Source organism: Apium graveolens, chromosome 9, assembly GCF_009905375.1.
Source record: "Apium graveolens cultivar Ventura chromosome 9, ASM990537v1, whole genome shotgun sequence".
NCBI lineage: Eukaryota > Viridiplantae > Streptophyta > Magnoliopsida > Apiales > Apiaceae > Apium > Apium graveolens.
The window spans coordinates 276917799-276989887 of record NC_133655.1 but is presented as its reverse complement, the minus strand read 5'-3'; the positions used below and the strand labels follow the sequence as shown (position 1 = coordinate 276989887).

Genomic DNA, 72089 nt, shown 5'->3' with positions numbered 1-72089 from the left:
TGTTGAATGTAGACCTTGCAGATGTCTAGTACTCAACGCAGTGACTCGAAGCTGTGTCTTGAAATCATCATTAATTAGCATCTCATCAGCTTTCTCCAAGTGCTCAGCAAGAATTTTTTAGATGGAACAAAGGTAACTGTGTTCCATTCCTTAGTCCACTCCTGTCCTCTAGGAGTTTCACTCCAAGGTACTGGTGCTTCTCCTCGAATAAACTTCTTGACTAGTTCAGATTTAGAAACAGTCTGTTGAGGTGCATATCCTGAAGGACCAGCTTCATCAGCATCTGTATTTATAGCAGCATCACCAGTATCATCAGCATTTGCAGCATCAGAACTGACAGAATCAGCATCTTCTGTTAAAAGAATAGTATGAGAAACAATTGAGACTTCAACATCCTCCTCTAAGTGTTGATCTGCTTCCAAGTTCTGATCAACATCCATAGTCTGATGCTCACCTATATTCAGATCATCAAAATCTAGATGCAGAGAAGGTGTTGCAGACAATTCCGGAGTTTCATTAGCATCAGTAAGTGGTGTTATTGATGGATTTATTGCTGTTGGAGCTTCTAAATAGAGAACCTCAGGCACAACTAGATTGTGAATGTCAATTTCAGCACTTGTGCCTGGGTCTTCAGTAGATACTGGTTCATGTACAGGAGACACAGGTGGTGTAGATGCTTTATCGGTAGCAGTAGCTTCATGAGTTGGTGATAATGAAGATGGAGATGCAGTAGCTCCAACAAATTCTGGCTCTTTTGAGATCAGAGATTCCTGATCTCCTTCCTTAGCTGCTGCTTCCTCATCATCTGAAGCTGGCCTGTGAGCTCTCTGTTTCTTTCTTTTCTTTGAAGGTGTAGATTCCTTGGGAGTTTCAGCATAAGACATTATTCTAAGCCTTTTGAGAAGCTTAGATCCCCCAATTCCAGTATCCTTCTGAGAAGAGACCTTCTCAACTTCTTGTATAACAGGTTCTGATACAGGAACCTGTTCCTCACTATCTGACTCATCTCTCAAAACAAACTTCCTTCTCTTTTGTGTTGTCTGATGTACAGTCTTTGTCCTCTTGGGCTTGGAAGATAAAGGCTTCACAGTATGTGCTGATGATGAAGGTTGAGGTAGCTGTGAAGTTTTGAGATATGTTTAGACATAAGGTTGAGTAGATTGAGGTGTATGTGTGGTATGTTCTGATGGTTGTTGAGTTGTATGGGTGGTGGTGGTGGGTTGTACATCAGGGTAAACAGATCTGTAGGTTAGAGGATCAGCATTTACCAAGATCTGTTTTACAGACTGAGGTATCTGTAAGGGTCTAACCACCGTTTTCTTAAGGTCAGCATTTACCAAGTCATTAAAAGCACGTTTTGCAAGTTTAAAAGGTGGAAATAAAGAACTGGTTGGTTGGGGTTCATTAGCACAACAAAAGGTATATATAAGCTGCCAGAATCTAGCAAAGTAAACTACATTTCTATTTTCTGTCATTCTATCCCCAATAAAGCCTAGCACAGCACTTGCAAAATCAAAATGAGTTTGGTGAATAATAGCATACCCGATGTGCTGACTCATGATTGGAATGACATCAAAGTTGGAACACTTATTGCCAAATGCTTTAGTGATGCAGTCGAAGAAAAAGCTCCATTCCTTTCTGATATGTGCTCGTTTCAACTGTCCAAGCTTGGCCAAACTCTTCTCATACCCCAAATTGGCCAATAGCTGTTGTAGAACTGGTTCCTTCGGTGTTGAGAAAATGCAGCCTTCTGGTAAGTGTAGAGCTTTATGAACTGCTCCAGGAGTTACCACATGCTCAACATCATTGACTTCGAAAATAATACTTGGAGTACCGGTAGCACCACCATTGTCAAAATGCCCAGTTCGCCAAAACATCAGAACTTGTTGGCTGGAAATGACTTGAGGCTGGGTCAATGCATACTCAATTTCACTGTGTGCTAGAAGATCTTGCACAAAGTGCAACTCAGATAGAGCTTCATCATGATTTAAAATTATAGCATAGTTGTTGGGATCGAACTTGGCTCCATCTATGATCAAATCCTTAGGTGCCATGAGAAAAATTGAGAATTAAGGTCGCCTGCAAGGTGTTTGATAAAATGTTTGTATGAAAAACAACGTCAGGAGATGAGAGAGAATAGAAGTAAAGAAAGATAAAGTGTGAAAGTAAATAAAAAATTTTACAATCTTCTCTCTCGTTTACTTATACACGGTAGAAAATGTAAACGTTGGACACCTGTCAGACATGCAGCAGTAAAGAATAATTAATGGGCACGGGAAAACAGTAATCATTACTTATCACATGCAGTTTTTCAAGGAAAAACCGTTCCACTTACCAAGTAATCCCATTAATCAAGGTAATTCAGTTTTAATTTAAAATTTAAACTGTTCTCACTTGTTAAATCATTTTTACTACGAAACCAATATTCTGTAAAAATACATCAGGTGAGAGAATGACCAAAAATAAATAAATCAAGGAATCAGGTATTGCCACGTCAGAATCAGAACTTGATTTGTATCAGTAATACAATGGTCATCAGAATATGGATAAATCAGGATTTAAAAATGTATCAGAATTTCAAACAACTCAGAGACAACATCTTGCAAAAATATAAAAATTCCATTAATATATTAAGAGAATACATTCATGAAATTGAAATTACAGCACAAGATTACAAGAGTGTCCTATGCTACAAATCCTATCAACATCAACTATTGTCCTAAGCTAAGAAGCCTGGCAAAGCTGATGGTGAAGAGAAACAGGGAGCATAAACTATTTCTTCTTCCTGCTCTCAACAAAGAAAATAGCGAGTCATATGATTCGCTCCTGCTGTCGAAGACGACGGAGATGAAGTTCTCTTCGAACTGTCAACAGATCACGTTTAATAACCTCTGGAAAATTGAATCCAGAGATTGTGAGGGATGTTGGCGATAGGGTATGGAGTTGGAATTCCATTTATAAAGACATGTACAGTCTCATCGCCATAATTGTAAAACCAGCCAAATATAACCATTTTTGGTGTTAAGAATAAAACGAGAGTGAGTTTGTGAGGAATTTAGAGATGTGATGGCTGGAGTGAAGTGTTGGTTTATATAGGCAATAGAATGCGAGGAGAGCCAAGGAAAATTTAATGCTGACAGGTAGAAATAATTCTACCTCGTCTCCCTAGACTGAGGAGAATAAAAACAGCCATTGGAAGTCTAAAACAGGTTTTAATGCGCACAAGAAACAAGTAAATATTACTGTGCATGGACGTGTACCACTAACCCTAATTGTATTGACTGTTAATATTCCACCCAAACATATTCTGATTTAAAATAAGACTGTTTCAGATTTTAACCACAAATAAGTCAAGGAAAGAATCAGAATTTAATATAAGCACTTAGACTTATATCAGAACTTAACAGTCATCAGAACATGATTTCTTAACTCAAAAAGTTGAATGGCTATTTCTGTAATTCTTCACACAAATTCTGATTTCGGTTCTTCAGAACTTAATCATCAGAACTTCCATCAGAACCTGTCCTCAGAATTTATGCAATCTGACACATAAACTGTTCATCTAAAACAACATTGATCGCCACAATAATTGTTATCATTCATTTGGAGTGTAAGTGTGTGCATTAAGCTAAATATCAGACAAAGAGTAAAGTCTGATTCACTTCAGGACATCTTAGAAATAAGGCATAACTAAGAACTTTACTTAAAATCTGTCATTATTCTAAAGCCTACTATTGAATGAGTTCATGCATGAGTCCACCTCAACTGTTTTGTGCTTATTTTATGCATCTTTTAAAATTCCATTTTACAGTGGCTTCTCAGTGTAAGCGAGTCACGACTGCTTATCAGAATTTATGCTATTATCAGAGTATTTCTCCAGTAATCATAGAGTGTGATAAGTCACCAAGAAAAATAATTATTTGCTTTTCTAATGCATATTACTTAATACCAGCAATACACTTGGGTCGTCCCTTCCCCATTTTTACTCTAGATCTCAAAGGAGTACCTGATTTTTATTCCCTTTTCTTTTCCTTTTTCTTTTGATAAGTGAGGTTTATCAGCACTTAGTACATTCAGCAGATTTACTAACATTAGAACTTAACAGATGAGAAGCATTATTCTAGTTTTGGACTTAGTAATAAGATAGACAAAGTAAACGTGACTAAGCTCAATATCAGAATTTGTTTGTGTCAATAGATTTCCATATAAATAATTACTTCTAACATGGGATCTCTAGTATGTTATAGACTACTAGATCAGCATCTAGCACAGTTATCCTCATAGGATTGAATAGTCATAGAAACAGTCATTTCACTATCAAAGTTTAGAAATTCACATCAGACAACAATCAGTACTTAAGCAATTTTCAATTAGGCACAAAATACACAAAGAGAGTAATATCTGTAAATACTGATCATAAAGTCTGATGCATCAAAACAAAACTAAGCAGATTTAGAGAAAGAACCTGAAACCATTCCAAGTTCATTTACCAATCTTGTAAAAGTAGCTTCACACAGTGGTTTTGTGAAGATATCTGCTAGTTGTTGATATGTTGGAACAAAGTGCAATTTCACTGTACCTTCATCCACATGTTCCCTTATGAAGTGGTACCTAATGCTGATATGCTTTGTCATTGAGTGTTGAACTGGATTACCTGTCATAGCAATAGCACTTTGATTATCACAGTAAATAGGGATTTTAAAATATGTTAACCCATAATCCAGTAACTGATTCTTCATCCAAAGAATCTGTGCACAACAACTTCCTGCATCAATGTATTCTGCTTCTACAGTTGATGTGGAAATTGACTTCTGTTTCTTGATAAACCGAGAAACCAATCTGCCTCCAAGAAATTGGCAGCTTCCACTTGTGCTCTTCCAATCAATTTTGCAACCTGCAAAATCTGCATCTGAGTAACCTATTAGTTTAAATCTGATTCTCTGGGATACCACAATCCCAGATCAGCTGTACCCTTAAGATACTTGAATATTCTTTTCACAGCTGTTAAGTGAGGTTCTCTTGGATCTGCTTGAAATCTTGCACAAAGACAGGTAGCATACATGATATCAGGTCTACTAGCAGTTAGATAGAGTAGAGAGCCAATCATACCTCTGTAATCAGTAATATCTACTGATTTACCAGTATCCTTATCCAGTTTTGTTGCAGTGGCCATGGGAGTGGATGCACTTGAACAATCTTGCATTCCAAATTTCTTCAGCAAGTTTCTGGTGTACTTGGTTTGACAAATAAAAGTGCCTTCTTCATTCTGCTTGACTTGAAGGCCCAGAAAATAGCTAAGTTCTCCCATCATACTTGTTAGATATATTTGATAATGTCATGGCTAATATGTTTTATGTTTAGCTTTCAAATCTTACGTGAACAGGATAAATCAGTACTTAGCTGTTAATCAGTACTTATACTGGAAGTCAGGACTTAAGGATATCAGTACTTATATTATCAAGAGATAATCATCAGAAGATAGATATCAGAACTTAAGTGCTGAAGGACAATCAGATAAGGACAGTAGCTGATTAAAGGAAAGAAGATCGAGATAAACATAAGAAGAGATATGCATGAAGAAGGAATTCCGTGAAGAATGGAATACTTGGAAGAAAAGATATCTGATTGATATATTTTGAGAAGCAGAATTATATTCCATATCAATTAGCAATTATCTTGTAACTGTGTAGTATATAAACACACACATAGGGTTTACACTATAAGTGTTATCATTATTAGAAAAGATTATTCATTGTAACCCTTGCAGCTCTCGTGATATTTGTTCATCACTGAGAGGTAACAGTTCCATACTGTAACAGAGTTTATTGTTTCAATAAAGTTTGTTTTCTGTTACTTAAGTTCTTAAAGTTCGATTTGAGTGTACTATACACTGTATTTACCCCCTCTACAGTGTGTGTGTGACCTAACAATTGGTATCGGAGCCTATCTGGTTAACATACATACAGTTAAAGATCCAAACACAATCATGTCGGACACAGAAACTCCAACTAAGCCTACCAGAACTGAGGAACCACCAAAGACACAAATTCAGAGTCGGTATGAGACCATCAGAGTCCCCATACTGAGACCATCTGAATATCCCATATGGAAGGTAAGGATGACCATGTTCCTGGAAGCAACAGATCTAGAATACCTTGATAGAATCAAGGAAGGTCCTCACAAACCAACCAAACTCGCTGTTGTAGTTGCAGGTGAAGCAGCAAAGATCATACCAAAGGAGAAGAGTGATTATACTGCTGAGGACATAGCATCAATTGCTAAGGATGCTAAGGTACGACACTTACTGCATAGTGCCATTGATAATGTAATGTCAAACAGGGTAATCAACTGCAAGACTGCTAAGGAGATATGGGATGCTCTGGAAACAAGGTGTCAGGGAACTGACACAATTAAGAAGAACAGGAAGACAATACTCACTCAAGAGTATGAACACTTTGACTCAAAGACTAATGAGTCATTGAATGATTTATATGATAGATTTGTCAAACTTTTGAATGATTTGTCATTGGTTGATAAAGAGTATGATCTTGAATATTCAAACCTTAAGTTCCTGTTAGCTCTTCCTGAATGCTGGGATTTGAAGGCAACGACAATAAGAGACAACTACAATCTTGATGAAACAACTCTTGATGAAATCTATGGAATGCTCAAGACTCATGAGCTGGAGATGGAACAAAGAAGCAAGAGGAAAGGAGGAAAGTCAAGGACAGTTGCTCTTAAGGCTGAAGAAGAATTCCCCAAAGCAGCTTCCTCAAAGAAAGACAAGGGTAAAGCTCTTTTCATAAAGTCTGATACTGAGTCATCAAGTTCTGAGAGTGATGATGACTCAGATTCTGAAAGCTTGCCTGAGACTGATGCTGATGAGGAGATGATGAAGCTGTGTGCTCTTATGGTGAAAGAAATCATAAAGATTGCATACAGGAAGTTCAGGAAGGGAAAGAAGTTTTCCAGGAAAAACATAAGTTCTGATAAGAAGAATTTCAGAAGATCTGAAGGCAGAGGAGGAAAGTCTGACAAAGGAGATTACACCAATGTTAAATGCTATAACTGTGGTGAGAAAGGCCACATATCTCCTGACTGCAAGAAGGTAAAGGGTGACAGAGGCAAGGCTCTTGTCACAAAGCAGAAAAGCTGGACAGACACCTCAGACTCTGAAAGTGAGGAGAACTATGCATTGATGGCAAATGCTGATAAAGAAAGTGCTGAGAGCAGTTCTGAAGCTGCTGAAACAAAGGTACCTCAGACTACTTATGCTTTTCATACTGATGATATTAATGAGTTGAGAAGATATCTTAAAACCATGTTTGTTAGCTATAGAGACCAAACTTTAACATGTGAAAGATTAACTTCTGAAAATCTTGCATTTAAGAAAAGGAATGATTTCTTAGAAAAAGAGTTAGTCATGTTCCATCAAACTCAGAAGGATAGAGATGATGCTTTTTATGTTAGGAATGAAGTGCTAAAATTAAATGAATCTCTAAAAACTGAGTTAGAAAAGGAAAGAGAGATTATCAGGACTTGGACTAACTCTGGCAAAACAACTCAAAATTTGCTAAGTAGTGGAAACTGGAAAGAGGGCTTAGGTTATGGAGAAGATAAGAATGATAAAGGAACTGAAGAAATTAAGCCTGTTGTTAAGCAAAAGCCAAAGTTTAAACCTGTTAAGTTTGTAACTGTAAAGTCTAAAAATGAGAAATCAGAAGTTAAAGAGGAATTAACTTCTGACAAACTAAAACAGGAAAAGACAGCTGAAGTGAACATAGGCTTAATGACAAAGAAGCAGCTTAAGCATAAGCTGAAAGATGTCAAGAATGTAAACAAGGTAAAATCACCTAGGAAAAATAGGAATGGAAAGGAAGGTGTGAATAAAAGCAATGATTATAAACCTGCACCTGATGCTCCTAGGAAAACATGTCATAACTGTGGAAGTTCTAACCATCTGGCTTCTTTTTGCAGGAAGAATAAGAATATTAACTCCTTACCTTCAAAATCAGGAGTTTAGAGTCAGTCTGTTAGATACAAACCACAAAATCCTTGTTTTCATTGTGGTAGATTATGGCATTCCATTTATACTTGTAAGGAATATCATAGTTTGTACTATGATTATTATCAAATAAAACCTTCTTTGAAGAAAGTTTCCATTGTTCCTTCTAGTGTAAATTCTGATTCAAAGTCTGATAGTGTAAGTTCTGATAAGAAAAATGTTAACATAAACTCTGATGCTAAATCTGCTGCAAATGTTAACAAACTTAATAAGGCCAAAGGATCCAAGCAAGTCTGGGTCCTTAAAACTAATAATTAGTGGTCTTTGTGATTGCAGGGCAACAGGAAAAATATTCTAGTTCTGGACAGTGGATGTTCAGGACATATGACTGGAAATAAGGCCCTGCTATCAGACTTTGTGGAGAAAGCTGGCCCAAGTGTTTCTTATGGAGATGGCAACATTGGAAAAACATTGGGATATGGCAATATCAATCTTGGAAATGTCATAATTAAATAAGTAGCTCTGGTCTCAGGACTTAAACACAACCTACTGAGTATAAGTCAAATATGTGACAGAGGTTATCATGTTGACTTCTTTGAAGAACACTGTGAAATTGTGAGTAAATCTAAAGGCAAAGTTGTTCTGAAAGGATACAGACGTGGTAACATTTATGAAGCTAAGCTTTCAACAAGTACTGATGGTTCTGCAATCTGTCTGTTAAGTAGAGCATCAATTGAAGAAAGCTGGAATTGGCATAAGAAACTCTCTCATTTAAATTTCAACAATATAAATGAACTGGTCAAGAAAGATCTTGTGAGAGGATTGCCAAACACAGTATTTGCTCCTGATGGTCTTTGTGATTCATGTCAGAAAGCCAAACAAAGAAAATCTTCATTCAAGAGCAAGACTGATTCATCAATTCTTGAGCCTTATCATCTTATACATGTTGATCTATTTGGTCCAGTAAATGTCATGTCTATTGCAAAGAAGAAGTATGCGTTGGTCATAGTGGATGAGTTCACCAGATACACATGGGTGTATTTCTTGCACACAAAAAGTAAAACTGCATCTATCTTGATTGAGCATGTCAAACAGCTGGATAAAATGGTCAAAGTTTCTGTGAAAATTTTAAGGAGTGATAATGGCACTGAGTTCAAGAATTTGATAATGGAAGAGTTCTGCAAAAGCCATGGAATAAAGCAGGAATTTTCTGCTCCTGGAACTCCACAGCAAAATGGAGTTGTTGAAAGGAAGAATAGAACTCTCATTGAAGTTGCACGTACAATGCTTGAAGAAGCAAAGCTTCCAACCTATTTCTGGGCTGAAGCTGTGTAGACTGCTTGTTTTACTCAAAATGCAACACTCATTAACAAGCATGGAAAAACACCATATGAGATGGTGAAGAAAAAGAAGCCAAATCTGAAATATTTTCATGTATTTGGATGCAAGTGTTTTGTTCTCAAGACTCATCCTGAACAGCTATCAAAGTTTGATCTAAAAGCTGATGAAGGAATCTTTGTTGGATATCCACTTTCCACAAAAGCTTTCAGAGTCTATAATTTGAGAACAAAAGTGGTCATGGAATCTATCAATGTCTCTTTTGATGACAAGAAGATCACTGGTCTTAATGATTTCATTGACCATGATCAGCTGAGATTTGAAAATGAAGACTCATATTCTGATACTGAAAATCCTGACAGTCTAAGTCCTGATACTGCAAACTCTGATGGATTAAACTCTGATGTTATTGAAACTGTGGTGACTACGTTAAAGGAAGATACACCTATGCAGGGGGAGCATACTCAAGATCCCACCACATCTCAAGAAACATCAGAACATGCATCTGGCTCTTCAAGTTCTGATTCGTCAAGTTCTGATAGTGCTGAAAATCTAAATACTGAGGAATCCAACTCAGAGAGCATAGTTTCAGGGGGAACATCAGAAAATGAAAATGAAGATAGCATGGATCATGGGGGAGCATCCAGTTCTAGAGAAAACCTTCCATCTGCAAGGAAGTGGACAAAATCACATACACCTGATTTGATAATTGGAAATCCTGATGTAGGTGTCAGAACTAGAACAGGTACTTCAAATGAGTTTCTTTATAATTCTTTTCTCTCTCAGACTAAGCCAAAGAAAGTGGAAGAAGCTCTTCAAGATGCTGATTGGGTACAAGCAATGCAGGAAGAGTTGAATGAATTTGAAAGAAACAAAGTCTGGACCCTAGTGCCAAGACCAAAGAATAGATCTGTTGTTGGTACAAAGTGGGTATTCAGAAACAAAACTGACAGTGATGGCATAATTACAAGGAATAAGGCAAGGCTGGTTGCAAAAGGATATTCTCAACAGGAGGGAATTGATTATGATGAAACATTTGCACCAGTTGCTAGGTTAGAAGCCATAAGGATATTTTTGGCTTATGCTGCTCACAAAAAGTTTACTGTCTTTCAAATGGATGTGAAAAGTGCTTTTCTCAATGGAGAATTGGAGGAAGAGGTATATGTTGAACAACCTCTAGGTTTTGTAGATACCAAACATCCAGATTATGTCTACAGACTTGACAAAGCACTTTATGGACTTAAGCAAGCTCCTAGAGCATGGTATGAGACTTTAGCTCAGTTTCTTCTGGAAAGTGGATTCAACAGAGTGACAATAGACAAAACACTGTTCTACCTCAACCATGGAAAGGACTTACTTCTGGTCCAGATTTATGTTGATGATTTCATTTTTGGATCTTCAAATGACAAACTTTGCAAGAAGTTTGCCAAACTAATGCAGTCAATATATCAGATGAGTATGATGGGGGAACTTAGCTATTTTCTGTGCCTTCAAGTCAAGCAGAATGAGGAAGGCACTTTTATTTGTCAAACCAAGTACACCAGAAACTTGCTAAAGAAATTTGGAATGCAAGATTGTTCAAGTGCATCTACTCCAATAGCCACTGCAACAAAACTGGATAAGGATACCGGTAAATCAGTAGATATTACTGACTACAGAGGTATGATTGGCTCTCTACTCTATCTAACTGCTAGTAGACCTGATATCATGTATGCTACCTGTCTTTGTGCAAGATTTCAAGCAGATCCAAGAGAACCTCACTTAACAGCTGTAAAAAGAATCTTTAAGTATCTTAAAGGAACAGCTGCTCTGGGATTATGGTATCCTAGAGAATCAGATTTTAAACTAATAGGTTACTCAGATGCAGATTTTGCAGGTTGCGAAATTGACAGGAAAAGCACAACTAGAAGCTGCCAATTTCTTGGAGGCAGATTGGTTTCTTGGTACAGCAAGAAACAAAAGTCAATTTCCACATCAACTGCAGAAGCAGAGTATATTGCTGCAGGAAGCTGTTGTGCACAGATTCTTTGGATGAAGAATCAGTTACTGGATTATGGGTTAACATATTTCAAAATCCCTATTTACTGTGATAATCAAAGTGCTATTGCTATGATAGGTAATCCAGTTCAACACTCAATGACAAAGCACATCAGCATCAGGTACCACTTCATCAGGGAACATGTGGATGAAGGTACAGTGGAATTGCATTTTGTTCCCACAGATCAACAATTGGCAGATATCTTCACAAAACCATTATGTGAAGCTACTTTTACAAGATTGGTAAATGAACTTGGAATGGTTTCAGGTTCTTTCTCTAAATCTGCTTAGACTTGTTCTATGTTATCAGACTTTATGCTCAGTATTTACAGAATTAATCTCATTGTATATTCTGTGCTTAATTGATAAATGTCTTTAAGTACTGACTGTTGTCTGATATATGTTTCTAAACTCTGATAAGTGATATGTTTGTTCTAGTACCTATTCAATCCTATGAGGATAACTGTGCTAGATAACTGACCTAGTAGTCTTCAATAAACAAATGCTTCCATGTAAGAAGTAATTATTTCGGTGGAAATCTTATGACACTAGCAAATTCTGATAATTGAGCTTCGTTAAGTTTACTTTGTATATCTTATTACTAAGTCACAAATTAGAATAATGCTACTCATCTGTTCAGTTCTGATACTAGTAAAACTGCTGAATGTACTAAGTGTTGATGCATCTCTCTTATCAAAAGAAAAAGCAAAAAGATCAAAGAATAAAATCAGGTACTCCTTTGAGATCTAGAGTAAAAATGTGGAAGGGACGACCCAAGTGCATTGCTGGTATTAAGTAAATATGCATTAGAAAAGCAAAATATTTTCTTGGTGACTTTTCACACTCTATGATTACTGGAGAAATACTCTGAAAATAGCATAAATTCTGATAAACAGTCGTGACTCACTTACACTGAGAAGCCACTGTAAAATAGAATTGCAAAAGATGCATAAAATTAGCACAAAACAGTTGAGATGGACTCAAGCATGAACTCATTCATCAGTAGGTTTCAGGACAATGACAGATCTTTAGCAAAATTTTAGTTATGCCTTATTTCTAAGATGTACTAAAATGAATCAGACTTTACTCTTTGTCTGTTTTTAGCTTAATGCACACACTAATCACTCCATCTGAATGATGAAAATTTCTGTGGTGGTCTATGTTATTTTAGATAAACAGTCATTGTGTCATTATTGCACAAATTCTGAGGACAAGTTCTAAGTTACATGTTCTGATGATTAAGTTCTGATGTCCATAACTCAGAACTTGTATGAGTATTTTCTAAGATAGGCATTCCTTTTTTGAGTTAAGAAATTATGTTCTGATAACTGTTAAGTTCTGGTATAGGTCTAAGTTCTGATTTCTCAGTCTAATCCTTTACTTGGCTTATCTGTGAATAAAATTTGATAACAGTCTCAGTTCGAACTAGAATATGTTGAAGTGGAAGATTAATAGTCACTATGATTAGGATTAATGGTATTTGTACTTGAACAGTCCACTGTTTCTTGTGTCTTGTGCGGTCTAGACCATGATTCCTCCTTCCAATGACTGTTATTCTTTTTCAAAGTCTAGGGAGATGAGGTAGAATTAATTCTACCTGTCAGCATTAAATATCTTTGCGTCTCTTGGCATTCTCTTGCCTATATAAGCAACCACTTCACATCAGTCTTTCCATCACATTCTTCTCACACACTTATCCTCCTTCTTCTGTCAAAAAAACACAATGGTTCGATACAACATGTTTTTGAACAACCAAACCTTCACTATGGAGCTAAGTTGTGCCGAGTGGCAGCAGGAGTGGCATGTAACAGCCATTCCTGAGGAGATCTGGGATTCTGTCCCACAGGAGGTGCTGACTCACCTTCTATTCTTCTCTATGGATTACCATCGCCATCTGGAGCGATTGGAGGAGGAAAGGCGGGAAGCTATCCGTCAGCAAGAGCGAATCATACGACTCGCCATCTTGTTCGTCGAAGATAGGAAGAGGAAGATGACTTAATCTTGTCTTCTTCCTGTTCTTCTTCATCCTCAGCTTTGTCAGGCTTCTTAGCTAGGACTAAAGCTGTTGATGTTAGGATTAGGAGCTTAGGGAAAATCTTGTATAAGTATTGATGTAATTTCCATTTCATAAATGTATTGTCTTGATATATTAATGAAAATTGTTTTTACTTCAAGATTTTGTCTCTGAGTTATTTTATCTTGTGTTGATAAATCCTGATTGATATTCTGATGACCATATAACTTTTGTTTTATATTAAGTTCTGATTTATTTTCAGCACTTATATATCTAATTTATCTTGGTCATTTTCATGTGATGTATTTTCAGAATTTCAATGATGCAGTGAAAAATAATTCAATCAGTGCTAACGGTTTAAATTTTGAATTAAAACTGTTTCTCTTGATAAATGGAACGGTTTTTCCTTGAAACTAGGCAACTGGGTAAGTAATGATTCCTGTTTTCTCGAGCCCAGTAACTGTCCGTTATTACTGCATGTCTGACAGGTGTCCAACGGTAACATTTTTGTTCAGAGTATAAGTACAACAGAGAGAAGATTTCTTTAATCTTTTATTTTCTTTATACTTTATCTCTCTCCTTACTTTTACTCTCCTTCTCTTCTTTCTCACGTTAGTTTTTCATACAGACATTATCTCAAACACCTAACAGGCATACTTGAATTTCAATATTTTTTCACATGGCACCAAAGGATTTAATCATTGATGGAGTAAAGTTTGTTCCAAACAACTATGCTGCAATTCTTGCTCATGCTGAAGCTCCATCTGAATTGCACTTTGTGCAAGATCTTCTTGCACATAGTGAGGTTGGGTACGCCTTAACTCAGCCTGAATTATTTTCAAGTCAACAAGTTCTGAGGTTATGGAGGACTGGAGTTTTTGATGATGGTGGTAAACGTGGAACTCCCAGTATTATCTTCCAAGTGGGTGATTCATCCTTTGTAGTCACTCCTGGTACAGTACGCAGGGCTTTACATCTTCCAGAAGATTGTACTTTCTCAATTCCAGAGGACTCAGCCCTTCGGGAGTTAATGGCTGAATTGGGATATGAAAAGAGTCTGACAAAACTTGGACAGTTGAAACGGGCTAATATCAGAAGAGAATGGAGTTTCTTCTTTGATTGCATCACCAAAGCTTTTGGGAACAACTGTTCAAATTTTGATGCTATCCCAATTCTGAGTCAGCACATAGGGTATGCTATTATCCATCAAACTCATTTTGATTTTGCAACTGGAATAATTGGTTTTATTGGGGATAGGATGACAGAGGATCGAGATGTTGTTTATTTTGCTAGATTCTGTCAACTTATTTACACTTACTGTACTGATGAACCTCATTTAGTCAGCACTCAAACCCCACCTTTTAAGGTTGCAAAACGATACTTGAATGACCTGGTAAATGCTGATACTAAGAAGAAAGTGGTTAGACCATTACAGATTCCTAAGTCTGTAAAACAGATCCTGGTAAATGCTGATCCTGATACTTATAGATCTGTTTACTTTGATGTCCAACCACCTCCAACCACCCAAAATCCATCAACCTCAGTACCTACCTCTCATTCTACTCAACCTACCCTCAGAACTTATCTCAAATCCTATCTCTCCACTTCACAGACTGCTCAACCTTCTTCTTCAGCACCTACTGTGAAGTCTACATCCTCTAAGCCAAAGAGAACAAAGACTGTTCCTCAAACACCTCAAAAGAGGAGGAGAATTACTTTGAGAGATGAATCAGATTCTGAGGAACAGATTCCTTCTTCAGAACCTGTGGTGAATGAAGCTGAGAAAGCAACTTCTCAGAAGGATTCTGAAATTGGGGGTTCTAGGCTTCTCAAGAGGCTTAGACGGATGATAGTTCCTGAAACTCCCAAGGAATCCAAATCAACAAGGAAGTACAAGAAACAGAGGGCACAAAGGCCAGTTTCAGTTGATAAGGAGGAAGCAGCTAAGGAAGGGGATCAGGAATCTCTGATCTCACAAGACAGGGAATTTGCTCCAGTCACTTCTTCTCCATCAACTCCATCTAAGGAAGCTGTATCTGACAAGGCTAACTCACCATCTGTGTCTCTTGTTGATCCAGGCACAAGTGCTGAAATTGATATTCAGAACCTGGTTGTGCCTGAGATACTTTTCTTAGAAGCTCCAACAGCAAATAATCCTTCCACAACACCTGTTACTGATGCTGTTCAAACTCCAGAGTTATCAAGAACACCTTCTCTGCATCAAGATGCTGATGATCAGATTTTAGGTGAGCATCAGGATATGGCTGTTGATCAGAACTTAGTATCAGATCAGCAATTAGAGGATACTGAAGCCTCCATTGCTACTCACACTGTTGTCTTATCAGAAGATACTGATTCTTTAAGTTCTGATGCTGCAAATGTTGGAGATACTGGTGAAGCTGCTACAACTGTCGATGCTGATGAAGCAGGTCCTTCAGGACATACTCCTCCACCGACTCTTCCTAAGTCTGAACTGGTAAAGGAGTTTGTTATCAGGGATGCACCAGTGCCTTGGAGTGAAACTCCTGCAGGTCAGGAGTGGACTAAGGAATGGAACTCAGTTTCATGTGTTCCAAATGCTTTACATCTTGCTGAGCACTTGACTAAAGCTGATGAAATTTTAAATTCTGATGATTTTAAAACCCAGCTTAGAGTCACTGCATTGAGTACTAAACATCTACAAGGTCTTCATTCCAATACTCATGCAGAGCTTCACAAGATTCAGGAGAACTTTATCAAACAGGAACAAGTTTGGAAAATTGATAAGAAAAAGTTCTTTCAACCTACCATTGACAGGATTGCTTATATTGAGAAAACTCAAGAGAAACAACAAGCTCAGATTGATCAAATTCTGACAAATCAAGCTTCTCAGCAATCGCAACTTACTGAAATCCAGACCTCAGTGGAACTACTTATCTCTCTTTTATCTGATGCCAAAAAGGGGGAGAAGGTAATTAAGTCCAAATGCAAAACCAACAAGACACTGCAAGGAAAGGATGATGGAAAAGACGACCAAGGAAACTCTGGAATGGGTAGTGGTCATAGTCAAGGTAGAAGGTTTACATCAAGACAAGCTAGTCACAGAACAAGTTCTGATACTGGGAAAAGAATAAGTTCTGCTGCTGGTAAAAGGATAAGTTCTGATGAACTTCTAGATCTTGATGAGGAAATGTCAAGATAGTTATTTCTTCAAGAAAATCCAGGGATGGACTTGGAAAGTTTAAAGGAAGAAGAAGCCAGACTTAAATCAGAGAAAGTCACATCTAAATCTGAAGCTTCTGGTAAAAAGTTACTTCCAAAACTTAAAGGCATTGTGATCAAAGAAAGGACACATACTGAAGCAATATTGGCTAGATCACAACCACAGATAGATCCAAGATCCAAGGGTAAAGAAAAGGTTGGTGAACCTATCAAGGCTTATGTACCTCCTGAGGAAGAAGAAATTACTGATGGAAAAGATGATCTTGCTCTGACTTCAAGAAAAGTTCTTAAAACAACCTCTGACATGGCTCAAGTTGTTCAGAGTCAAGAAATTGTAAGTTCTGATATTCAGAAGAAGCAAGTAACCTCTGACAGAGCTCAAGTTAACTTGATATCAGAAAATAGATCAAAGACACTCCTACTAGGATTCACTAAAGCAAAACAGACTCAATCTTTGAAGACTACTGCAAGTGGTTTTGAAGCAAGAGTAGTTACTGGAAAGGAAGCTAGAGATAAAACTGGATTGGGAAGTGCTGATGAAAGAAGAGTACACAACACTACCAATGATCCAACTTCCTTGAGTGAACCAGGTATTGGAGCAACTCCTGAGAGATTGAATCAACTGGAATCTGTACAGATGGTTTACCATACCTACTTGAAAGAATACATCATGTTGTATTTCATGACAGATGGTAGGGTTTATCATATAAGACAAAATGCCATTCCTTTGAAGTATTTTGAAGAATTGGAGCATGTACTTTTCTTACTTCAAGTGGATGACAGAATAACAGAGACTGCTGCAAACTACTTAAAAGAACAGATTCAGAGACAGAAAAGGCTTTATTCTGTTAAGTCTGACAGCATATATGTTCCAAAGTACAGAGATCACAATGGTGATATTGTTGATATGAAGCCTAAAACTGCACAGATCAGAACGTATCTTGGTATTAAGGGACTTGAATTCAATCTTGAGTCTGACAAAGCTTATGTCATAAGACTAGATCAGGAGTTGAGAAAAGCAAAGATTAATGATCTCAGAGCTGCAATCTTTCAAACTGGTGAAGATACTGCAGAGCTTAAAGGTGTTAAAAGGAGAATGATTGATGAACTAAGATATGCTGAGAAATGTTTGTTGAAGAACTATCTCAGAACAACTCCTGACATCAGAGAGATCAGAAAATGAAGAAGCCAAGTCGAAGATCTACAACTGCTTAAATTCTGATATTTATACAGATTGAAGTTGTTATCAGAAGTTGAAATTGGTAAAAACTTTAAGGACTGTAAGTTGTAGTTATCTAGTCTATTTCTCATGCATTTGTACTTAATGTTTTTGACATCATCAAATATCTGTTAAACTTGTATATTTTGTTAATTTACAAGTTGGGGGAGATTGTTAGATATATTTGATAATGTCATGGCTAATATGTTTTATGTTTAGCTTTCAGATCTTACGTGAACAGGATAAATCAGTACTTAACTGTTAATCAGTACTTATACTGGAAGTCAGGACTTAAGGATATCAGTACTTATATTATCAGGAGATAATCATCAGAAGATAGATATCAGAACTTAAGTGTTGAAGGACAATCAGATAAGGACAGTAGCTGATTAAAGGAAAGAAGATCGAGATAAACATAAGAAGAGATATGCATGAAGAAGGAATTCCGTGAAGAATGGAATACTTGGAAGAAAAGATATCTGATTGATATATTTTAGGAAGCAGAATTATATTCCATATCAATTAGCGATTATCTTGTAACTGTGTAGTATATAAACACAGACATAGGGTTTATACTATAAGTGTTATCATTATTAGAAAAGATTATTCATTGTAACCCTTGCAGCTCTCGTGATATTTGTTCATCACTGAGAGGTAACAGTTCCATACTGTAACAGAGTTTATTGTTTCAATAAAGTTTGTTTTATGTTACTTAAGTTCTTAAAGTTCGATTTGAGTGTACTATACACTGTATTCACCCCCTCTACAGTGTGTGTGTGACCTAACAATACTCATTTGATATCTTGACTACATCAGTTTGGTAAACTTTTTGCAAAATCTGTCATTTGTAGAACCAAAGATGATATCATCAACATAAATCTGAACCAGAAGTAAGTCCTTTCCATGGTTGAGGTAGAACAGTGTTTTGTCTATAGTTCCTCTGTTAAATCCATTTTCCAGAAGAAACTGAGCTAAAGTCTCATACCATGCTCTAGGAGCTTGCTTAAGGCCATAAAGTGCTTTACCAAGCCTGTAGACATGATTTGAATATTTGGGATCGACAAAGCCTGGAGGTTGTTCAACATATACTTCCTCCTCCAATTCTCCATTGAGAAAAGCACTTTTCACATCCATTTGAAAGACAGTAAACTTTTTGTGAGCAGCATAAGCCAAAAATATCCTTATGGCTTCCAATCTAGCAACTGGTGCAAATGTTTCATCATAATCAATTCCCTCCTGTTGAGAATATCATTTTGCAACCAACCTTGCTTTATTCCTTGTAATTATGCCATCACTTTCAGTTTTGTTTCTGAATACCCATTTTGTATCAATAACAGATCTGTTCTTTGGTCTTGGCACTAGGGTCCAGACTTTGTTTCTTTCAAATTCATTTAACTCTTCCTGCATTATTTGCACCCAATCAGCATCTTGAAGAGCTTCTTCCACTTTCTTTGGTTCAGTCTGAGAAAGAAAAGAATTGTAAAGACATTCACTTGAAGTAGTTGTTCTAGTTCTGACACCTGCATCAGGATTTCCAATTATTAAGTCAGGTGTATGTGATTTAGTCCACTTCCTTGCAGATGGAAGGTTTTCTCTAGAACTGGATGCTCCCTCATGATCCATACCATCTTCATCAACATCTTCTAATGCTCCCCCTGAAACTATGCTCTCTGAGTTGGATCCTTCAGTATTTAAATTTTCAGAATTATCAGAACTTGGCTTATCAGAACTTGATGAATCAGAACTTGAGGAGCCAGTTGTATGTTCTGATGCTTCTTGAGATGTGGTTGCATCTTTAGTATGCTCCCCCTGTACAGGTGCATCTTCCTTTGGCGTAGTCACCACAGTTTCAATAACATCAGAGCTTAATCCATCAGAGTTTGCAATATCAGGAATTAGACTGTCAGGATTTTCAGTATCAGAATTTAAGTCTTCATTTTCAAATCTCAGCTGATCATGATCATTGAAATCTTCAAGTCCAGTAATTTTCTTATCATAAAAGGAGATATTGATAGATTCCATGACCACCCTTGTTCTCAAGTTAAAGACTCTGAAGGCTTTTGTGGAAAGTGGATATCCAACAAAGATTCCTTCATCAGCTTTTAGATCAAATTTCGATAGCTGTTCAGGATGAGTCTTAAGAACAAAACACTTGCATCCAAATATATGAAAATATTTCAGATTTGGCTTCTTTTTCTTCACCATCTCATATGGTGTCTTTCCATGCTTGTTAATGAGTATTGCATTTTGAGTAAAACAAGCAGTCTGCACAGCTTCAGCCCAGAAATAGGTTGGAAGCTTTGCTTCATCAAGCATAGTTCGTGTAGCTTCAATAAGAGTTCTATTATTTCTTTCAACAACTCCATTTTGCTGTGGAGTTCCAGGAGCAGAAAAATCCTGCTTGATTCCATGGTTTTTGCAGAACTCTTCCATTATCAAATTTTTGAACTCAGTGCCATTATCACTTCTTATAATCTTCACAGAATCTTTGACCAATTTATTCAGTTCCCTGACATGATCAATCAAGATAGATACAGTTTCACTTTCTGTGTGCAAGAAATACACCCATGTGTATCTGATGAACTCATCCACTATGACCATAGCATATTTCTTCTTTGCAATAGACATGACATTTACAGGACCAAATAGATCAACATGTAGTGGGTGATAAGGCTCAAGAATTGATGATTCAGTCTTGCTCTTGAATGAAGATTTCCTTTGTTTAGCCTTCTGACAAGAATCACAAAGGCCATCAGGAGCAAATACTGACTTTGGCAGTCCTCTCACAAGATCTTTCTTGACTAATTCATTTATATTATTGAAATTTAAATGAGAGAATTTCTTGTGCCAGTTCCAGCTTTCTTCAATTGATGCTCTACTAATCAGACAGACTGCAGAACCATCAGTACTTGTTGAAAGCTTGGCTTCATAAATGTTACCACGCCTGTATCCTTTCAGAACAACTTTGCCTGTAGATTTACTTACAACTTCACAGTGTTCTTCAAAGAAATCCACATGATAACCTCTGTCACAGATTTGACTAACACTCAGTAGATTGTATTTAAGTCCTGAGACTAGAGCTACTTCTTTAATGATGACATTCCCAAGATTGATATTGTCATATCCCAACGTTTTTCCAATGTTGCCATCTCCATAAGAAATACTTGGGCCAGCCTTCTCCATAAAGTCTGATAGCAGGGCTTTATTTCCAGTCATATGTCCTGAACATCCACTGTCCAGAACTAGGATGTTTTTCCTGTTGCCCTGCAATCACAAAGACCACTAATGATTAGTTTTAAGGACCCAGACTTGCTTGGATCCTTTGGCCTTATTAAGTTTGTTAACATTTGCAGCGGATTTAGCATCAGAGTTTATGTTAACATTTTTTTATCAGAATTTACACTATCAGACTTTGAATCAGAACTTACACTAGAAGGAACAATGCTAACTTTCTTTAAAGAAGGTTTTATTTGATAATAATCATAGTACAAACTATGATATTTCTTACAAGTATAAATGGAATGCCATAAACTACCACAATGAAAACAAGGATTTTGTGGCTTATATCTAACAGACTGACTCTTAACTCCTGACTTTGAAGGTAAGGAGTTTATCTTCTTATTCTTCCTGCAAAAAGAAGCCAGATGGTTAGATTTTCCACAGTTATGACACGTTTTTCTAGGAGCATCAGGAACAGGCTTATAATCATTGCTTTTATTCACACCTTCCTTTTCATTCCTATTTTTCCTAGGTGATTTTACCTTATTTGCATTCTTAACATCTTTCAGCTTATGCTTAAGCTGCTTCTTTGTCATTAAGCCTACGCTTACTTCAGTTATCTTTTCCTGTTTTAGTTTGTCAGAAGTTAATTCCTTTTTAACTTCTGATTTCTCAGTATCAGACTTTACAGCTACAAACTTAACAGGTTTTAACTTTGGCTTTTGTTTAACAACTATAGGCTTAATATCTACAGTTCCTTTATCATTCTTATCATCTCCATAACCTAAGCCCTCTTTCCAGTTTTCGCTACTTAACAAATTCTGAGTTGTTCTGCCAGAGTTAGTCCAAGTCCTGATAATCTCTCTTTCCTTTTCTAACTCAGCTTTTAGAGATTCATTCATTTTAAGTACTTCAAGCATTATCTCTATCTTTCTGAGTTTGATGGAACATGACTAACTCTTTTTCTAAATAATCATTCCTCTTTTTACAAGCAAGATTTTCAGAAGTTAATCTTTCACATGTTAAAGTTTGGTCTCTATAGCTAATGAACATGGTTTTAAGATATCTTCTCAACTCATTAATATCATCAGTATGAAAAACATAAGTAGTTTGAAGTACCTTTAACTCAGCAGCTTCAGTACTGCTTTCAGCATTTGCCATATCAGCATTTTCCATCAAGGCATAGTTCTCCTCACTTTCAAAATCTGAGGTGTCTGTCCAGTTTTTCTTTTTTGTGACAAGAGCCTTGCCTTTGTCACTCTTAACTTTCTTTCAATCAGGAGATATGTGGCCTTTTTCACCACAGTTGTAGCATTTAGCATTTGTATAATCTCCTCTGTCAGACTTTCCTCCTTTGCCTTCAGTTTTTCTGAAATTCTTCTTATCAGAACTTGCACCTCTCCTGGAAAACTTCTTTCCCTTCCTGAACTTCCTGTATGCAATCTTCGTGATTCCTTTCACCATAAGAGCACACAGCTTTATCATCTCTTCATCAGCATCCGTCTCAGGCAAGCTTTCAGTTTCTGAGTCATCATCACTATCAGAACTTGATGACTCAGTATCAGACTTTGTGAAGAGAGCTTTACCCTTGCCTTTCCTTGAAGTAGTTGCCTTGGGAGATTCTTCTTCAGCCTTAAGAGCAATTGTCCTTGACTTTCCTTCTTTCCTCTTGCTTCTTTGTTCCATCTCAAGTTCAGAGTCTTGAGCATCCCATAAATTTCATCAAGAGTCGTTTCATCAAGATTATAGTTGTCTCTTATAGTTGTTGCCTTCAAATCCCAGCTTTCAGGAAGAGCTAACAGGAATTTAAGGTTTGAATCTTCAAGATCATACTCCTTATCAACCAGTGACAAATCATTCAAGAGCTTGACAAATCTGTCATATAAATCAGTCAATGACTCATTTGGCTTTGAGTCAAAGTGTTCATACTCTTGAGTGAGTATTGTCTTCATGTTCTTCTTGATCGAATTAGTTCCCTGACATCTTGTTTCCAAGGCATCCCATATCTCCTTTGCATCAATGGCACTATGCAGTAAGTGTCGTACCTTCGCATCCTTAGCAATTGAAGTGATATCTTCAGCAGTGTAATCACTCTTCTCCTTTGGTACAGACTTTGCTGCTTCACCTGCAACTGCAACAGCGTGCTTTGTTGGATTGTGAGGTCCTTCCTTGATTCTGTCAAGAAATTCTGGATCTATAGCTTCCAGAAACATAGTCATCCTCACCTTCCATATAGGATATTCAGACGGTTTTAATATGGGAACTCTAATAGTCTCATATCGACTATGGATTTGTGTCTTTGGTGGTTCTTCAGTTTTGGTGGGCTTGGTTGGAGTTTCTGCTTCAGACATGATTGTTTTTGGATCTTAAACTGTTTGTGTGTTAACAGATAGGCTCTGATACCACTTGTTAGGTCACACACACTGTAGAGGGGGGTGAATTCAGTGTATAACACAATCAAATCGAATTCTAATAACACAAGTAACAGAAAACAGACTTTATTCAAAGCAATAAATTCTGTTACAGTATGGAACTGTCCTCTCTCAGTGATGAACAAATATCACGAGAGCTGCTAGGGTTACAATTAATAATATTCTCGATAACGATAACACTTATAGTGTAAACCCTATGTATTTGTTTATATACTACACAGTTACAAGATAATCGCTAATTGATATGGAATATAATTCTGCTTCCTAAAATATATCAATAAGATATCTTTTCTTCCAAGTATTCTATACTTCATAGAATTCCTTCTTCATGCATATCTCTTCTTACGTTTGTCTTGATCTTCTTTTCCTTTCAATCAGCCGCCTTCCTCATCTGAACGTTTCCTTTAAGTCCTGATATTATCTTCTGATAAATATCTCCTGAACCTTAAGTACTGATAACTTAAGTTCTGACTTCAGTATAAGTGCTGATTTCAGTTAAGTACTGATTTGTCCTGTTTAAGTAAGATCTGAAAACTAAACATAAATCATATTAGTCATGACATTATCAAATATATCTAACATATATATATAGGCGTGCCCTTCTATAGATGCGTACCATGGTACCCTGATTATGGATGGGTAATTCCTCAATTGGGCGTGCCTTATCATAGGGCGCGCCTAATAATTGAAATTTTTATATGCCAAGCAAATAAAGCAATTTGAAGTAACTTCTTTCTTTTATTGATAGTGCACTCTAGTGTACAAATTACACCAGTCCCACGGCTACTATGCTCTGTGGGGAAATTATTTGAAAATTTTCTTCCTTCTGCTAGTTCCAAGGTTCGTAGTCATATATACTACCCCCCTAGGCTAGGAGGAATTTATTTGCTACTAGTCTATTACATAGGATTTAATCATGGAAATGAGGGGGACAAAGCCACACCATACTGATAATACTTCCGTTAATACTCCGCATTCCATGCTCGAGGAATAGGTTTGCCATCCAGATCTTCCAAGCGATAGGTTCCCTTCCAGAGTATAGCTTTGACCTTGTACGGTCCCTCCCAATTAGCTCCAAGCACCCCATGCTGAGCTATCTTGGTATTAGGCATAACCTTTCGCAACACAAGATCCCCAACCTTCAATGGCACGAACTTTACCTTTTTATTAAAATACCTTATGATTCTCTGCTGATATACAGCAAGCTTTAATTGAGAATTTGTTCGGGCTTCTTCTAACAAATCCAAGTGGAGCCTCTGGTTAACTTCTGCATCTTCTTCAACAAACAAGTCTCTCCGGAGGGATCCGGCTCCTACCTCCACGGGAACCATGGCCTCCTACCCATAGGTCAGCAGAAATGAGGTTTCTCCTGTAGTCGATCTGGGAGTTGTATTGTAAGACCAGAGGACCATGGGCATCTCCTCCGGCCAATCTCCTTTCTTTTCTTCCAGCTTTGCCTTCAAAGTATGTTTTATGATTTTGTTTATGGCTTCCATCTGACCATTGCTTTGTGGATGATAAACTGCAGCAAAATCTTTTTTGATGTGCAAGTCCTGACAAAGCTTCCTTAGCTCTTTACTATCAAATTGCTTCCCATTATTTGAGATGAGTTTGTATGGGATACCGAACCTGCATACTATAAAATTAAAAACAAAGTCCCTTATCTTCTTTGCTGTGATCGTGGCCAGTAGCATAGCCTCTGCCCATTTGGTAAAGTAGTCTACGGCCACCACGGCGTATTTCACACCCCCCCTTTGCTTTAGGTAACTCTCCAATGAGGTCGATTCCCCACATGGCGAAAGGCCAGGGACTTGCTAATGAGGTAATGGCCGTTGCCGGGGTGTTGGAATAGTTGGCGAATCGCTGGCAACGGTCGCAAGCCCGGACAAACTTGAAGGCATCTTCTTTCATAGTTGGCCAGTAATCTCCTTGTCTGAGGACTTTAAATGCCAACGAACCACCCCCCGAGTGATTACCATAAATCCCTTCGTGTATTTCTTTAAGGATGTAGTTTCCTTCTTCTAGGTCCACGCAGCGCAATAACGGTTTGTTAAATCCTCTCTTGTATAATACCCCATCATATTCAACATACTTGGAAGCCTGGTATCGATGGCCCCGAGCCTGCATCTTGTCTTTTGGCGTAGCTCCTGTTGAATATAGTTATGAATGGGAGTCATCCAGCTTTCTCGCAGAATTTCTTGTGTTTGGAGCACCTCTACCTTCGGAATACTCGGGATTTCCTGGATTCCCAAAGGGATTTGTCCAAGTTGGACGCTGTCCATCTGTGATCCCATCTTGGCCAAAGCATCCGCATTACTATTTTCTTCTCGCGGAACACTTTCTAGCCTGACATTTCCAAATCTTTTCAATAGGCATTGCGCACATCTCATGTATAACTTCGTCCGTGGTCCCAGGGCCTGGAAACCTCCGTTGACTTGGTTCATAACTAACTCAGAGTCACTCCGAACTATCAAATTCACAACCCCCACCTCTAGAGCTAATTTCAGGCGGTTGATCAAAGCTTCATACTCAGTGTCATTGTTGGTGACATAAAATTTAAAATGGATAGAACTCATCAAATGATGCCCCTCCGGAGTGATCAAGACAATCCCTGAACCTGATCCGTTATTGTTTACGGCTCCATCGACATGTAAGATCCACCAAGGGTGTGGGAGTTCCTCCCTTTTACTACCAGGAGAATTTCCTTGCGAGGAAGGTTCTGCCAATACTATGGCCTTGTCATCTAATTCATAATCAAACTCAAGTATGAAATCGGCCAACGCCTGTCCCTTGATTGTCGTGCGAAGACAATATTCCAAATCGAATTGCCCTAGCTCTACCGCCCATTTTAACATTCTTCCCAATGATTCAGGTTTGTGTAGAATATGCCGGAGCGGATAAGCGGTGCAAACTTCTATTCGGTGAGCCTGAAAATATTGTCTTAACTTTCGTGCCGCAAGGATAAGAGCGTACACCAGTTTTTCCATGATGGTATATCTGGTTTCCGCATCTAGCAACCTTTTGTTCACATAGTACACGGGCCACTGGTGTCTTGCTTCCTCCTTCACCAACACCGCGCTGACAGAGTACTCAGATACTGCCAAGTAAAGAATCAATGTATCCCCGTCTTTCAGCTTGGCCAACATTAGAGGATTTCCCAACTGTTCTTTGATTTTCAGAAAAGCCTCTTCATACTCTGGGGTCCACACAAAATCCTTCCCCATTCCTTTGGTTGCCTTGAAGAATTCTTTACACATATCTGATGATTTCGAGACAAATCGATTTAGGACTGCAATTCTTCCTGTCAGACTCTGCACTTGCTTGACGCTGGTGGGAGATTTCATGTTCAACAGAGCCCTGATTTTTGCCGGGATGGCCTCAATTCCTCGGTGGTTAACCATGAATCCCAAAACATTTCCCGACTCGATAACGTATACACACTTCTGAGGGTTCAACTTCATTCTATATTTTCTCAGAATATGGAATATCTCTGCTAAGTCTGTGATGTGATCCGCCGCCTTCTTAGACTTTACAAGCATGTCATCTACGTATACTTCAATCGTCTTTCCAATCTGCCTCTTGAACATTTTGTTTACCAACCTTTGATAGGTAGCTCCTGCGTTGATCAGGCCAATGGCATTCCAATATAGCAGTATAGTCCTCTATAGGTGATAAAAGAGGTGTGCTCTTGGTCAGGCCCATACATGGGAATTTGATTATACCCGGAGTATGCATCCATGAAGCTGAGCAAGGCATGTCCTGTCATGGTGTCGACCAACTGATCAATTCTTGGCAAGGAAAAGCTATCCTTTGGGCACGCTTTGTTTAGATCGGTGAAATCCACACATGTTCTCCATTTTCTGTTGGGTTTTTTTACTAACACCGGATTGGCCAACCATTCCGGGTAAAAGGACTCCCGAATTAGTCCGACATCCAAGAGCCTATCCACTTCTTCTGTTAAGGCTATAGCCCTCTCTCCGCTTATGGCCCTGCGCTTTTGTCGAACCCCTTTATGCTTGGGGTCGATATTCAAACGGTGGCACATCACCTCTGGGTCGATTCCTACCATGTCAGAATGGTTCCATGCAAATACATCAAGGTTTTCCAAGAATAATATCGAAAAGACCCTCTTTCACTCTTGGTACCAACTGAGACCCAATCCTTAAAACCTTACTCGGATCTTTTCTATCGACAGGGATTTCAATTGTATCTTCTGGTGGCCCCACCTTCTCCATTGGCATTGGTATCCGTGAATCCAGGTCGGATGAATCATGATTTTCATTGTTCTGCAGAGAAGGTGCATCCCCTTTAGGAGGAGCATCGACTTCTTTAGAAGGCGCGCCCTGCATCGCAGGGGCATCAACTTCCTTAATATTTCTCGCGGTCAAGGGCGCTCCCTCTGGGAGAGGGGCATCTACCTTATGCTCGTCATATCCGAGGCTTTGCAAGACGTCAAATCTTCCTTCTAGTCGTTCCCTATTGAAATCTGCTTGGACTATGGTGTTTGGGGATTCCTCTTCTTCCAACATTTCAATTCTGATTGTATCTTCCAAGAACAGCATTGCCGGAGAAAGTTCAGAGGGGCGCTCGTCTTCTTGTTCGACATAATAATGGACCCGAATTTCCTCGATCGGTTGCTCAATGCTCTTTTCTCGATCATCATCTGATGCATCTTCGATTTGGGAGTCTTTTCTAAAGCCTCTCATAGCTTGCCTGTAGCACTCCCGAGAGTCATTCTGAGAGCCCTTTATAATCCCCACACCATTTGGCGTTGGAAACTTGATGGTAAGGTGGTGGATTGAAGTAATAACCCTCAACTCCCGAAGAAAAGGCCGTCCTAACAGCACATTGTGGGACGACTCCTGATTCAGGACCTTGAACCCGAGCATCTTTGTTACGGACAACGGGCTTTCCCCCAAAGTACATGGCAATCGAATTGATCCCATAACTCTAACTCCCGTGCCAGAGAAGCCATAGACCCACGAGTCTGCCCCCGACATATCCCGATCAGGTAGCCCCATCTTCTTAAAGGTGCTGTAGTAGAGGATGTTCGCCGAGCTTTCATTGTCCACGAAGGCCCTATGGACGTTTTTGGTTCCAATCTGGATAGAAATAACAAGCGCATCATTGTGGAGGTGATGCACCCATCGGGCATCCGCTTCTCTGAAGGTAATATCCATGGACTCGCCCTAAAATACTTTGGGTGGTCGAGTTTCCACCCTATGAATGTTCGTGAGAGGTCTAAACCGGGCTTCCCTAGCATATCTTGCCAAGGCTCGGTTGCTGCATTCCATCCCGGGATCTCCCCCGTAGATTATTCGGATGCTGCCATCCCTGACGAATTTATTTTCCTCCAGAGTTTCATTGTTCGACCCCCGCGGGGCTCGCTTTTCTTCTTCATTTGCTTTGTCATCCTTGTATTTCCTTACTTCCTTAACTACCCATTCACCAAGGTATCCTTCTTTGATAAGTGCTTCGATCTCATCCTTTAGTTGGCGACATTCATGTGTGTTATGCCTGGATGACTCATGGTATTCACAATACTTTTTCTTGTCTCTACTTTTCCAGGATGATAGGGCATCGGGTTTCATAAACAGCCCTATGTTCTTGTTTACCTCAAAGATGTGCTCAATTGACGCGGCCATGGGCGTGTACCGGCTCGTTCTATAATCATAGTGTGAGGGAGGACTCCATTCTCTCCTCGTGGTCATGGTATTTACCCAGTTCGGGCTTCGACTACTCCTTTTGTACCTGGGACTAGAAGATATGTCTCTCTTCCTAGTTTTGTTTCTCTGACTTGCGTGTGCAATTGGTTGTACTTCCACCAGAGATTGCTCTATGATCTTGAACGATTCTGCCAGAGCAAAGACGTCTGCTAGAATTGCTGGGTCTTTTCCTTGTAAGTGTTTCCAGAAGTCTGAACCAACCCTTAGTCCTGCAATTAGAAAGCTCTTTAAGGCTTCGTCCGAAGCTCCTCTTACGCTGGTAGATTCCGCATTGAATCTTTTAAAGTATGAAGTCAAGCTTTCATCTCCCTTTACTTGACGTTGGCGAGGGTTGTAACAGAAGGAGCATATCTCACAGCCGCTTGGAAATTGGTCAAGAAAATAGTCTTCATTTGATCCCAATAAGTGATTACTCCCGGCCCAAGCTTTTGAAACCATTTTTGGGTGCTTTCTCTAAAATTCGCTGCCAGGAGCCGACATCGAGCCAAATCTGGGACTTGATATACGTCCATCTCTATATTGAATCGGCCCAGAAATTCCACGGGGTCTGAGCTTCCGTGGAAACGGAGATCGCTAGTTGTGTTGTGATATTCGGCCGGCAACTGTGCCTCTCTTACAGCCGTCGAGAACGGGGAAGGGATTTCAGCTGTGGCCGTCACTCTGCCTTCCAGATGGTTAAGTAGCCTTTTCAGATCTCCCACATTGAAAGTCCCCACACCTGGGATAGTTTGCATTTGAGGCTGCGGACCATGGGGTTGCGGTGGAGGTACCTCTATGTGGTTCCCACCTGGAGGGGCTTGCTGCTTGTTCGTGTTCTGGGCATCTTCCGGTATCACAATCACTTCAGGGTTCCGACCTTGATGTCCCCCCTGATTTTCTCCTTGACCCTGACCGTGGCCTCGAGCCGTCCCGCGATCATAATTTTTCACATCTCTGTGATCATCATATTCAGCATAATTATCGCTGTTCGCTCGATTATACCAGCGGGCATCAATGTGGTCACGGTAATTGTCGCGGCGATACCCATCTAAGTACCTACCTCGACCTCCGCCTCTTCCCCTCCATTGGGGTCTTCTCTAACGGTCGCTTCCATATCCTCGACCATATCGGTCCAGCGATCTACGGGGAGGAGCTCTCTCATGATCGCGGTACCGCTCCTCGTTTCCATGGGAATTCAGGAGCACACGCGTTGTATCATGGGGCGTCGCATCTCCATGATCAGCTTCTTTTTACCATTCAAGTAACAACATTCTTAAATCATCATCGCCTAAGCGAATCCCCAAGCGATCCTTTAAAGCTGCAAAGCCTCATTGCCTATTCTCCGGAACGGACTCCGCCTGTCAGCGCTCCTCAAGACTACGTCCAGACCGGTACGGATGGGAAGCCCCCCGGTTATCCGTCCGTAGGATTTCTCGACCATCAGCATTTTCTTCCACCAGCTCGATGATTGGGGATGTATTATTGGAATAGTTCAGGCGTCGCAGGGTTATCGCCACACGCCCTCCTCCAGTGTGACCGTGGCTGGCCGAGGCATCTTTATCAGTCGTAGGTGCTTTCCCATGTGCATAAGTAGCACAGCTGCGACGAACGCCCCTTCTGGTCTTGCGCCGCTCCACGATGCTCAACCTTGAATCGAAGCCGTTCAGAGCATCGCACATGCGATACAGTTGTTCCAGCAAGTCAGCATTGCTGATGAGCACAGGCGGCTGTCCCCCAACATCCGGAGTGGGGCGATCAGTCATTGGTGGAACATAAGGTTCATGTTCATAGCCGTGATCAGATTCTTCCTCAGAGCTTCCATCATAAAAACTTCCATCACGATACTGAGACATCCTTCCTCCTAGATGCAGATCTTGATTAGCCCCTCCTTCTAGTGCCAATTTATTGACGGAGGAATTTGGGAGCAATAAAAGTCTGAGGTTCGTAGCCGGAAACAAGATCTGTGATGGCGGTTCTTCATCGGAAACATGAACAGTAATCGATGGATCCGATGAAAAGAATTCGTCGGAAAAGATGAACAGTGTTTGGTGGTGATGATTATTGGGGGCTGAGATTGCTTAGGGTTAGTGGTGGCTCCTTTGCGCTCTCGCTTCTGACCTCTTACAATTTGCCTACGTACCCCTATTTATAGGGGATCAAGCCAATGTAGTTCTTGGGGAACAAGAAACCTAACGGGCTTAGATTTCTTGTCCCGAGGCCCAGTAGGAAACCCACTGGAAACCGTCTTTTACTAGCTTTAGGAATGTCCGCCGATGAGGCCCAACCACAAAGGCCCAAGGCTCGTCTGCGGCTTCGATACTTCACGGATAAGGCATCTCCCTGGCCAAGGATAACCCTCCGCTACCAGTTGTTTCTCTAGTCCGCGGACGCAGGTATAGCCGTGGTTCACCCTAAATGTTGGACGCATCCTTGTCCCCCGATAAGGAGCCCTTACCAGATTACAGGACAAGTGATCTCAAGCTTTTGGGTGCAAAGTGCAGGATACTCCAAAGTCTCCCAACGAGGACATCCGTTGACTACAGAGAAAGAGCTCCCAAAGCACACACCAGATTCCACCTCACATCCCCAATGAGGACACCCATTGACTACAGGAGGAGGTCTTCAATCATCAGGCATACCCTTGGAGGTCTCTGACCAAGGACACCGCCTTTTCTGTAGATATGCTACAGGATGGAGTTCTTCAATAGAGTACCTGCATCAAATAGGTTAGTAATAATAATCTCCATCTCCCTTGAATCTTCCACATGGCCCATCCAAGTAGTCATATTGAAATCCCATCCAAGCTTTCTCTCTCACTTAGGGCGCGCCCTAAACCTCACCATTGGAAATAATCCAATCAAGAAATCCCTCACCCCTTCTTCAGTAATTGGGCGCGCCTCCTTACTATTTTTGAGGGCACGCCTCTCATGTACGGACAATCACAACTGTCCATCAACCATTTTCATCATAGGGCGCGCCCTCTTTCCTTTTTTATGGAAAGGCAATCTTATCTGTTCCTCAATTTTAGGCGTTTCTTCTTCAATTTTTCCTATTTTATCAATCTTAATCTGAAAATTGTTTATACCAATTTTTGGGCATAACAATGGTTATTGACTGTTTTCTTGTAGTAAAAGTCGAATTGTCAACCTTTAAAGAAAAACCAAGAAGTTTTAAAACATAGATAATAAGTTGTTATATAGTATTCGAGCTTGCTCAAGCAGCACTGCATTAGGGATGGTAATCGGGTCGGATCAGATCGGGTATTGCGGAATCTATATCCAAACCCGACAATTTTATCCATACCCGAACCGATCTGAACCCGAAAAATACTCGAAAATGAATACCCGAACCCGATCCATCGGATTTCGGATCAGATTCGGATATACCCGAAACCCGATTTATTTTTTGAATTGGATATTCATATCCGAAACCCGAACCTGAAATCTGAAATTTGTATAATTATTGATATTGCAACTGCTTGGGATCGAACACGTAACTTGCAGAGAAAGAGTTTTTAACGTGTCACCTTCAACTACTCCATCGCATTATTAATTGTGTTATAATATGTATAACTAATATTTAAAAAATCAACTCAATTGATACCCAATTTGTTAGATTTATCACTAAAAGATGTTTTGTTAATCTTATAAACCTTATCACCCGTTTAAATGATTGAATAATTATATTTTATTAAAATTTATAATTAATTAATTTTTAACATAAATATAAAATCATATGTTCTAAAAATTATATAATAATATGTATAATTTGTATTATATAAAATAATCTATATATATATTATAATATGTTATACATAAAATTCTAATATTATATATATATATAATTAATATATATATAATATATATAATAATAATTCAGGGTTTTTTCACATTTCGGGTTCGGATCGGGTTTGGATAGAGTTTCAGATTTCGGATCGGATTTCGGATATTCAAATCCAAATCCAAAAAATTTCGGGTTTAAAAATTAAATCCATATCCAAATTCAAATCCAAAAAAACCGGGTTCAGTAAATCCAAAATTTCGGGTTTCGGATTGGGTATCCGTCAGATCGGATTATTTTACCATCCCCACACTGCATCTGCAGCATCATAAATCAAGCTTCTAGAAAGGAACTTGGGTTGATCTCTTGGCTGGAAAGTAGTCCGGCCCCTTGGCTTTTTATCTTGTTTAAATGTCTCCAAAGTCCCAAACACTCCATCAATATTCCAAAAACTTTAGTCTTTACATAATATTAGGGAATAGCAGAAGGAGTTTCCCCTTTTAAGCTTAAGAAGATTTCCTATCTAAGTCATAATATTGAATATCTCATGCCGATTATTTACAGTAAAACTGTAAATTATAAACTTTGACAACACATATAAACTTACATTCGGCGGCGGATCATCGTGTACTTAAGTTTATTATATTACATGTCAATGGTCGAAATTCAATTTTTTTGTCATTTTCATTGGATTTTTAATTTTTTAATATTAAAGTGCTAAAATTAGTATTTCAACTATTTAATCTTCAATTTATAATCATATAACAATAAATAAATTTAAATATGACTCAAATTATGAAATATTTGCTAACAGTACGGGGAACATTTTTCTAGTAGGGCCACTTTATAAAATGTACATTTTTAATCTTAAAATTTTATAAAAAAAATTGTTATTTTTTTCATTAAATTGAATATAGTACTGTCGGGACAAACCCCCAACTGTCGATACAACCAGGTGGTAAAACAAATAACATACTAAAAACAATTAGATGATTTATTTCCTAATCGCTTAACACATAGAATTTAAAAATTCTTGAAACTAAAAATGAAATCAAAAACATCCCAAGCGATCCAAATTGCACCAGCATCTCTGAAAATAGCAACATCGCAATTGACCATATCACATAAAAACTATGGTTAGCCCAATGTTCAGAACACCAATCGCATAAAATGAGATTGGAGAAGCGGCACCACATCTATCTACATGCTGGACACCAGCTATAGACATGTCGAAGGCACCCAAACTATCTACATGCCGGATACCAGCTATAGACGTGCCGAAAGTGTAAACCCATGACAGATGAACAATCTTTGTTTATGAAAGGTGGGCTCTTGCAATAATCACCACCGTCCCAGATTTGATGCAGGCTTTGCAGATCACCAAAAATATCAATAAATTCGTTTTCAAACAGATCCAACACCAGATAAACCCAAGTTTGACTAAACAAAAATATAACAAACACTCCAAAAGGAGAGACAAAACACAAACTCCAAGAGGAGACACACAAACACCCAAAAAATTGGGTTTTATTGAAAGGAAATTAACGATAATAAAATAGAATGAAGGGGTTGGGGCTTTACACCGGAGAAAACCATTGGAAGCCCCTCTATTTACTTGAAAATGGACAAACCTAGGAGAGGGGAGGAAAGGAGGGAGGCGGCACTAGTACTTTAAAAAAAATTGTTAATTTTTGGTTTTGTGGTGCGAGGGCACATGTCCCCGTTGGCCCCTGCATGAATCGCTTGCATAGGTAAAGTCTTCACTCCTTATATGCGCCTCTTGTCCCAACCAAAAATTGAACTAGTAGTTCTCATAATATCATTTATACTCTCCTGTTGCCTTTGTCCAGCATACAATATATTCAGAGTTGACTTGAGCTTCACTATGTCTTGAAAATCCTCTAAACCTTCAACTTCTTCTTCTCCGCACAAGTCCTTCCCATTCACAATCACCATGGGAAGCCTCACCTTGTCCTTACCCGCCAGCTCTTGCAGCTCTGTCAGATACTTTGGCTCTTTTGAACAGTTTCTCTCTTTAAATACAACATTTCCACTCATCAGAATAGTCTTTACCAGCCCATTTGCGCCTAGGCCATTGTTAACACCAGTTGTGTAAAGAATCACCTCGTCGTTAAATGGCCCATGTCGAGAGAAGGACGATGAAGAACTGCTTGGTAAAACTGAACTTTTTGACATTGGAAGGCGGGATTCTGGGAACTTGGCAGACAGTTTTTCTTGAAACAATGTGACAATGTTTTGAATAAAAGTGCTCTGTAACCTGGAAGTGAAATCCTGATAAGCATGACATGTGTCATTTGTAACTATTTTAATAACTTATTTTGTACCTTTAGCATTTTCCGTATTATTTAGCATGAAACATAATAGCATTGCGAAAGAAGTAAGAAACGTTACCTCTTTACATGGTCTCCCAAGATATTACCAGCTTCAACCAAAGCTTCTCTCCACTTGTCCACCTTGTGGCTATACGTCGCCCTATGCTCTTCGAGGGCCAGACCATAATTCCCGAGCTGGTGTTTTATATCTCCGATTTCAACCTCGTACAAGATCGGTATGATAAAATATCTAGAGTTTTTCTTACGCTCAAGGATGAGAACCAGTTCATCGAGGCACCATGTAGAATACGCGTATTTTTGGGAGAAAATAACTATGGCACTCATAGAGTTTCTGATCCCCTCTTTAATTGTCAAATCTACTTCATCTCCAATATGTACGTCATTTGTGTCCATGAAAGCTACAAATCCTTGAGCTTTCAGAGCCTCGTATAAGAAGCATGTGAAGTTGTTGCGAGTTTCTCCTTCAAAGCTCAAGAAGACATGACAAAACGAGGAGGCTACATTAGCCATGGAGATTTGGCTTCTTCTGAATTATGTAGTTAGAGGGAGTTTAAGATTTAACTAATCCAAACAAAATGAGTACATGAAGATTAGTGAGTTGTATGCCAAATTGGTTGGAAATCTGTGTTTATAAATCTAAAGCATAAACTGAATTGGTCAATGAAATTACCAAGTTGGGATGTAGCTTCCACGAAGTTCATCAAGCGTTAAGTCAACTGGTTGACACACTACTACACATGGCTATGTTAAATTGCTTATGTCAAATGTTTCTAGAATTGGCATATTATAAAAAGGACTAGAGCATTACAATAATTAGAATCTTTTACATATTTACAAAGATAAATATATATAATCGATTTTTAAACTAGTTTATGAAAAGAGAAATGATTTAGAAACAGAGATAACATGTTGTTATACAGCATCCGGGCTGGCTCAAGCAGCGAAATTAAACTATACTGCAGTTGACATTGGTGCTCTTCTTTAGTAAATTAGGCCGGGAAGACAAGAAGTAGAGGTGATCGGTTGGAAATCAAACATATATCCAGTTAAACCAGTTTAAAGTACCAGGACCATATTGTTGCATTCTGATTAATCGAAATTCTTCTTCTTTGCCAAGGACCATCTTAATTGGGAACAAGAATCCAGCTGAAAAGAAAAAAGATAATGCATGCATTATTGTAGAAGTTAAGCCAGCCTAAAGCAGGCCAGAAGTTGCAGTGTCCCAGTACCAGAACAATTGGGTCAGCTTTAATCGTGAAATTGCTCGTGTATGTGTACTAATTATGTGAAAATAATTTGGATGTTCTTTCCAGGTTTTGAACTATATAATTGATAGAACTGCGTCTGCATGCATAAATATTTGACAATCTTTCTGTACAGGGTATCAGGATGCAAGGAAACTAAAAATCGTTTGGGGCTCCGACACTCAGATGCTGGAAATGGTATTCCATGCAAATTGGCTGAGTTGAACAAGGCCTTGTATTAAAAGAGCTAGTTAAGAATTAATAATCATTCTGACAACTCTATTATAGTCCATTCCTTCCTTTTTAATAGACCAACTCATTTTCTTGTCTTCCTGCTTTTATACGACACTCAAATTTTCCAACAATTTTGTTGTTATCACCCAGTGAACATTGCTTGGAAGTTGCTGAGTTAATTGATCTCTGTTGGCTGGAAATTAATGGAAAGTACGCGATGAGAAAACTTAGGGAAGGACTGGATTACCAAGTTAAGTTTGTGGTGAAGCTTTTGAACAATTTTAACATTGACAAACCAGTGACCTTTAGCCTCACTACTCCAGATGTCTGCAAGCAAGAGCATACTGAGAACATGATGAAAATGCCGAGAAATCAAATCATAGTCATCACTGCCTGGGAATTTCAGACTGATGGCTTTTGGAAGCATGGCATGGTTGTCATCGGAGCTGCTGTTGTGCCAAAATTTATATAAATTACTTAATTAAACCAGAGTACTGGTGAATTAGTACTAAATACCTGCTGTCATATATGAATAAATGTAACTCATTCATGATGGCATGATAATCATTCACTATTTAATTAAATGAATAAATATGAGATGGTGGCTTAATTCCTTGATTAGTTTGTTTATGTTCCTAAACTCCAGAACAAACATATACAACAAAGATAAGAAGATTTCTTTAAGAAAACATTAGTGATGAAACAGTTAATTAAGTGATCCACTTAGATGATGCAGAAGGTCCAGAAACCAAATGACATCATTATTTCAGTAATCCATTCAATTATCAGTTCTAAAATATCAACCAAACATTCTTTAGGTCAATCTTGCTGCAGTCCTCAGTTGTTTGCCTCATAAACAATGTAAATGACAGCACAGAAGTTTGTAATTGTATCATAGTATTCTTGTTGAGTTGTTGATATAACGAACAAAGGGCTAATAAACTATACTTCTGATACGGTCCTCTGTGTCAACTTAAACAAATATATACTCGACGACCAAGTAATCAGACTTCACAACTAGCTTGCTATAAATACAGCATCTAACAGAGTCCGAATCATCAAAAATATTTCAAGAGTTGAAATTTTTTTAGTACTGGTGAGTATTCAGAATTAAGATATATCAAGAAGATGGCACTATCAGTATGTTATGACGAAGTCACTAAATACTGGTCTGATGCCCATACCGGGAAAAGGCTCAGCTGTCCATCGCAGGGCAATAATAAGGTAATAAGTTATTTATTGTTGCGCACACAAGATTAATAGCAATCATTCAAATTTTAGTAGTTTTATGTATTATATATGATGATTGTTTTTTTCTTTAGAGTGTCGTCGGGTATATGGAGGCTAGCGATCTTCAAATCAACTTTGGTTCAGATAGCAATCACTGGAAAAGCACTGACAGAGTTCTTCGGCTGTAAGAACTAGCAAGGATACATGCCTGAAATTATTGGCGTCTATTGCTTGAAATTACTAATTACTTAGCATTTTATTTCAAATGACAGGATTTGAGTTGTCATTTCAAATTCTCATGTTTATATACTAATATTTGAATGTCCTAAATCCAAATTCCTAAACAGCTTATTTGATCAAATTCAGAATTTCAAATGAAATCTAGTTTCCCAAACGGGCCATAAATTATTTCTGATTATCTTGTTCTATAATTTCAAATTTGTGCAGTGGTTCCGTTACCAAATGTTATGAACTAATAAGTGTACAATCGCTACAAGTGCACGGAACATATGGGATAAGTTCATTGACAGAAGGGATGCGTTACAGAGTGCTGATCCTGGTAGAGGTAAGGCATACTTATTGCATTACCGGGCCGCTGATGTGCACCCTTATTGATTCCACCGAAACCAGGCATGGCCGAATTCTGTATCATCACTGTAGGGAAATGTCAAAGAACCAAATCATAACCTTACACATTGGCCAGTTTGTCGCCCGCAAGTCGTTAACTGGCGATGGAGAGATCAAATTCTCAATGACCAACAATGACAAAGAAATGAAGCATGGCATTGTCGTCGTTGGTGCTCTTATTGTGCCTCTAATGTAATATTGGTCAGGAAACGAGTCCCGGATTATCTATTAGTCCCACTGGTTTACATCTATGAGTAATTTAATCCTGTATGCCCTGGCATAAGCACACAATGTTTGATTTCTTTAAGTATGAATGGAATGAAAGTTGTTACGTTTGAAACTGGAAAGTCTACATGCAATACAAAGTTCTCGAATATGAAATATGTTACTGGAGAGGGAATGCATAATTCTTGTTGTAAAAGGGTCATAGTTTGGATCTATGTTACTTCGATTCTTCATTTTACCTCAAGTACCCGTGTGACTCTCGACATTCGGACACAGGTACAGGCAAATGGACACTTATTTTTAGTCAAAAACATGTAGCCGAGTTTGACACTCAGACCGAGTCCGAGTAACAATGGCTCGGACATTAATATATCAATTAGAAATTGTTAACACGGATCAGTGATCACTGATGGATTAGTAGACATGACAAGTAACCATGCCAAAAGTAAATGTATATTTATATTCTGTAATGCCTATGCCCCTAATCTCACCTTATCAGGATTCAGGATGAAGCTTTTGATTTCAAATGCAGAAAATGTATTGACCCTAAAATCATGTAATCATAACTATGGACCTTAGTTCTCTGATATTTTCTTCTTTTACTTTAGCATTCTTAAATCAACTTTGCGACCCAAAGGTACATTATCCAACTATGTCGTTTTGTTTGAGGTCATCTCTGCGCTCAACAGCTTGACCACAGCTAGGACATCTAGTCCATTTGAACTTTTCAATAAGCTCTCCAAAGATTAGGTCATTGGCATCTCTCAGCTGTCGAGACTCAGTACACCAGTACCCTGCATGCCACGGAACTTCACAGGTATAGCAAAACAACTTCTTACAATTTGGACATGTGGACTTCCTCACTGATCCTCCACACTCATTGATGATTAAAGCAGAGCAGTCTTGATAAGGACAGTAACATCTTTCAAGGAGCAACAGCGAGGATTCACAAAGACAATCACACCACTTGGTGAAAACTTCTGCTGAACTGTTGCTCGACAATCAGTACAAAAAGGATGCATACAACTAGCATTGCTCTTAAACTTGTTGCATTACTGGGCCACTGACCTGCACCCTCACTGATTCCAGCGGATTCAAGCTGGCCAGTAATGCATGATTTCTTTCGGTTTGATTGGAATTAAGGTTGTTACGTTGAAAACTTGAAATTCCACGTGCAAAACAATCTTCTCGAATAAAAATAATTTAAAAGACTGACTACTAGTTTGAATAACAAACTCCGGTTAGAATAATAATACTCCTTTTATATATCACTCAAATTTTCATCCATTTTAACTCAAATACATTAAAAATTCCTGATTTAATTGATTAATTTCCAATTAATCCTTTGCAAGATAGCTGACCGATCCGGTTTTTGAAATCCGATTAATCCTTATAAACTTTTCTTTATTGAAATATATAAAATAGTTTATTAAATTTAAAATACTATATTGATTTAAATATGAAAACTCCGTGGAATTTTTAATTTTTTTTTATCTAGGTAACCTGCAGCTACCCTTCGGTGCGCACTGGGTAAACTTTACGGGCTCACGTAATAGCTGCAAACCATATGAATCAAGGTAAACCAATATTGTTGATAAATAGCTAATATAATCAATAATTATATATTAAATATTATTTAAATATTATAATATATCCGATTTTTATGTCGATTAATTCTTCCGATTAATCTCCAATTCTTCAATTAATCCTAAATCGATATCACAACCGATCTTTTGCAATTACCAATTTCTGTAACACTGCTAAAATGTGTTAAACAAAAAAAAAAGCTTAAAAACTCTATATAACCAGGCCAGGCTGGCAGTTGATTATTCTTAATGGTACAATTCCAATTTGGGGTTTTGGAACTGGGCCAATTAGGCAAAAAAAAATATGTAAAATTATCCAAAAAAACACTTCTACAAAATTTGCCCGATACTAGCACAATCATAATACGAATAAAATTTCACTCGAATATTATATTTTGTTACAATTCAATTATAAATTAAAGAACTCTTTGGTCAATAAAAAAAACTTCCGTTTATACATGAACCAATAAAAATGATTACGTTAGATATACTTACTAATGTGGGGACCATACATCCTATATTAAGCAAAACACACATTTAGTCATATTGTTTGTTTGAGAAGAAAGTAAATATTGCCTTAATAATAATAATAATAATAATAATAATAATAAATTTATTTTATTTTTGTCATTTTTATCAGTATCACAACCGGTGTTGTAATTAATCGGATTAATCGGCGATTAATCGCTCTTCGTTCGGAAATCGAACTGATTAAGCGAAAATCAGGTCAAAAATTATTTTTACAAATATCGGGAAAAATCGGATTGATTGGTCAAAAATCGGATTAATCGGTCAAAAATCGGTCTCATTGTTAAAAAATTGAAAAAGTATTTATAAAAATGAATAAATATAAATTTGTAAAAAATTTAAGAAAAATAATAATTTCCTATACATATTTACTATTTTAAATGGTTAAACAATAAATTTTCTTAATTTTTATCTCACATTAATCTCAATTCATAAGTTAAATATTAAAAATTATATTTACTTTAATAATATTCCATATTTTCAATTTATTTGTATAAATATTTATAAAAATTATATATGTATAATCGTGATAGTAAAATAACTATATATATTATTATCTATAAATAAAAAATAATATTAAATTAGTTCAATGACATGATTAATCATTCCGATTAATTCCTATTACCCATTACTCAACCATGCCGAAATATCTACAGTCTGATTCTAGCTTTTTACGAACACTTATCGCAACAGCTTTCATTTTAGGAATACATTTGGGACCCCTTTGAGTAATTCTTTTCTGGTTTGTCGTCTCCCTCTTGGGTCTACAGTGCAATGTCCCGATTAAAGTACTAACGCATGCCTTAAAAGCGTTGCCAATGTGCTAGGTGAGGGTCAATAATTGACATGTTGCTATTCTGGACAAAAAGTCCAATTTTCTGCTGTTTTGGACATTACTTCATTTAAGTAAATTCAAGTTTCTACTCCAACTACTTCTATCATGCAATAATAAAAATACTTCTAATTGCACTTCATTTTCAACTGTCATCTGCTATTACCTATTAGCATTCCATCCGTACGTACCTCTATCTTGCTTACTTGATAATGCACATGTGTGTTTTTACATTCAAGAATTGCATGTACATCAATAGTGCTGTTACATTTCCTTTTTTTCCATGGCTTGTTCTTGCATAGTAAGTGTTGATCAGTAATGCAGTTTTTGTTTAGCTGCCTATCATTGCCAGAGTTTAAGATTTATGGGTTTTTCGTAGTGTGGCTGTTTAATTTTTCTGTTCTTGAACAAGATTGTGAGGTTTTTATGTTGCCTACTTGCTTGTGCTTTGTTGATCATTGCAGGGGTTTATGTTTAATGGTTTTTTAGTAGTATAATTGTGACACTATATCTGTTTTGAACAAGATTTTTTTTTTAATTCTTGAACAAGAGTGATATCTTTTCTGTTCTTGTGCAAAAATTGGGATTTTTTAATCTTCTTATGGTGTTTAATTTTCTTGTGCTACAGTTTGATTTAAATGATTGTTCTCTTTCTGATTTCTTGTTCTAATTTGGGTAATGTAAGTTAAGAACTTGATTCCAGGCTAGTTGTGCAAGCTATAAGACGGAAATGCAGAGATCATTCGTAGTTTGGAGACATAATTGATGATTGTTCAAGTATTTTTGAGGACTTGAGGTCCTCTATAGCTTATTTTGTCAAACGATCAGCGAATACCCATAGAATTGCTAGAGAAGCAATTTCTATGTCTGATCGTAAGGAGTGGACTTCGGTTCATTTCTAACCAATGTAATTTTTCAAGATTTGATTAATGAATAGTCCGGACTTTATTTTGTTTCAAAAAAAAAAAAGTTAAGAAGTTTTTCTGCTTAGGGTGGTTGCATAATGAGATTTAATGAGTCATTAGAATGAAAACGTAAAATCTTAGTCATGTTATAATCGTATATGGGACATTTGTTTTGCTTGCTAAATGTGAGAGGTACGACCATAAAACCTGACAAATGCCTTGCTGCTATGAGCCTAGGCCGGTGAGATACGTACCTGATTAATGATAGTACATAGAAAGTAGCAGACTGAATTTCAAAATACAGAGTGATTTGTGCATCCTCAGTAACAAATGTGGTTAGAATTTTGTGTAGTGTAGACATGTTCCTGCGCTACTGTTGTTTATGAACAGTTTAATGTTTGTGCTCTTATCATTTACCTTATTAGGCTGTGATAATGTATGCAGAACAAATATGGGGAATACACAGCAAAAGTTAGAACTGAATTTGGACAATCTTAATTCGCAGAATTCTGAGCAGGTTGCTAATGAATCAGCTGGAAGGTCAGAGGCCTTCACTTGCGAGATATGCATTGAACCCATGTCATCATCAGCTAACAAATTTAAGAGCAATGCTAGTTGTATGCATCCTTTTTGCACTGATTGTTTGGCCAAGTACATTCAAGCAAAGCTTGATGATTCTGTAGCCATCATTAAGTGTCCAGCTTTGCACTGTGACCAACTGTTAGATCCTTTCTGTTGTCGAGCAATCATTTCAGCAGAAGTTTTCACCAAGTGGTGTGATTGTCTTTGTGAATCCTCGCTGTTGCTCCTTGAAAGATGTTACTGTCCTTATCAAGACTGCTCTGCTTTAATCATCAATGAGTGTGGAGGATCAGTGAGGAAGTCCACATGTCCAAATTGTAAAAGGTTGCTTTGCTATACCTGTAAAGTTCCGTGGCATGCAGGGTACTGGTGTACTGAGTCTCGACAGCTGAGAGATGCCAATGACCTAATCTTTGGAGAGCTTATTGAAAAGTTCAAATGGACTAGATGTCCTAGCTGTGGTCAAGCTGTTGAGCGCAGAGATGGTTGCCAAGCTGTTTTATGCCGGTATGTTTACCATCGCTTTCTAATATCTCCGAGTATTTTTATAATACAGCATTCTAAATGCCAAAAGCCCTAAAAGCAATAAAAATGATAAACTCCTCAGAGATTCTGCAAGATGTCTGTTGTAACTTCTTTAAGACCTACTGAAACATGCTGACTACCGTATGTGCTAGACTGTAAAATGTACTCGCTTATCTACCTTGATCTCCGTTGTTAACACCCCAAACAAAACATGTCAATGGTCGTTTACATCATGAACGATGACCTCAAACAAAACGACATTGTAGTATAGTATACCTTTGGGTCGCAAAGTTCCTTTAAGAATGCTGAAGTAAAAGATGAAAATATTAGAAAACTAAGGTCCATAGTTATGATTAACAGATTGCAGGGTCAATACTCTTGCTGCATTTGAAAGCAAAAGCTTCATCCTGAATCCTGATAAGGCTAGATTACGTGCATAGGCATTACAAAATATTAATACACATTTACCTTTCGCATGGTTACTTGTCACGTTCAGTTGTTCACTTATCCATCAGTGATCTCTGATCAGCCATGTTAACAATATCTAACCATATCCAATAGAGGTCCGAGCTATGGCCCTTTTAGAACAAGAATTATGCATTTCCCAGTTCATTTTTTTCGTGACTAAGAATTTGAGTTTGCCCTGACAAAAAAAAGGAATTTGAGTTTGCAACTAATATGTATCTTTTGGTCTCTCTGACACAGATGTGGAACTTCATTTTGCCACAAGTGTGGTAAGAAATGCCACTACGGCCCCTGTGCTCAGCCGCAAAATGTTGGTTATTACTTGTGTTGGTATCTGATTCTGCTCTTCGTGTTAATGCTGGAGCTAATATTTACGACTGGGTTCTTTGGCAAAATTTGAGTATTTGACAACATTTGATTGGCATCCATCAACAAGCGATGAAACCAAAAGTTATTTACTGCTCCTCTTTCCATTAAGATTGTAATGTAGTCACTAGTCATGACTTAATTAGCTAAGTAATTTCTCATTGTTTAACCAGAACAATTGGGTAAGCCTAATTGTGATATTGTCAGTACATATGTACTAATTATGTAAAAACTAATTTATATTTTCTTTCATGGTTTTGAACTATATAACTGATAGAACTGCATGCAAAAATATTTGACAATCAAAATAACCATTAGCATTTTCCATAAAATATTTTGGGTACCTAGTAAAAAGAATCTAAAACCTTAAAAACTCTATATATACCAGGTTGGCAGTTGCTTATTCTTAATGGTACAGTTCCAATATAAGCAAAATTCAAGCTTCTACTCTAACAACATCTATCATGTAATATCTATGACAATTCTGAGTACACTTCCTTGTCAACTGTCCTCTTCTGTTGGAATTCCATCCGTACGTACCTCTATCTTGCTTACTTGCTTGTGTAAATGTCTGTTTATACATTCAAGAAGTGCATTCTCCTACACTACTGTTTTAAGAACAGTCTATATTTTGCTCTTATCATATACTTATTTGGGTTGTGACATTGTATGCCGAACAAATATGGGGAATACACAGCAAAAGTTAGAACTGAATTTGGCCAATAATAATTTGCAGAATTCTGAGCAGGTTGTTAATGACTCAGGAAGGTCAGAGGCCTTCACTTGCGAGATATGCATTGAACCAGTGTCATCATCAGCTAAGAAAATTAAGAGCAATGCTAGTTGTATGCATCCTTTTTGCACTGATTGTTTGGCCAAGTACATTCAAGCAAAGCTTGATGATTCTGTAGCTATCATTAAGTGTCCAGCTTTGCACTGTGAGCAACTGTTAGATCCTTTCTTTTGTCGACTAATCATTTCAGCAGAACTTTTCAGCAAGTGGTGTGATTGTCTTTGTGAATCCTCGGTGTTGCCCCTTAAAAGAAGTTACTGTCCTTATCAAGACTGCTCTGCTTTAATCATCAATGAGTGTGGAGGATCAGTGAGGAAGTCCACATGTCCAAATTGTAAGAAGTTGTTTTGCTATACCTGTGAAGTTCCGTGGCATGCAGGGTACTGGTGCACTGAGTCGCGACAGATGAGAGATGCCAATGACATAATGTTTGGAGAGCTTGTTGAGAAATTCAACTGGACTAGATGTCCTCGCTGTGGTCAAGCTGTTGAGCGCGGAGATGGTTGCAAAACTATTTTATGCCGGTATGTTTACCATCGTTTTCTTTGTAGTATAATATACCTTCTCAAAGTTGCATAAGAATGCCAAAGTAAAAGATAAAAATATCTTAGAACCAGGGTTAAATACTTTTGCTGCACTCTGAAATCAAAAGCTTCATTCTGAATCCTGATGAGGTAAGATTACCAGGCACTTACATTTCGCCTGGCTACTTGTCATGTTTACTTATCCATTAGTGATCACTGATCACTGATCAGCCATGTTCATTCTATTTTTTTGCTAAATAGTAGTTACCCTTTTATACCTGTTGTCCGACCAAGGACATTCAACTAGTAGCATGCTGAGTTCATTTTCCTGTCCAGATTTTTTTTTCCGAATTTGATATTGCAACTAATATACATCGTTTGGGCTTTCTGACACAGATGCGGGACTTCATTTTGCCACGAGTGTGGTAAGATCCATTACGGTCCGTGTGCTCAACAACAAAGTTTTTGTTCTCGGTGTTTTGTTCCGCTCTTCTTTATAGTGATATTTGCAACTCTGTTTTATTCTTTTATATAAATGACAAAGTTTTCGGCATGAGCCAACAACAATCCACCAAACAAATGTTATTTAGTAGCTAGTCATTTAAAACTTATACTCTCTCCGTCCCTCTTATTTGTTTACATTTGGTTGAGCACGGAGGTTAATAAAAATTATAAAATATTAGAAAAGTTAAAAAAGTAGGTAAAATAATAAAACTGATTAATATTATATAGTGGAGAAAGTAATGGATTTATTTATTTTTTATATTATAATAACTTTACTATTTTGAGAAATTTTTGAAATGTAAACAATTATAAGAAACATCCAAAAAGAAAAGTGTAAATAAAGAGGAGAAGTAACTATCTAAGCAATTTCTCATTGCTCAAAGAAAGGAAGCATGTTACATTTTTAATATAGACTTACTAGTCTAAAGCCTGTATGCAGGGAAAGTTGTCATTTTTAACCTTTATTACATTTTCAATCACCGTAAAATACATTTGGTAAAAGCACACAAAGTTAAGTATAAAAATGTATAATATGAGGGCAATTTATTTTAGAATGATTGGAAATGAAAAATGTTACTTTTGAAAACTAGAGAATCAAATATTTCAGACATTAAAATTATTCCGGCAGGCATTCATCAACTTCCAGAATCTATCTATTTTAAGTACAAAAACTTGCAACACAACTACACAAGTCTAAACAACAAACTGATACAACGGTACTTCTGTAAGTGAACTCCTACAAAAATTGATTAATGGCTTACCTAAACTGTATAAATATTAAGATTTACATAAATATTTCTCATGGTTCCTACCGAGATGTAAATATATCTATCTTGTAATATTCAACCCTCGGAATCCGTCAAGTAAATGGGGCTTTCCAGATCAGCTGCAGTTGCTGAGGCAAAAGAGTCGAAACTATCTTCTGATGACAGAGAAGAAGGGGAGTTGTCAGAATCTGAGGAAACCTCCTCGTCATCTATAAGAATATGATCTTCATCGATTTCTGATGTATCGGACCCAGATGCACCTAATAGAAGTTTATTTATTGCAGCCTTTGCAGCTTCAACAAACCATTCATCCTCCGGTAACGCGCTACGAAAATACAACAATCTTAGTTTGAGCCAGAAAAAACTACTTTTTTTAGTCCATAGCAACGTGTCTCTGTCTGTGGAGGGGGGGTGTGTTTGCGAAATGAAATGTATGGATACTGATATCACTCATTAATAGTCAATATATATATCAGCCCTATTTGTTTATATGAACTCGGTAAACTTGCAATGGTGGAATACTTTTAAGAATGTCTGAGCACTTTTTAACAAAATGCAGCAAATTACCTTTGTGGTTCTATGCCTCTAGCTGAGAATGTCTTGATTGCACGTGCAATTATTGACGATGCTATCTGCTGCACATGTCTGGATGGGTAACCAGCAAAACGCGCAATCTCAACAGTAAAATGCATGTCAAGAATTAACTGCAAATAAGGTGAATAACAGTTTAAGAAAGAGAAACCAAAAAGCCAATAAAAACTAACACAAGATACATAAATTTATGAAAAAATAACACACAAGGTACAAAGTAGAAAATACAGGCACAAGATACCAAGTCCAAGAAATATTCAGGCCCAAGCAGATCCCACACTATATCAATAACATTTGAAACATGAAACACAATATAGTGTATGTATGTCATGGAAGTTGGAGTTTATTTGGATTGCATAACTTAGTACTTGGTAGAACACGATTTGGGTCAATAATTTTGCTTACACATATCAACTTATAATTCATAAACGCAAATAAAGAAATTTTAGTGAACTGTTCATAGGTTGTCTTACCAGCCTAGAGGGATCTTAGTTCAGAAATATGAAGTGAATCGCCCTACTCAACCTTCCTTTAATTATACATATATTTTATTTAAATTCAGTTTCATTATGTATAAACCACTGAAATTTTGAATTTATGAGATATGTAGAGCCTGATTAAATTTGCAAAAAGTTCACGAATCCATTCTCTTACTGTAACCACTTTATCATCTATCTTCATCTTGTATTCTTAGATTAAATAATCAGTAATTTTACAATAAATATTAAACTTTTGTAGGAGTCAAGTATTTATGTACATACGTGTGATAAATGTAATCACAAAATGTACCTGCTGCAACCCTATTGACTGAAGACGAGCTGACTTGTCTTCTAAAACACCCCAAAACTCATGTTCATCAGACAACCAAATGACCACAGTCTCTGTAAGCCTAGCAAGCAAAACCTTTTGTATCTTTTCCTTCCCAAGTAGCACATCTCCAGCTACGGTTGCTAGCTGTTGAAGCTTTCCAAATAACGCCTGCAGGCACACCAAAATTTTATCCACAGTATAAGTAATGGTGAAGATCTATATATTCCGAAACAAATATTATAAAGATCCGCCAATTTAAATTCAGAAATATACTTTTTTGTTGCTGTATGGCAAATTGATGGTGACAATTAATGAGAAGCATGCTCAAAGGTCTGACACTATTAAAAAAAATCAAGTAAAAGTTCTGAGGAGAGTTGGAACAGTTATTAGCATTATTTGATTTCATTACTAGCATGACCATCTACCACTATAGATTTCTTTTCTATAAAATATAGATATAGAAACAAAATAGCAGCAACTTAATTAAGCATGCAAAAGGTATTATCCTTAGTCCTTTAAACACTTTCAATAGATAGAAAGTAATTGACCTGGAACGGTAATGAAGGAAGAGGGTCAGAATCCCAGACAAGGTCATTTCCTTCTCCATTAAGATATATTTCCGCATCCAGTCGGGTTTCACCATCTCTAGAATATATGAAGTTTAAAACGTATTGCCGACAAAAATGATCTCTCAGCTTATCCAGTGAACGTTGAATCTGGCGTCTCCATTCCTTGAAATCTAAGTTACTAGTGGTAGGAACAATTTTTTTACTCAAAGCACTTTCTGCTTCCATGATTTCATTCAATACACTCCAAATTCTTGAAACAACCATTGGCAGTAGCTCATCTGCAACCGTAAATGCAGTTCCCAATAGTGCAAGCTGCTGGGAATCTGTTTCAGCTCTATAAGGTATGGCCTCTTTCAGCTCTGTTAGACTATCATCTTCCGAGGGACTAGGTAATGCTTTGATGAGAGCATCAACATAATTATCAAATAGCTTTGAAATTCTAATCAACGTACTGCCTCCAAAGTGCACAATGGTTAGGCGGGTTAGCTGCTCCACAATATCCTGTTAAAGAACATTATATATTAGATACCAACAAAAGAAGAAAATGGCTGACCAAGAAAAAACAAGAATATTACATAGGTAAAGATCCATCCTATATGTACCAAGTTGTGTCCATTAATATAACATAAACTTCTTAAGTAAGCTAAAAAAGATCATTGGAAAAGTATCAACATTTTCCTCGTGTAAAGTCCTAAGCTAAATTGATGCATGCAAATTCTCCCATCTCAAATGCAGCATTTCGTAGGTTGCTTAAAATGGGGGTTGAGGTAATAACATGTATCTATATTACATGTTTGAGTTAGGAAATATCGTAGAAATATCTAGAGTACATAAAAACAATGAAAACTGAATCCACAGATTTTCAAATATACACCTAAAATAGCAAAATTAGAATATTTCTAGAGTCGGATGAGATTCTAGAAGCAAATATATATACATTTTTCTCTCAGATTAGATGCTATGTTTGTTACATCGCTGACGTATAAAACAAGAACAAAAGGTAGTACTCTAGAGTTTACAATAATAGGTATAGCTGGAGACAGAAGATTAAGGAACCCTTAAACTCCTAAGGAATCTTTCTGTTTCGAGATAAACGTTTTCCTTGACTTTATATCAGATTATAACTGTTCCAAATACATCGTTTTTAGAATGTGTACCGCGAGTTCCCTAAAGATCTATAAGCTCCAATTAAGTTACAACAAGTGCAATTTATTTAGAAATTTAGATGTAAAGGATAGCATCAAACAATTTCAGCATTCGGAAATATTGTAAAAACATTAACTCACTTTGACATTATATATGAACCTCATTCCACTGTCAACAAGCACATTATTAGATGATGCTGAAAATATAGACAATGGAGATGCCAAGCGAGGTGACAATGGCAAGCTCTCATCACTTCCTGCAAGGTCGAGAACTACTTTTCTAGCCCTTCGAAAATTTAATTCCAGAACCTCTTCAATGTATGGCTGCAAAAGCACCAGTTGCAGTTCTGACAGTTTTATGCCTTGAGACTCCAAAGCAGAACAGTGATTAAGACTAGCCTGAACACAAATGCAAGCAACACGTAAAGCAAGTACTGTTTCGGAAGAGGGTGCATTTTCCTTGACTAATCGTATATATGTTTCAACCTCACATTCTGCCCATTGAACAATTCTACTGCTGTAAAGGGGGTTATCACCAAACATCTGAACAGCATCCCTTGCTGTCAAAGAAATGGTAGAGAATAAAAGATTAGACAGGGTAGCCGGATACGTTCCAGGGTAACATGGGCATAGTGGAATAAAGTTCTCGATGCTTCTTTGAAGACGTGATGCATATGCTTTTAGCAGTAGCTGATGAGCCAATGGACCTTTTCCAAGCTTTACCAAACCCAATAACACCTCCTTAAGTTCAGTAGTACCAACTGATGGCTGTTCTGCGATCTCAACTAGTTGACTCTCGAGGATTAATTTTCTTTTCAGAAAGGCAGACTTGAAAGATGAAGTTTCAGTAGATGAAGGATCTCCTATGCCTTTTAGCTGGGGATTACTTTTCTCTTCTGCACCAATTAGTTCTAATGCTGCTTCTACTTTGTGCTCGACAAGAAGAACATCAATATTCTCCAAAAACATTGACCTGTGATCTTCCGCTTCACTCTGTAAGGGATTTTTCATATCAAGTTTTTGAGGATTCTGATAAGCTTCAATAAAGCCTGCATTAGCACTCGTCCATTCTTCCAGTTCACGGCATACGCCACTCATCAAGTCTTGCACAAGGATTCCTTGACCAGAAATTTGCTTTCGAAGTTCATTTAATTCATGTTCCATCTCTACGACCTCTTCTGATAACCTACAATCATTCCCAAATCAGCTATTGAGATTAACGGCTGTCAATTCTTGAAGTATGTAACACCCTGTCCAAGCCAGGGAAGTAGGATATAATTCTCTTTGACTTGTCTTTCATACTAAGGAATAAGATAGATGGTAAAATGATTGATATTAACAGCATCCTAATCGTAAACCCTTATATAACTATAAAAGGAATGCAGAAATTTGACTTGAGTTTAACTAATGCAAAAGCGTTGGCTTATGTCATAGGAGAGTGGGAATATATACTCACAGATAACGAAGAAACCTAGATAAGTCAAAATCTAAAAGCTTGAACAAAGAATTAAAACGAGTGCAAGTTCCCAGACTACACTCCTTAGTCCTTAGTTTCACTGCAGCAGATTCTCTCCCTCTTTCACCAAACACAAAACCCACAGTTCACCTGTTTCTCATCTTTATTTTGTTTATCATCCTTCATTGTTTTCTTCTTTTGCTAAATGATTTCTACTGACTAGAAAATAAATAGGTATTACAGTAGAGCTCAGAGTAGATTACTACTGGTATGCCTAGACTAGTAAGCAAAAGACATCCATCAATTTCACATACTTGCTATAATATTACTATGAGTCTACGACTATAATGGTTCAGGCAATAAAAGTCATTAATAATTTAGATCAACCATAATCACTTAATAAAAATACTTGATGGCAATTGTATTACAGATCTCAAACAGCAAACATAGCTCTGAATTGAGATCTAGTACGTCATCAAGCAGGTGGCAAAAATAAAATCAGTCCCAGACAATTATGTGAGGATTTCTTGAGCACCACCACAGTCCACAAGTATGAAATTTCAGGAATTCCGATAATAAGCCAAAACTTTTTGCACACTCCAGTCATGACACTTGTATTCATACATGAGTATAAATTACAAAAAAGAGAATAATTCATTGTAAGAAATATTCACAATATTATTGCAACCAACCAACATAATAAAAAAGCACACTTTCACATTACCTTAAGAAAGCCATGTGCTTAGCACGAGTGTTCCCGCATAAGTTCTCTACTGCATCCTTCAAATCCAGAAGCTCAAAACATATCTTTCTTATGCCCTACTAACATCAATATTCAAAGTCGTCATACACACAGACGATTTTAATAGATTGTTCAATTTGAAAATAACATAGTGATGATAGTTATACAATATCTTAGGGCTAGTTCCATTTAAATCAATACATCGAATAAGTGTGTTTCATCACCAGTCAGTAAATGAAACATTAATTCCAGAATGATTTCCAACAATAATCAGCTACAACATCTACTGCTTTGAAGTAAAATTTCCGATCAGAGCAACAAGTTATCATATTTCTTACTTAAAACCGATAAATTCAACCAGATAAAGCTGATTCAACAAAAAACATCTAAAATATGAAAAAACCCATATCAAACATTACATTAGGCATTAAAAAAGCACCATTTTTTCCTCATCATATCTTAATAATTCTATGTAAAATGGGAATCAAAGGACATAAAATCTTGACCAGCAGATAAAATTTAAATCTTTTGCAGTTATGCTTATGTATCGAAAAAACATATACAATCAAGAACTCAATGGGAATATATATTGGTAAAATTAACAAGGGAAGTAAAGTACAAATCAACAAGTTGATTGATATAAAGAATTTAAGTACAGTAGCAAAAGTACATTTTTCATCACTAGAAAAAATAACAAAAAAAGAAAAAAAAAATTACCTTTTCAAACTTGGATTGATAAGAAGAATCAATTTTAGATTGTGGGGTGACAGATTCAATTGTTGGGAAATCATCTTCTTCTTCACTGCTCTCCATCCTCTCTCTCTCTCTCTCTCTCTCTCTCTCTCTCTTTCTCTCTCTCTCCCTATCTCTCTCTGTTACAAATTCTCGATAGCTTCTTCTGACAAGAATATTTTTGTATATGTGTGTGTAGAGGGAGAGGAGATTGGAAATTTGAAATCAGGGAGAGGGGGTGTTGCAATGTAGGTTAATGTTGCTGCTGCAACTACTGTTTGTTTATAGAATATAATGCAACAATTTGATATTTGCAAGTAATTAAACTCCTCTCTATTTTATTTTGTTGTTTATTTTGGTGACAATGATAGTTTTACACTTTCTTATTTGCTTTTCGCTAGCAAATGAAATTTACTCCTCGAGCTATTCGACGTCTGGGTGTGCGTTAATTTATTTCGCGGAAAATTAATATTTCTGTTTATTTTATTTTATTCAATATTAAAAATTAATTGACTCGTTCCGAAAAATAAGTAGTCGAAACTTGAAATATATTTGGATAATTAATTATCTTTAAACTCGATTACTTTTGAAACTTAGTTTAAATTAGGTGAAAACGGTTTGAGTCAATCTTTTTTTAAATAAGAATTACCATGTTTTTTTATAAAAAAACTAGGTATTACTCGATCATTCATTATAAATTATGCTTAAAAATGTTAAATATATAAAGAAATTTAAAAATGAAATGCCCAACCTTTAGGTTGTAAGTAGTACTTAATATTAGAACCAAATCAAATTTTATTCTATCGCTTTCTATAATTTAAGAGATAGAATAAAAAAAATCAAATTTGAACAGTATATAATATAGATTAATCCAAATTTTGATAATAATAATAATAATAATAATAATAATATAAACATAAATTCTTTTTATTATAGTACTCCCGGTGTACATTTAATTTTCCTTTCTGAAATGGCCCCTTACATTTATTACTTACATTCAATATTTTTTTCTACTACACTAATTTTATATTAAATACTGATTGATCCGCTCAAATCTCAAATCAAATGTATATTTTTCGCTAAGACGAAGAAAGTATTACCTAAAAAGTCAATTAATATTTTTTAAACTCAAGTTGGGTGACTTAAAAAAATAGTTTCTAGTCTTGTCTACATGACACGGTGTGTCTGTCTTTGTCTTTCATATGAGATTTGTCTTTTTTGAGATTTGTCTTATTCTATTCCTTGTTATCGATTTGCCCTTGCAATTTTGATGGCTTCTACCAGTGGTATAACGCAGGCTATGAACAACATTTTCTTGGAGGATGAAAAAGAAGGGGTTTTGACTATCGAGGATGAAATATCAATAGATGGAGATCTTGTATCGTATGGTTTTGATACGAAGCTTTGTGTCGTGGTTAGATTCATATCAGATGGTCGTGTTGATTTTCCAGCAATGCAACAAACGTTGGCTGCTTTATGAAAACCTGGAAAGGGAGTATAAATCAAGGAACTCGATACTAATCTTTTTCTATTTCAATTTTATCACGAAGTTGATGTAAAAAGAGTTATGGATGGATGTCCTTGGTCTTTTAACAGAAAGGCTCTGATAATGGCCAGGCTGAATGATGGTGATAACCCCAGGCATGTAGAACTCAATATGATTGATTTATGGATACAAATACATGATTTGAAAGCGGGATTCATGTCATAAAAAATTATCAAACAAGTTGGTAACTACATTGGTACATTCATTGAATCATGTCCCAGTAATTTTGTAGGAGTATGGGGGAGTTCATGCGAGTCAGAGTACGGATAGATGTGTCAAAAAATCTAAAGAGACGTATGAAGCTCAGAAAAACAGGCAATAATTTGTGACGCCCTCAATCTCGGGGTTAGAAAATGAGGACTCACACACCTTTAATCTAATAATTAAATAAGCATAAACCCCGATTAACTACTAACAGGATCAAATAGGATAAAGTATGAGACAAGATTACAACTACCAATCATAAAATATAACGTACAACCCCAAAATAATATTAAATATACATAGTCGATCCCGGCTTGGAACCAACAGATAACCCATTGTATCTTTACAACTCTCTGGCTAAGCGCTTGCTCACTCAAAAATATCACTACCTGCTCTGGAAACCGGAAGCCCTCAACACGATAGGGACCACCAGGTACGCTCTTACGAGCAGTGCGCCTAAGCCTGACCATCTTCTTGCTTAACTACCATGGTTAGATTAAAATAAAACTTATGAGTATAAAACTCAGCAAGTAACTATAAAGCAGTTCTACGATATAAAATCCACAATATACTTTACCAATCTTAGGGCATTCTACTTTATCAGTTCTAGGTGGCAGATTTCTATCTTTTGGGTTATGAAAGGGTTATGAAGGAAAAATTTGGGGCTTTCAAGGAACAAGGCTCAAAGCAGGGTGAAAGCCGACATTCATCACAAATCATTAAAGGATCGCAAATGATCTTTCGAATGGAAAGCGACAATCTTTTCATTATATGGAATCAATTATATGATCAACAGAATAAAAATCAGGGTTCACGACTTATAAGCTGCACCATATCACAATCAACTCTTTTCAAAGCAAGATATACCATTTTCATTTTCAAAGAATCAATTACTGAGTAGGAAATTTTAATTCCCTTTTTAAAAATCAATATGGAACCTTGATTGGACCACTTTAACTTTTATTTCATTATAATACGGGTGATCAGCCCGTACCGACCTCCATCCGGTCTTTAAGGTACCAAATGGCATAATTTCAGCCTTAAACTGGACTAGCCCCGCTAGCCTCTTACTATGACTGGACTAGTCCCACTAGCCTCTTACGTCCCAATCCAATCCATCAGGAATTCGTTTGGAAAACCTTGAGTTGGAAAAAAGTAGGTTTTCTAAACTCATTCTTAAATTCAGTTTCAAGAAGCCAAAGTTAAGGAAATGAATTCAAGGATATGCAAGGCTCAATTCTAAGGATCTTGAATCAATGATAACAAGGTACTCAAGTTAGAAGAATCGGAACTATTTCAAGGATCAATAGGGAAATAAGCAATCAAGGAATGAAGCATCATTACAAAGGGTTCGTGAAGGTACTTATAGGGTTTATAACAGTTCATGGTATAACAAACAATTAGAATAGGGAAAATGGGTTACCAAAGGGTTGAATCAATAGTCTTATCAGTAACAATTTCACAGAATCAAAGACAGGGTATCTCAAATCAATAACAGGGGTTCATTACTTTAACAGTTCAATACTCTACATTGCATGAACAATATCCTCTCTATAACCATTTACACAAGTAATTAGAGTTACTTGCCTGAATTTGCTTTCCTGTTTCATGAAGGTTGAACTACTGCCACCTATTATACCTTTCCTTTTCCTAGCCTGAATGACCTCACGTTCCGAATCTACAATCAAAACCAAAACCTTAATTAGTTTCTAAACTCTCGTTCCCGGAACGTTCACTCAATACGATAGCTCGATTATACTCCTGACTCGAACTATACGAGTATAGCTTATATACACACATGCACATAGCACATAACACATTCTTTTCTGATAGCCTTTATATCTTTATATATACTCGATAATCAACTTATACACACTTAACCTTGACTATTCTTCAAATCAAACATTATAACTCATACGAGTACACGATTTCATTCATAGCTAATTATTTACGACCATAGCTATCACTTATAGCTTTTAAAATCAATCAACTTAATTCCCTTTTTCTTTTATTTCTTAATTCGAACCTCAACAACAATCAAACAAACAAATTCAAAGATTTTTACATATAAATACTCAATCATTCTTTCAATTACCAAAAATCAAGTCTTGACCTTTATTTCCCAGGGTCTATTCAGCCTTATCACTTAACACCACAAGAATCAAACATGCAAAGCTCTTATTTGACATGCATCAAGTATATCATCCCAAACTAGTTCAATTTTATTCTTACAACTCATTTAAACTCATAATTTAAACATAATCATGGATGATCACTCATTTTAACACTTAACACAACTTAATCAAGTAGTGACATTCAAAGTTTCTAGGAATCAAAACACGCATGCATCAATTTGGACTTTTAACCATAACTCATTCTAATTACTCTACCAATTATAAAAACACTTATCAATAAATCATTCACATCAACAAAATCAACATGATTCTCCCAAAAATTAAGAGCCATTCGGCCTCTTCTTCTCTTATCAAAGAAACCTCACATGCAAACTTAATTTCATACCCTTTGTTAGGTCACACACACTGTAGAGGGGGTGAATACAGTGTATAGTACAATCAAATCGAACTTTAATAACTCAAGTAACAGAAAATAAACTTTATTCAAAACAATAAACTCTGTTACAGTATGGAACTGTCCTCTCTCCGTGATGAACAAATATCACGAGAGCTGCTAGGGTTACAATGAATAATCTTCTCGATTAATGATAACACTTATAGTGTAAACCCTATGTCTGTGTTTATATACTACACAGTTACAAGATAATCGCTAATTGATATGGAATATAATTCTGCTTTCTAAAATATATCAATCAGATATCTTTTCTTCCAAGTATTATATTCTTCATAGAATTCCTTTTTCATGCATATCTATTCTTATGTTTGTCTCGATCTTCTCTTCCTGTAAATCAGCTGCCTTCCTTATCTGAACGTTTCCTTTAAGTCCTAATATTATCTTCTGATAAATATCTCCTGAACTTTAAGTACTGACGACTTAAGTTCTGACTTCAGTATAAGTGCTGATTTCAGTTAAGTACTGATTTGTCCTATTTAAGTAAGATCTGTAAACTAAACATAAATCACATTAGTCATGACATTATCAAATATATCTAACAATCTCCCCCAACTTGTAAATTAGCATAATATACAAGTTAACAGATATTTGATGATATCAAAAACATTAAGTACAAATGCATGGGAATTTGACTAAATAACTACAACTTACAGTCCTTAAAGCTTTACCAACTTTAACTTCTGATAACAACTTCAGTCTGTATTCATATCAGAATTTGGGCAGTTGTAGATCTTGACTTGGCTTCATCTTCTGATCTCTCTGATGTCAGGAGTTGTTCTGAGATAGTTCTTTAACAAACATCTCTCAGCATATCTGAGTTCATCAATCATCCTCCTTTTAGCATCTTTAAGTTCTGCAGAATCTTCACCAGTTTGAAAGATTGCAGCCCTGAGATCATTAATTTTAGCTTTCTTTATGTCCTGATCCAGTCTGATCAAATACGCCTTGTCAGACTCAAGATTGAATTCCACAGCCCTGTAACCCAGAAAGGTAGTTATAATCTTAGCAGAGTTAGGCTTCATCTCAACAATATCACCCTTGTGATCTCTGTACTTTGGAAGATATGTGCAGTCAGACTTAACAGAATAAAGCCTTTTCTGTTTCTGAATTTGACTCTTCAAAAAGTTTGCAGCACTTTCTGTTATTTTGTCATTCACTTGAAGTAAGAATAATACATGTTCCAGTTCTTCAAAATACTTCAGTGGAATGGCATTTTCCCTTATATGATAAACCCTACCATCTGTCATGAAGTACAACAAGATGTGTTCTTTCAAGTAGGTATGGTAAACCATCTGTACAGATTCTAGTTGATTCAATCTTTCAGGAGTTGCTTCAATACCTGGTTCACTTAAGGAAGTTGGATCATTGGTTGTGTTTTGTATTCTTCTTTCATCAGCACTTCCCAATCCAGTTTTATCTCTTGCTTCCTTTCCAGTAACCACTCTTGCTTCAAAACCACTTGCAGCAGTCTTCAAAGGTTGAGTCTGTTTGGCTTTGGTGAATCCTGGTAGGAGTATCTTTGAAGGTTTAACATGAGCAACGTCAGAGGTTTCCTTTAATTTATCTTCTAATATCAAGTTATCTTGAGCTATGTCAGAGGTTACTTGCTTCTTTGAGATATCAAAACTAACTCTATCTTTACTCTGAACAACTTGAGCCATGTCAGAGGTTGTCTTAGAAATTTTTCTTGAAGTCAGAGCAAGATCAGCATCTTCAACAGTAATTTCTTCATCCACAGGAGGCACATAAACCTTGATAGGTTCACCAATTTTCTCTTTGCCCTTAGACCTTGGATCTATCTGTAATTGTGATTTAGCCTTGGTTGCTTCAGGATTTGTTCTTTCCTTTATCACAATGCCTTTGGTCTTTGGAAGTTTCTTTTTACCAACAGAAGCTTCAGATTTAGATTTGACTTTTTCTGATTTAAGTCTAACTTCTTCTTCCATCAGACTTTCCAAGTCCATTCCTGGATTCTCCTTTAGAAATAACTATCTTGATAATTCTTCATCAAGATCCAAAAGTTCATCAGAACTTATCCTTTTACCAGTAGCAGAAGTAATTCTTTTTCCCGCATCAGAACTTGTCCTGTGACTTGTAATTTCAGCTCTTTTTGATGAGAAACTTCTACCTTGACCATGACCTCCACCCATTCCAGAGTTTCCCTGGTCATATTTTTCATCATCCTTCCCCTTCAGTGTCCGATCAGTTTTGCATTTGGACTTAATTACTTTCTCCCCCTTTTTGGCATCAACAGGTAAGAGAAGAGAGACAAGCAATTCCACTGAGGCTTGGATTTCATCGAGTTGAGATTGCTGAGAAGCTTGATTTTTCAAAATATCATCAATCTGAGATTGTTGCTTCTCTTGTGTCTTCTCAATGTAAGCAACTCTGTCAACGGTAGGTTTAAAGAAACTTTTCTTTTCAAGTTTCTTAACTGTTTCTTGTTTGAGCAATTCTTCCTGAATTTTATGTAACTCTACATGAGTTTTTGAATGGAGACCTTGAAGATGTCTAGTACTCAATGCAGTGACTCGAAGCTGTATCTTGAAATCATCAGTAATTAACATTTCATCAGCTTTTGCCAAGTGTTCAGCAAGAATCTTTTTAGATGGAACAAAGTTAACTGAGTTCCATTCCTTAGTCCACTCCTGTCCTCTAGGAGTTCCACTCCAATGTACTGGTGCTTCTCCTCGTACAAACTTCTTGACGAGTTCAGATTTAGAAATAGTTTGTGTAGGTGCATGTCTTAAAGGACCTGCTTCATCAGCATCTGCATTTGGAGCAGCATCACCAGTATCATCAGCATTTGCAGCATCACAACTTACAGAATCAGCATCTTCTGATAAAACAACAGCAATCGAGGCTTCAGCATCATCCTCTAAATGCTGATTTGTTTCCAAGTTCTGATCAACAGCCATATCCTGATGCTCACCTATAGTCTGATCATCAACATCTAGATGCAGAGAAGGTGTAGTAGACAATTCTGGAGTTTGAGTAGCATCAGTAACAGGTGTTGTTGTGTGATTAATTGTTGTTGGAGCTTCTAAGTAGAGAACCTCAGGCACAACCAGGTTTTGAATATCAATTTCAGCACTTGTACCTGGGTCTACAGGAGATACAGTTTCATGTACAGGAGACACAGATGGTGTGTTTGCCTTATTTGTAGTAGCTTCCTAAGGTGGGGACAATGAAGAAGGAGATGCAGTAGCTTCAGTAAATTCTGGTTCTTTTGAGATCAGAGATTCTTGATCTCCTTCCTTAGTTGCTACTTCCTCATCATCTGAAGCTGGCCTTTTAGCTCTCTGTTTCTTGTATCTCTTTGAAGGTGGGGATTCCTTGGGAGGTTCAGCAGAAGTCATTCTTCTAAGCCTTTTGAGAAGCTTAGATCCCCCAATTCCAGAATCCTTCTGAGAAGAAACCTTCTCAGCTTCTGTAACAACAGGTATGTTCCTCCCTATCAGACTCATCTCTCAGAACAATCCTCCATCTCTTCTGTGGTGTTTGAGGAACAGTCTTTGTCCTCTTGGGCTTGGAAGATGAAAGCTTCACAGTAGGTGCTAAGGATGAAGGTTGAGCTGTCTGTGAAGGTGTGAGATATGATTTGAGATATGTTCTGAGGGAGGGTTGAGGTATAGATGTATGAGTGATATGTTCTGATAGTTGCAGTGGTGTTTGGGATATGGTGGTGGGTTGTACATCAGGATAAACAGATCTATAGGTTTCAGGATCAGCATTTACCAAGATCTGTTTTACAGACTGAGGAATCTGTAAAGATCTAACCACCGTTTTCTTAAGGTCAACATTTACCAAGTCATTAAAGACTCGTTTTTCAAGTTTAAAAGGTGGATATAAGTCAGTAGTAGGTTGGGGTTCATCAGCACAACAGAAATTATATATAAGCTGACAGAATCTAGCAAAGTAGACAACATTCCTATCCTCTATCATCCTATCCCCAATAAAACCTATCACAACACTTGCAAAATCAAAATGAGTTTGGTTAATAATAGCATACCCGATGTGCTGACTCATTATTGGAATGGAATTAAAGTTGGAACACTTATTCCCAAAGGCTTTAGTGATGCAGTCGAAGAAGAAGCTCTATTCCTTTCTGATATGTGCCCGTTTCAACTGTCCAAGCTTAGCCAAACTCCTTTCATACCCCAAACTGTCCATTAACTCTTGTAGAGCTGATTCCTCCGGTGTTGAAAAAATACAGCCTTCTGGTAAATGTAAGGCCTTGCGAATTATACCAGGAGTTACCACATGTTCACAATCATCCACTTTAAAAACAATATTGGGAGTACCAGTTGCACCACCATTATCAAAATGCCCAGTCCGCCAAAATGTCAGAACTTGTTGGCTTGAAAAGACTGAAGGTTGGGTCAATGCATACCCAATTTCACTGTGTGTAAGAAGATCTTGCACAAAATGCAACTCAGACGGAGCTTCATCATGATTGAGAATTACAGCATAGTTATTTGGAACGAACTTAACTCCATCAATGATCAAATCCTTAGGTGCCATGAGAAAAATTGAAAATTGAGAGTGCCTGTAAGGTGTTTGATAAAATGTCTGTATGAAAAACAACTTCAGGAGATGAGAGATAGTAAAAGTGAAGAAAGAGAGATAAAGTGTAAAAGTAAATAAAAGATTGTATAATTTTCTCTCTCTCTTACTTATACATGGTTAAAAAAAATATAACCGTTGGACACCTGTCAGACATGCAGCAATAGTGAATAGTTAATGGGCACGGGAAAACAGTAAATATTACTTATCATATGCAATTTTTCAAGGAAAAACCGTTCCACTTACCCAGTAATCCCATTAATTGAGGTAAGTCAATTTTAATTCAAAATTTAAATTGTTCCCATTTATTCAATTATTTTCACTGCAAAACCAATATTCTGAAAATAAATTTCGAGTGTGAGAATGACCAAAATAAATCAGTTAAACAAGTACTGATATTTTAAAATCAAAACTTAATTTAAATCAATGATTAAAATGATCATCAGAACATGGATATATCAGAATTTAACAGTGCAGTTAAATTACAAACATCTCAGAGACAGAATCTTGCAAAAATAAGAAATTCCATTAATATATTAAGAGAATACATTCATGAAATTGAAATTACATCAGAGTATTACAAGACTGTCTCAAGCTTCTAAACCTAACATCAACAGCTTTTGTCCTTGGCTAAGAAGCCGGACAAAGCTGACGATGAAGAAAAACAGGAAGAAAAAAATAAATTATTTCTTCTTCCGACTCTCTACAAAAAGAATAGCGAGTCGAATGATTCGCTCTTGTTGGCGGAGAGCTTCCAGCCTTTCTTCTTCCAATCGCTCCAGATTGCGATGGTAGTCCATGTAAAAGAACAGGAGGTGTGTGAGAACCTCATGGGGAACCGAGTCCCAAATCTCATTAGGAATGACAGTTACGTGCCATTCCTGCTGCCAGGCCTCACAGCTCAGCTCCAAGTTGAAGGTCTCGTAGTTCAAAAACATATTGTAGTTGACCATGTTTGTGTTGGTATGAAGGAAATGAGAGTGAGTATGTGAGAAAAGAAATGATGTGTAGGCTGATGTGAAGTGTTGGTTTATATAGGCAAGAGAATGTCAGGAGACGCAAGGAAATTTAATGCTGACAGGTAGAAATAATTCTACCTCGTCTCCCTAGACTAAGAAGAGGAAAAACAGTCATTGGAAGTATAAAACGAGGTTTAATGCGCACAAGAAACAAGTAAAAATTATTGTGCATGTATGTGTACCATTATCCCTAATTATATTGACTGTTAATATTCCACCCAAACATATTCTGATTTAAAATGAGACTGTTTCATATTTTAACCAAAAATAAGTCAAGTAAAGGATCAGAATTTAATATCAGAACTTAGACTTATATCAGAACTTAACAATCATCAGAACATGATTTCTTAACTCGAAAAATGAATGCCTATCTCCGTAATTCTTCACCCAAATTCTGATATCGATTCTTCAGAACTTAATCATCAGAACGTTCAACAGAACCTGTCCTCAGAATTTATGCAATCTGACACATAAACTGTTCATCTACAACAACATAGATCACCACAGTAATTTTCATCATTCATATGGAGTGTTAGTGTGTGCATTAAGCTAAATATCAGAAAAAGAGTAAAGTTTGATTCACTTCAGTACATCTTAGAAATAAGGCATAACTAAAACTTTACTTAAAATCTGTCATTATTCTGAAGCCTACTATTGAATGAGTTCATGCATGTGTCCACCTCAACTGTCTTGTGCTAATTTTGTGCATCTTTTTAAATTCCATTTTGCAGTGGCTTCCAAGTGTAAGTGAGTCACGACTGCTTATCAGAATTTATGCTATTATCAGAGTATTTCTCCAGTAATCATAGAGTGTGAAAAGTCTCCAAGAAAAATATTTTGCTTTTCTGATGCATATTACTTAATACCAGCAATGAACTTGGGTCGTCCCTTCCACATTTTTACTCTAGACCTCAAAGGAGTACCTGATTTTTATTTCTTTTTCTTTTCCTTTATCTTTTGATAAGAGAGGTTTATTAGCACTTAGTACATCCATCAGATTTACTAACATCAGAACTTAACAGATGAGAAGCATTATTCTAGTTTTTGACTTAGTAATAAGATAGACAAAGTAAACGTGAATAAGCTCAATATCAGAATTTGCTTCTGTCAATAGATGTCCACATAAATAATTACTTCTAACATGGGATCTCTAGTATGTTAAAGACTACTAGGTCAGCATCTAGCACAGTTGTTTAGAAATTCACATCAGACAACAATCAGTACTTAAGCAATTTTCAATTAAGCATAGAATACACAAAGAGAGTAATTTATGTAAATACTGATCATAAAGTCTGATGCATCAGAACAAAACTAAGCAGATTTAGAGAAAGAACCTGAAACCATTCCAAGTTCATTTACCAATCTTGTAAAAGTAGCTTCACACAGTGGTTTTGTGAAGATATCTGCTAGTTGTTGATCTGTTGGAACCAAGTGCAATTCCATTGTACTTTCATCCACATGTTCCCTTATGAAGTGGTACCTGATGCTGATGTACTTTGTCATTGAGTGTTGAACTGGATTACCTGTCATAGCAATAGCACTTTGATTATCACAGTAAATAGGGATTTTAAAATATGTTAACCCATAATCCAGTAACTGATTCTTCATCCAAAGAATCTGTGCACAACAGCTTCCTGCAGCAATATACTCTGCTTCTGCAGTTGATGTGGAAATTGACTTTTATTTCTTGCTAAACCAAGAAACCAATCTGCCTCCAAGAAATTGGCAGCTTCCACTTGTGCTTTTCCTATCAATTTTGCAACCTGCAAAATCTGCATCTGAGTAACCTATTAGTTTAAAATCTGATTCTCTGGGATACCACAATCCCAGATCAGCTGTTCTCTTAAGATATTTGAAATTTTTTTTCACAGCTGTTAAGTGAGGTTCTCTTGGATCTGCTTGAAATCTTGCACAAAGACAGGTATCATACATGATATCAGGGCTACTAGCAGTTAGATAGAGTAGAGAGCCAATCATACCTTTGTAATCAGTAATATCTATTGATTTACCAGTATCCTTATCCAGTTTTATTGCAGTGGCCATGGGAGTGGATGCACTTGAACAATCTTGCATCCCAAATTTCTTCAGCAAATTTCTGGTGTACTTGGTTTGACAAATAAAAGTGCCTTCTTCATTCTGCTTGACTTGAAGGCCCAGAAAATAGCTAAGTTCCCCCATCATACTCATTTGATATCTTGACTGCATCAGTTTGGCTAACGTCTTGCAAAGCCTGTCATTTATAGAACCAAAAATGATATCATCAACATATATCTGAACCAGAAGTAAGTCCTTTCCATGGTCGAGCTAGAACAGTGTTTTGTCTATAGTTCCTCTGTTAAATTCACTTTCCAGAAGAAACTGAGCTAAAGTCTCATACCATGCTCTTGGAGCTTGCTTAAGGCCATAGAGTGCTTTATCAAGCATGTAGACATAATCTAGATATTTAGGATCTACAAACCCTGGAGGTTGTTCAACATATACTTCCTCCAATTCTCCATTGAGAAAAGCACTTTTCACATCCATTTGAAAGACAGTAAACTTTTTGTGAGCAGCATAAGCCAAAAATATCTTTATGGTTTCCAATCTAGCAACTGGTGCAAATGTTTCATCATAGTCAATTCCCTCATGTTGAGAATATCCTTTTGCAACCAACCTTGTCTTATTCCTTATAATTATGCCATCACTGTCAGTTTTTGTTAGGAATATGTGTATTAGTTTGATGATAAGTTGAACAAAACACTTAAGTAGAAATCTAGTATTTGTAGCCTCAACGGATAAGACCATCTTGGCTATCCGTTGAAGGAGTAGCTTTACTTAGCAATAAATTTAGTATTGTAGCACATTTCATTCTCTGGATTCAAGTTGTAATTCTTAGATGTTGTAGGAAATTATCAGTCATGTTGACTACTAGTGGATATGCAAATAGGAGGGTTAATTGTAAATATTTCATGCCTTGTAATTTTGTTTAAGTGAAGAAGTATCAACTGATATTGAAGGCCTTCAACGAATAAGAAACAAAGCTTCAACGGATGTCTCTAAAACTTCAACGGATAATATCCATCAACGGATAAGTGCTTCAACGGATAAAGACTTCAACTGCTAATGCATCAGCGGATAAAGCTTCAACGGATAAAGTCTCAACAGATAAGACATCAACGGATGAAAGCTTCAACGGATGCTTAGTTCAATAGCAGTTGATAGTGACAATTCATAAGCTGACAGAGGCACATGGGTTGACAGAGACAAACTGGAATGTGGCAGCCTCTAGGAGGATCAAGAAAATGCAGCATTTCCATTCTGGTGCAAACAAGGGAGTATTCAAAGATTAACAACTAAACCTAAATTGCATTGGATAGAGAAATGAAGAAGAAACATGTGAAGAGCCTTTTAATTATATTTTACAGTTTTGTCTTCACTTGTAAACTTGGTGATATCTAAACCAAGTAGCAGCTAGTAATTAGATGTGAATTTTCAAGAGATGTTTAGAAAAATCCAGAGAGAAAATCATCTAGTTTGTACTAGGAAGCAGCTGTGATTTAATTCTTTGAATCACAGATTTTCTGAAATAACACATCTCTGGTGGAACAACAAATCCACCAGAAAAGTTTTTAAGTTCTTTGTGTTCTTTACATGTGTGTTTGAATATATATCTGTCTGTATCAGCTTCAAGCCATTCACACACATTTGCTCACTAAAACACTTAGCCTTAGAAACTACTCAAAACTTGAAAAAGTTTTGAGATTTACATTCAACCCCCCTTCTGTAAATCTCATTGTTAGTCCACTGGGAATAACAGTTTTGTTTCTGAATACCCACTTTGTACCAACAACAGATCTGTTCTTTGGTCTTGGCACTAGGGTCCAGACTTTGTTTCTTTCAAATTCATTTAACTCTTCCTGCATTGCTTGCACCCAATCAGCATCTTAAAGAGCTTCTTCCACTTTCTTTGGTTCAGTCTGAGAAAGAAAAGAATTGTAAAGACATTCACTTGAAGTAGCTGTTCTAGTTCTGACACCTGCATCAGGATTTCCAATAATTAAGTCCGGTGTATGTGTTTTAGTCCACTTCCTTGCAGATGGAAGGTTTTCTCTAGAACTGGATGTTCCCCCGTGATCCATGCTATCTTCATCAATATTTTCTGATGCTCCCCCTGAAACTATGCTCTCTGAGTTGGATCCTTCAGAATTTAAGTTTTCAGAACTATCAGAACTTGGCATATCAGAACTTGACAAATCAGAACTTGAAGAGCCAGATGTATGTTCTGATGCTTCTTGAGATGTGGTTGTATCTTGAGTATGCTCCCCCGGCATAGGTGCATCTTCCTTTGGCGTAGTCACCACAGTTTCAATAACATCAGAGTTTAATCCATCAGAGTTTTCAGTATCAGGTTTTGGACTGTCAGGATTTTCAGTATCAGAATTTAAGTCTTCATTTTCAAATCTCAGCTGATCATGATCAATAAAATCTTCAAGTCCAGTAATCTTCTTATCATCAAAAGAGACATTGATAGATTCCATGACCAATCTTGTTCTAAAGTTATAGACTCTGAAGGATTTTATGGAAAGTGGATATCCAACAAAGATTTCTTCATCAGCTTTTAGATCAAATTTGGATAGTTGTTCAGGAAGAGTCTTAAGAACAAAACACTTGCATCCAAGTACGTGAAAATTCTTCAGATTTGGCTTTTTTTTCTTCACCATCTCATATGGTGGCTTTTCTTGCTTGTTAATTAGTGTATCATTTTGAGTAAAACAAGCAGTCTGCACAGCTTCAGCCCAGAAATAGGTTGGAAGCTTTGCTTCATCAAGCATTGTACGTGCAGCTTCAATGAGAGTTCTATTCTTTCTTTCAACAACTCCATTTTGCTGTGGAGTTCCAGGAGCAGAAAATTCCTGCTTGATTCCATGGTTTTTGCAGAACTCTTCCATTATCAAATTCTTGAACTCAGTACCATTATCACTTCTTATTATTTTCACAGAATCTTTGACCAATTTATCCAGTTGCCTGACAGGATCAATCAAGATAGACTCCGTTTCACTTTTTGTGTGCAAGAAATACACCCATGTGTATCTGGTGAACTCATCCATTATGACCATAGCATATTTCTTCTTTGCAATAGACATGACATTTACTGGACCAAATAGATCAACATGTAGAAGGTGATAAGGCTCAAGAATTGATGATTCAGTCTTGCTCTTGAATGAGGATTTCCTTTGTTTAGCCTTCTGACAAGAATCACAAAGGCCATCAGGAGCAAATACTGACTTTGGCAGTCCTCTCACAAGATCTTTCTTGACTAGTTCATTTATATTGTTGAAATTTAAATGAGAGAGTTTTTTGTGCCAATTACAGCTTTCTTCAATTGATGCTCTACTCATCAGACAGATTGCAGAACCATCAGTACTTGTTGAAAGCTTGGCTTCATAAATGTTACCACGCCTGTATCCTTTCAGAACAACTTTGCCTGTAGATTTACTTACAACTTCACAGTGTTCTTCAAAGAAATCCACATGATAACCTCTGTCACAAATTTGACCGACACTCAGCAGATTGTGTTTAAGTCCTGAGACCAGAGCTACTTCTTTAATGATGACATTCCCAAGATTGATATTGACATATCCCAATGTTTTTCCAATGTTGCCATCTCCATAAGAAACACTTGGGTCAGCCTTCTCCATAAAGTCTGATAGAAGGGCTTTATTTCCAGTCATATGTCCTGAACATCCACTGTCCAGAACTAGGATGTTTTTTCTGTTGCCCTGCAATCACAAAGACCACTAATGATTAGTTTTGAGGACCCAGATTTGCTTGGATCCTTTGGCCTTATTAAGTTTCTTAACATTTGCAGCGAATTTATCATCAGAGTTTATGTTAACATTTTTCTTATCAGAATTGACACTATCAGACTTTGAATCAGAACTTACACTAGAAGGAACAATGCTAACTTTCTTTAAAGAAGGTTTTATTTGATAATAATCATAGTACAGACTATGATATTCCTTACAAGTATAAATGGAATGCCATAAACTACCACAATGAAAACAAGGATTTTGTGGCTTATATCTAACAGACTGACTCTTAACTCCTGACTTTGAAGGTAAGGAGTTTATGTTCTTATTCTTCCTGCAAAAAGAAGCCAGCTGATTAGAACTTCCACAGTTATGACATGTTTTCCTAGGAGCATCAGGAACAGTCTTATAATCATTGCTTTTATTCACAACTTCCTTTTCATTCCTATTTTTCCTAGGTGATTTTACCTTGTTTGCATTCTTAACATCTTTCAGCTTATGCTTAAGCTGCTTCTTTGTCATTAAGCCTACGTTTACTTTAGTTGTCTTTTCCTGTTTTAGTTTGTCAGAAGTTAATTCCTTTTTAACTTCTGATTTCTCAGTATCAGACTTTACAGCTACAAACTTAACAGGTTTTAACTTTGGCTTTTATTTAACAGCTATAGGCTTAATATCTACAGTTCATTTATCATTCTTATCCTCTCCATAACCTAAGTCCTCTTTCCAGTTTTCACTGCTTAACAAATTCTGAGCTGTTCTGCCAGAGTTAGTCCAAGTCCTGATAATCTCTCTTTTCTTTTTTAACCCAGCTTTTAGAGATTCATTCATTTTAAGCACTTCATCTCTAACATAGAAAGCATCATCTCTATCTTTCCGAGTTTGATGGAACATGACTAACTCTTTTTCTAAATAATCATTCCTCTTTTTACAAACAAGATTTTCAGAAGTTAATCTTTCACATGTTAAAGTTTGATCTCTATAGCTAATGAACATGGTTTTAAGATATCTTCTCAACTCATTAATATCATCAGTATGAAAGGCATAAGTAGTTTGAGATATCTTTAAATCAGCAGCTTCAGAACTGCTTTCAGCACTTGCCATATCAGCATTTGCCATCAAGGCATAATTTTCCTCACTTTCAGAATCTGAGGTGTCTGTCCAGCTTTTGTTCTTTATGACAAGAGCCTTGCCTTTGTCACTCTTCACTTTCTTGCAATCAGAAGATATGTGGCCTTTCTCACCACAATTGTAGCATTTGACATTTGTATAATCTCCTATGTCAGACTTTCCTCCTCTGCCCTCAGATTTTCTGAAATTCTTCTTATCAGAACTTGCGCCTTTCCTGGAAAACTTCTTTCCCTTCCTGAACTTCCTGTATACAATCTTTGTGATTCCTTTCACCATAAGAGCACACAGCTTCATCATCTCTTCATCAACATCCGTCTCAGACAAGCTTTCAGATTCTGAGTCATCATCACTTTTAGAACTTGATGACTCAGTATCAGACTTTGTGAAGAGAGCTTTACCCTTGCCTTTCCTTGAGGTAGGGGCCTTGGGGGATTCTTCTTCAGCCTTAAGAGCAACTATCCTTGACTTTCCTCATTTCCTCTTGCTTCTTTGTTCCATCTCAAGTTCATGAGTCTTGAGCATCCCATAAATTTCATCAAGAGTTGTTTCATCAAGATTATAGTTGTCTCTTATTGTTGTTGCCTTCAAATCCCAGATTTCAGGAAGAGCCAACAGGAATTTAAGGTTTGAATCTTCAAGATCATACTCCTTATCAACCAGTGACAAATCATTCAAGAGTTTGACAAATCTATCATATAAATCAGTCAATGACTCATTAACTTTTGAGTCAAAGTGTTCATACTCTTGAGTGAGTATAGTCTTCCTGTTCTTCTTAATCGTATCAGTTCCCTGACATCTTGTTTCCAAGGCATCCCATATCTCCTTTGCAGTCTTGCAGTTTATTACCCTGTTTGACATTACATTATCAATGGCACTATACAGTAAGTGTCGTACCTTAGCATCCTTAGCAATTGATGCGATATCTTCAGCAGTGTAGTCACTCTTTTCTTTTGGTACTGACTTTGCTGCTTCACCTGCAACTGCAACTGCGAGCTTGGTTGGTTTGTGAGGCCCTTCCTTGATTCTATCAAGATATTCTGGATCTGTAGCTTCCAGAAACATGGTCATCCTCACCTTCCATATGGGATATTCATATGGTCTCAATATGGGAACTCTAATAGTCTCATATCGGCTTTGGATTTGTGTTTTTGAAGGTTCTTCAGTTTTGGTGGGCTTAGTTGGAGTTTCCACTTCAAACATGATTGTTTTTGGATCTTAAACTGTTTGTGTGTTAACAGATAGGTTCTGATACCACTTGTTAGGTCACACACACTGTAGAGGGGGGTGAATACAGTGTATAGTACAATCAAATCGAACTTTAATAACTCAAGTAACAGAAAACAAACTTTATTCAAAACAATAAACTGAAGGAACTGTAGATATTAAGCCTATAGCTGTTAAACAAAAGCCAAAGTTAAAACCCGTTAAGTTTGTAGCTGTAAAGTCTGATACTGAAAAATCAGAAGTTAAAAAGGAATTAACTTCTGACAAATTAAAACAGGAAAAGACAACTGAAGTAAACGTAGGCTTAATGACAAAGAAACGGCTTAAGCATAAGCTGAAAGATGTTAAGAATGCAAACAAGGTAAAAGCACCTAGGAAAAATAGGAATGGAAAGGAAGTTATGAATAAAAGCAATGATTATAAGCCTGTTCCTGATGCTCCTAGGAAAACATGTCATAACTGTGGAAGTTCTAACCAGCTGGCTTCTTTTTGCAGGAAGAATAAGAACATAAATTCCTTACCTTCAAAGTCAGGAGTTAAGAGTCAGTCTGTTAGATATAAGACACAAAATCCTTGTTTTCATTGTGGTAGTTTATGGCATTCCATTTATACTTGTAAGAAATATCATAGTATGTACTATGATTATTATCAAATAAAACCTTCTTTAAAGAAAGTTAGCATTGTTCCTTCTAGTGTAAGTTCTGATTCAAAGTCTGATAGTGTCAATTCTGATAAGAA

The 72089-nt window shown here is 37.0% G+C and overlaps 6 protein-coding genes across 6 annotated transcripts; 3 read left to right on the top strand and 3 right to left on the bottom strand.

Moving 5' to 3' along the window:
* Window positions 1–24427: 24427 nt before the first annotated feature.
* On the bottom strand, window positions 24428–24796 carry LOC141686403 (uncharacterized). Its single transcript, XM_074491441.1, has one exon. It carries the CDS (start codon window positions 24794–24796, stop codon window positions 24428–24430), a length of 369 nt encoding a protein of 122 aa, XP_074347542.1.
* A 9658-nt stretch (window positions 24797–34454) lies between these two features.
* On the bottom strand, window positions 34455–36025 carry LOC141686034 (disease resistance protein RPV1-like). Its single transcript, XM_074491099.1, has 2 exons — window positions 35363–36025; window positions 34455–35228 (listed from the first exon to the last, which is right to left on the bottom strand). The coding sequence occupies exons 1-2, from the start codon at window positions 35812–35814 to the stop codon at window positions 34718–34720; spliced, it is 963 nt and encodes a 320-aa protein (XP_074347200.1). The 5' UTR covers window positions 35815–36025; the 3' UTR covers window positions 34455–34717.
* A 1713-nt stretch (window positions 36026–37738) lies between these two features.
* Window positions 37739–38934, top strand: LOC141687355 (uncharacterized). Its single transcript, XM_074492596.1, has 3 exons — window positions 37739–38006; window positions 38105–38196; window positions 38460–38934. Exons 1-3 carry the CDS (start codon window positions 37911–37913, stop codon window positions 38833–38835), a joined length of 564 nt encoding a protein of 187 aa, XP_074348697.1. The 5' UTR covers window positions 37739–37910; the 3' UTR covers window positions 38836–38934.
* Window positions 38935–41897: 2963 nt separating this feature from the next.
* Window positions 41898–44899, top strand: LOC141686829 (E3 ubiquitin-protein ligase RSL1-like). The gene is made up of 3 exons (XM_074491910.1): window positions 41898–41993; window positions 43160–43804; window positions 44528–44899. The coding sequence occupies exons 2-3, from the start codon at window positions 43167–43169 to the stop codon at window positions 44685–44687; spliced, it is 798 nt and encodes a 265-aa protein (XP_074348011.1). The 5' UTR covers window positions 41898–41993; window positions 43160–43166; the 3' UTR covers window positions 44688–44899.
* A 389-nt stretch (window positions 44900–45288) lies between these two features.
* On the top strand, window positions 45289–46533 carry LOC141682724 (E3 ubiquitin-protein ligase RSL1-like). Its single transcript, XM_074487423.1, has 2 exons — window positions 45289–45970; window positions 46367–46533. Exons 1-2 carry the CDS (start codon window positions 45336–45338, stop codon window positions 46503–46505), a joined length of 774 nt encoding a protein of 257 aa, XP_074343524.1. The 5' UTR covers window positions 45289–45335; the 3' UTR covers window positions 46506–46533.
* A 540-nt stretch (window positions 46534–47073) lies between these two features.
* Window positions 47074–53588, bottom strand: LOC141684217 (exocyst complex component EXO84C). The gene is made up of 7 exons (XM_074489089.1): window positions 53272–53588; window positions 52537–52631; window positions 50498–51542; window positions 49191–49712; window positions 48622–48810; window positions 47809–47945; window positions 47074–47566 (listed from the first exon to the last, which is right to left on the bottom strand). Exons 1-7 carry the CDS (start codon window positions 53365–53367, stop codon window positions 47317–47319), a joined length of 2334 nt encoding a protein of 777 aa, XP_074345190.1. The 5' UTR covers window positions 53368–53588; the 3' UTR covers window positions 47074–47316.
* Window positions 53589–72089: the final 18501 nt, after the last annotated feature.

Bases quoted from the DNA above. Each gene is read 5' to 3' on its own strand.
- LOC141682724 (XM_074487423.1), top strand. From the start codon at position 45,336: ATGGGGAATACACAGCAAAAGTTAGAACTGAATTTGGCCAATAATAAT. The intron at 45,971-46,366 runs GTATGTTTACCA...TTTCTGACACAG, and splicing joins TGCAAAACTATTTTATGCCG to ATGCGGGACTTCATTTTGCC.
- LOC141684217 (XM_074489089.1), bottom strand. From the start codon at position 53,367: ATGGAGAGCAGTGAAGAAGAAGATGATTTCCCAACAATTGAATCTGTC. The intron at 49,713-50,497 runs GTGAGTTAATGT...GTTCTTTAACAG, and splicing joins GGTTCATATATAATGTCAAA to GATATTGTGGAGCAGCTAAC. The intron at 47,946-48,621 runs GTACATTTTGTG...CCTTATTTGCAG, and splicing joins AGTCAATAGGGTTGCAGCAG to TTAATTCTTGACATGCATTT.
- LOC141687355 (XM_074492596.1), top strand. From the start codon at position 37,911: ATGGCACTATCAGTATGTTATGACGAAGTCACTAAATACTGGTCTGAT. The intron at 38,007-38,104 runs GTAATAAGTTAT...TTTTTTCTTTAG, and splicing joins CATCGCAGGGCAATAATAAG to AGTGTCGTCGGGTATATGGA. The intron at 38,197-38,459 runs GTAAGAACTAGC...AAATTTGTGCAG, and splicing joins ACTGACAGAGTTCTTCGGCT to TGGTTCCGTTACCAAATGTT.
- LOC141686403 (XM_074491441.1), bottom strand. From the start codon at position 24,796: ATGGTTCCCGTGGAGGTAGGAGCCGGATCCCTCCGGAGAGACTTGTTT.
- LOC141686829 (XM_074491910.1), top strand. From the start codon at position 43,167: ATGGGGAATACACAGCAAAAGTTAGAACTGAATTTGGACAATCTTAAT. The intron at 43,805-44,527 runs GTATGTTTACCA...TCTCTGACACAG, and splicing joins TGCCAAGCTGTTTTATGCCG to ATGTGGAACTTCATTTTGCC.
- LOC141686034 (XM_074491099.1), bottom strand. From the start codon at position 35,814: ATGGCTAATGTAGCCTCCTCGTTTTGTCATGTCTTCTTGAGCTTTGAA. The intron at 35,229-35,362 runs GTAACGTTTCTT...TTTCACTTCCAG, and splicing joins TTGGGAGACCATGTAAAGAG to GTTACAGAGCACTTTTATTC.